Source organism: Gymnoscopelus microlampas, assembly GCF_963454915.1.
Source record: "Gymnoscopelus microlampas genome assembly, chromosome: 19".
NCBI lineage: Eukaryota > Metazoa > Chordata > Actinopteri > Myctophiformes > Myctophidae > Gymnoscopelus > Gymnoscopelus microlampas.
The window spans coordinates 34,138,004-34,199,585 of record NC_139956.1 but is presented as its reverse complement, the minus strand read 5'-3'; the positions used below and the strand labels follow the sequence as shown (position 1 = coordinate 34,199,585).

At 41.5% G+C, this 61,582-nt stretch overlaps 1 protein-coding gene and 1 long non-coding RNA gene across 2 annotated transcripts; both read left to right on the top strand.

The window, feature by feature from the left end:
- Positions 1–1,254: 1,254 nt before the first annotated feature.
- LOC311035103 (uncharacterized protein) lies at positions 1,255–26,197 on the top strand (the record flags this gene model as incomplete). The annotated part of the gene is made up of 11 exons (XM_084043184.1): positions 1,255–1,389; positions 3,670–3,854; positions 18,444–18,581; positions 19,707–19,818; positions 19,960–20,137; positions 21,025–21,166; positions 22,680–22,820; positions 23,065–23,117; positions 23,230–24,066; positions 24,807–24,889; positions 25,456–26,197. The coding sequence occupies 11 exons, from the start codon at positions 1,255–1,257 to the stop codon at positions 25,528–25,530; spliced, it is 2,079 nt and encodes a 692-aa protein (XP_083899310.1). The 3' UTR covers positions 25,531–26,197.
- Positions 26,198–36,785: 10,588 nt separating this feature from the next.
- LOC311035238 lies at positions 36,786–42,276 on the top strand. Its single transcript, XR_014599678.1, has 3 exons — positions 36,786–36,904; positions 39,163–39,252; positions 42,192–42,276. It is a non-coding gene; the product is annotated as an uncharacterized lncRNA (long non-coding RNA).
- Positions 42,277–61,582: the final 19,306 nt, after the last annotated feature.

The following is a 61,582-nucleotide window of genomic DNA, read 5'->3' as shown; positions in this document are numbered from 1 at the left end:
GAGAGATAGATAGCCTAAACATTAATGGATGATGGCTGGTGTGTGGTGGGCTGGTTATACCTCTGATCTCCCTGTGCGGTCCCGTGGCCAAAACCCACAATGAATTGACTTGCGCTGGGCACCGAGGCATTCGAGGGTCGGGTTATCCTTAAACTAGGTTGCACATCTCCAGAAAGACGTAGCCTACTGTAGGTTACCAAAGTTGAGAGACTTCTCTCTCCGTGTCATGAAAATATTCCAGCGCAGTGGCCAGCGGTCTCCAAAATCCTCTCGCATGTATGTGCTCATGTCTTCACACAGAGCCATGCAGTAAAGCACGGTTTAAATGGCTGAATGATTAATGATTAAACAAATATGTAAATATGTTACATTGTTTTCAATTGCTCAATTTTAATTGCTTGTACACTTGGAAATATCCTTCACATGTATTATTTATTAGTTTTATAGCTAAGCTATACTTTTTTGGAGTGAATACATATGTTAAGAATAAATATGAATCTTGATTTCATTGACCAGTGTGATTCCCATAGCTGCACGTTCCCGTTCCTCCACACACACACCTGTTTTTAACAGAGCGACTCAGTTTTGAATCTCATTCAAGATGACATCCAGAAAGTGTATTACTAATTTTAAACTTAATCCAGGGGAAGATAAAGACACCTTGATTCTTACAAATAGAGAGCAGGTGGATTTAAATTGTATTCCATGTTACCAAACAGGTTTGAATTGTTCACAGACATAATACAATTATGTTAATTGTACGCTGTAAAGAACAGCAGCATTTCTTTATTTGTATTAAATAAATCACCATAACTGAAAGGGACGGACGATCATATAAAATGCCATGAAGTATGTAATCTTTGATCTACACAGGCAGCCACAGTTTGACTGACGGACAGACAGACAGACAGACAGACAGACAGACAGACGGAATACAGACGTTAAAGTTTGATCTTGTGTACACACAAGTGTTCTGAGGCGTTACCTGCACTATCCTTTCCAGAGAAGCATTTCATTTCCTCATACCAGGTTATGATCTTGCTGCACTGTCAGATTAAAATATTCCAAATGTTTGTTTTGTGTGTGTGTGTGTGTGTGTGTGTGTGTGTGTGTGTGTGTGTGTGTGTGTGTGTGTGTGTGTGTGTGTGTGTGTGTGTGTGTGTGTGTGTGTGTGTGTGTGTGTGTGTCACGTGCGTCTGTGCGTGTGTCTATGTATAAAACCTTGTGGTAGGTTTTACATTCCCACAGTAAACCATGAGTCTCTCTTCAATACCAGTCGTGTTGCTGTTGCTCTGTGGAGCCCAGCATGGAGGAGCCCAACAGAACAACTTTTATGGAACTGTCATCACCTTTGAACCAAAGGACACGTATGCCAATGGATCTATGAAGGTAGGTACAGGGCAAGATTATTATAGTTAATTAAACTAATGAAATGACAAATCACAATCACTAGAATAAAAAACAAACAAAAAAACATATTTTAGGTAATTAACTAATAAATAAAAAACAAGGCTTTATTAAGAACAAACTAACGGAGTCGGGAGTATTGTGTTGAAAACATACTAAAGTCGAGATGCGTCGGGAGATTAGATATTTTCACTATCTTTCTGAACGTTTTGAATCTCGCCCCTGATTACCCCATATTACAATATACAAAATAAAATGAATACTAAAATAAATGAAAACAAAACTAAAGGTTGATGCATACTACACTTTTAGAGCCTAAATAAATTTGGTTCTGCTTGGTCCAGACTACAATATGTCATTCAGAGGTTCAGGTGTGCGGTATCCTAATTTCGTCTGTTCGGTGCCGCTGATATGTTGTCACATCCTGAACTCGAATTTAGCGTACTGCATTGTTTCCTCATTCCAGCTTCAAGTTCATTCTGTCAGCAGTGAAGCCAGGGAAAACTGCAGTAGTTCGTAAGAGACTTCCAGGAGGAACAAACACATTTTAAATCTCTGTCTAGTGACCATTCATAAACACAACGTATCACTAGAAAGGGAAAACTCCATATACCTCCATCACAGATTCCCCACAGTGTGTCATGGTCGCAATATCCAGGTCGCAATTTAACCATCTGTTCCACTTCCAGTAGTGCTGCTGGCTGTACTGTTGCCTACACACTGCTTAGCCTAAAGTTTATAAATAAGCTGCCAAATGACCTGGACGAGCCGCCTCTACTTCTCCAGCCCCAACCCCTGTGCTAGGACAAAACACACACACACACACACACACACACACACACACACACACACACACACACACACACACACACACACACACACACACACACAGGGGACAAATGAGAGTGGAGAGCCAATCCGACCACCGCAGAATCTGTGAATGTAATATTACACCAACATTGTTCAAGTGAAGCAGTTTGTTTATACTTATGTTTTGAAATGATAAAAATAGCTTTTGTCTTTTTGCTCTGTGGGTCTCCCAAGGGTGTCCCTTGAAAACAAAGAGGCTGTATAATATTAATTAATATTGAACAACTATAGCCTACGTGACATATATATCGGCTAAAATTAACAGTTTGTTTAGAAACAAGCTGTGACAGTCCAGCAAAGCGTTTCTCTCTCTATTTCTCCCCTTCGTCGGTCTGTCCCCAGCCAGCACGGACCGGCCAGCGAGAGCTGTATCAACTCTGAGGAGCATTTTCATGTCAAGGACCCCCAACATTTACAAGCGAGCCGTGAGCGCGAGCCACATTAGTGTAAAATTACTTTTATTGAGCCAAAATCGGGTCAGGGAACCCTCCCGAACCGGAAATACTAATACTACCAGTAAAAGTACCTCAAAATTGTACTTAAGTACAGTACTTAAGTAAATGTACTTACAGATGTGCCACTTCAAAACTTCACACGTTACTGTTCTTTCCCTGAAAGTGCCCTGAAAATGCATTTTTTCCTCCCCGTTCTGCCCTTAAAAATGCACTGTTTTGCCCCTGAAAAGAAGTTGTCAATACACACCCCCGTTTTTCCCTTCAACAGACATCCATATACATGAGAACAAAAGAATGTGTGTTGAAGAAGGTGTCAGACTCATTATGAGGCGAAAGGTGATTTGAAGAGGTCCTTGACCAGTTGCTCAAATTAATTAGCATCATAAAAGCAGTGATCATCAAAATAATTCAGCATTTTAAATGCCCTTCTTTGTTCCTCTTATTGCCCTGGGAATCCCCTGAAAATGTACTGTCTTGCCGATGGCAGGACATTTGAAGTTTTGAAATGGCACATCTGTAGTTACTTTCCACCACTGCTTTTCTAAAAATAACAACTATTCTAAATAGCAAACCCTCTTTAAAAACAAAAAGTGCAAAACTATAATAACCTTGGAACAGGGGTGTCTGTCTCAAATTATATTGATTAACGTCAATGTAATTTGCAATTCCCAAAACTAAATCCATATTCTGTAATGAATCTAATTGTTATGTAATCTCGATAATTAAAATTATTATTATTATTATTATTATTATTATTACTATTATTATCATCATCATCATCATCATCATCATTACACATTACACGGCTACACTTGACAGAAATTGTTAATTTTAAATTAATTTACAAACCTCTGTGTCCGTATCCACCTGTTGTAAACAGAGACAGGATCAAAGTCATGTAATGTATAACTTTTATATCATTATCTCATAATTACAGGTGGTTTTGCGCTATAAGACAGCCTTCACATCATGCACAGATTCATACACATGGGTGTGTTATTATCTGCACTGTGGCATTGAGACCCTACTGGAGGTGAACACGGTGCAGAACACCACAGAGTGGTGTCAACGAGAAGGAATCATGACTCGTCTGGTTCCCAACAACGATGTCTTCTATATGCAGTGAGTGAAGAGGGATTCACTATGACACAACAAAAACACTTTAAATACCATTGTAATGTGTAAAGGGAATCAGACCCTGGGCGAGTTAGACCCAGACTCCCTCACCAGAACCCCTTCGAGGTGTGCTAATTCCTCTCCGGTTACTGGAATTTTAACCTTACTCCTACTTATCGCTTATATCTAGAATGGATAAACTCTTGTCTCTTGAGTTCAACCTTAAGGATCTATTCTCGGTAGATTACAAGTGGCTTCCGACAACGACTAGACTCAGACTTGGACTAGACATTGCTCAAAACTCAGGCACAAATCTAAAATAAGATTTAATAACACTCAGTGATCGGAGACCAATACTGTTTCCTTGGCGTCTTTGACCAGCAGTTACGGGACACAACTACTGTTGATCTGTGTGTGCTCCAACATCAACTGTAACAGACCTAATTTCACTCCTGGCTCTGCGTTATTACACGGCAGCTAGTGTCTAGTGATCTCTCGTGAGTAGCGCTCTGTATCCTGCTTTTATAGGAAATAAATGAGAGCCACTCGTTGAGAAATGAACCTAGCACCAACCACCTTACTTAGTAATAAATAGCAGATAGCTGAGAATGAAACTTTAGACCGTTGACAGGGCCTGTCCCAACCTGTGTCAGTTAGAGAGAAACTCTCAAACACGGGTTAGCTCCTATACTAATGTAGTAATATGTGTTAGCAATCTTACCACAAAAATACAGGAAAAGGACAAAATACCCGGATATCTTTCTTGGCTAATGAGGCAGTGGGGAGGCAGCCGTCACACGAAAATGAAGTTCAATAAAAAGATTTATTAAGGAAGTGAGTTACAAATATAGAGAGTAAAGTATTGAGAAGAGGAAAAGGCCACCGAAGTGGCTAGCAGCAAAATCTGAGCAAAACAGAAGTCTCTAGATGCAAAGTCCAGGAAAAATCTGCCCATCCCTGGGCGACCGGAGGTTAAGTACATCAACCCCTGTGGCAGAACACTGTCATTACATGGCATCATCTCACCCCTCCCTTCCAGTCCAATTTCCAACTCTCGAAGCACGTGGTTACTTCCTGTCACGTCTCACCTCCGCCAAGCAGACAGTGCGTGACCTTGGCTGTCTGGCCTGTTATCAGCTTACACAGGCAGCTGGTGAGAAAGTGTGTGGGAAGCGATCTAAGCAAAAACATAGCAGAGCTATAATGCTATAAGCTAAATATCAGTTTTGCATGTTTCAATGATCTCTAATAGTATGGACCATGTTGGCTTCTTGGATCGGGTCGGTATTGGCTGGGGGGTGCCCCGTAGAATCCTGTTGTAGGATCGGGGCTGGGGCAGGGTCCTTGCTGGGGTCCCCTCGATGCATACGGGTGGGGGTATGGTGGTGTAACCCATGGTAAACACCCCCCCCCCTGCTGTAGGGACAGCGTTGTAGGGAGCATTCCAATTGCTCCATCGCTCGCTGCTTCCGGGCCAGCCAGCGGCAGCAGCAGGTGCCCTGGCAGCACGGTTGTGTTTCAGCTTCTCTCTTTTCTTCTTGCCGGCCGACACGGCAGGCGCTTGGGGCAAGGGCCTTACAGGAGCTCGGGGTCTAGGGGTCACATTGATGGCTTGGGCCTCGCTCTCAACACCCCCTCTGACCTCTGGACCTCCAGCTTCCCTCTCACTGCGGTATTTCCTTGTAGCTCGGATCCCAGTGAAGTGGCACATCTTGTCAGGTTCAGCACACGGGCCCAACACGGCACCCTCGCGGAACAGTTCCAGTCGTGACCTAGTTGTGTCACAGACCCAGTCATGACTCTGGATCTCGTCGATGCAGGCCCACAGCATGTTCTCCCATCCGGTCATGGTCTGGTCAGCTCGGACGATCTGGTAGATGGAGACTCTGGTCGGGAACGTAGAACCCCATCCATCCCCAAGAAGAAGATTGGTGACGCGTGATATGAGTTTGGACACCTCCTCAAAACGTGCTTTACCATGCCGTCCCATAGGGTGGTAGGGCTCTCTAATAGGCCTCCTCCCAGGTTGGATTCCCATGATATTGATCCAATTTTTAGGATCACGCAGTCTCAAGTCAGACATCTGTACTCCAGCAAGATCGATGAGGTGAAGCCGAGCCATGCGACTGGCCAAACCTCTGGTCTCGGTGACCGACTCCCAGGTGGAAGTTATCTGGCTCGAGCTTCTCCCGCCCTTCTGGGTAGAGGAGGATATGGGACCCCCAACGGGTCTGGGGGTCTCTTGGAGATACACCCCTAGAGTTGACCAGACCCTGGCAGCCTCAACAAAACTCATTGGGGGTGCCGAAGTCTGGTCTTCATACAGGAAAACAGTTTCCTCGGCGTCTGCCATATGAGCAGAAGGCCCTGCTGTTCGCCAGTCCTCAGCAGCCTCAACCGGACCACTCGGAGCATGGGTCTCAGTCGGGGGTGCCAGGACTTGGTCCTCAGACAGGAAAACAGTGATTTCGGCGTCTGTCATGTGACCAGAAGGCCCCACTGTTTCCCCTGCCATTTCGATCTTGTTTCCTTGGAAGAGAGTCATGTTGGCAGTGGCACTGTACCTCGGAGAGTAAACCTCGGAGTGTGCATAAGCCCAACCCATCCTTATATATTAAGGGATGATTTCTCTCCTCAGGGAATCGTGACATATCTTACAGCAGGAAGACATCTTCCCCCTCAAGGGGAGGCCTGATTCTTCTTACTACAGATTGGCCTACTGCCTTCATGGTCTCGCCCACTATTGGAAAGAGGCCAGCTTTGTGCAGGAGTGAGACTAAGATAACAACTCCCACGGCCAACATTACAGGCACCCCCCACTTGAGGATGGTTGTTATGGTAACCCAAGCTGTCTGAATTATAGAAGTAACCTGAGTGTAAATTTCAGAGGCTCCCTCTATGATAGAATTCCCCAAATCTTTGGCAGCGCTACCTGTAGCGGCTGCTAAGATTATCATGGTAGCTGTGAAATCACTGTAATTCCACCGATCCCTTGGAGACCTATCTTGTGAACAATTCCCCTCGCTAAGGTTCCAGCCGTGAGTTATGGGCCAGATCCCCTCAAGAGAGAATTTCTTAGTGGTCCATCCTTCACCAGGAGCCGTGACTGACCCGCCCTCCTGGAGATAGGAGGAGGGGCCTTGCCAGGGAGACTGGTAATCGAAGGTGGCTCTGGCACACTGTCCAGTGACTGCAGCATACTTATTGTAACTATTGCAATCATATAATTGTTTTTCTCGCCTAGTCCGATCTCTGTCATTGCAAAATCGGGAATTAGCATAGCTCCATCTATTCAGAAGGTACGCTGAAGGCGGGAAAAAGTAGGGGTACCCTTTAACGTAGACCTCCTCATTGATATTCACTGAGGTTCCACATTTCAGGGTCCTGCCCTGCCAAGTAACCGTTGCCTGGCGCACACCCAAAGAGCCGGCAGGTGAAGTGCGGTGACAATTAAGCATCGCCAATGGGGCTCCTATATTACGAGGGTAGTTGGGGTCTAAGTATTCTGTACCTATATCCCCATGTACGGCCCTCCACCTCTTTCCATCTAAAGGCGTTGCAGCTATAGGAGCGTCATACCAGTGCATGTTAGCCCAAGCCCCCGGCTGGGGGGGTGGGTTACGCGCAACGTAGTACCAGTCCAGAATTTTGTCCATGTCTTGGCCAAAAGTCTGTGTTATGCCTAATGGCTGTGTTCCCCAGGTCACCCAGGTCTGGTTATTGACGTGGGTTATCCTCCTAGTGGATGCCAAATCCACCATCGCGGATGTGGCTTCGTCCACATGGGTTTGGGGGAACGAATCTACCTGGTAGCACCACATCCAGTTCTCTTTAGTGCAATACTGCTTCCCCGGATACCCATAGGTGGTGTCCGGGTAGTCGCCCAACTCCGCACCCGTCGCCCCGAAGGAGGGCTCCAGGCCCCACCTTACTTTGTAACCGTCTTTCGTCTTCCTGGTTAAAAGCAAGGGTGGGGGGATATCCAGTTCCCCTGGGGAATCATGGATTGGGTTTAATGACTTGTGTAATTTTGGTGGGAGAACCTTTTTGCCTTCGCGCTTAGGGCCATGATTTTCCAGTATTTCCTCAAGAGTATTTCCCCTCACCGTAGTTGGGGGTATTATGTCTCTAGCCATCTTGCCTAGAGTCACCCGCAACATCCCAGGGAGGGAGGGCATCTCCTCGGAGATTACTCTTTCGGTGGATAACTGGAGACCTGTGACCATAGCTGCGAATTGCTGATGTAGGAACATGACTAGCTTATCGTCCTCTGACTTGCGGCTCTTATGCCAACAGTGCTCTATTAGCAGTGTCTCGTCATGGGTTAGCCCCAGACCCGCATAATAGCCCCAGTCATTGAGAGCGTTTCCGTCTCTGTTCAACGTCATTCTATATCTCCTTAATCGATCTCTAAAGTTGAATCGACAGGAGGCCGGTTCTCCCACTGTTCCATTTCCGCCAAGTTGGATTCCCATAGTCCGTGCCTCGCGGCACATAGGGACTAAGGTTCCTTCCTCGCGGATTGCTTTTTTGAGAAACGTGGTTTTATCCAGGTCTCTCCATGGCCTATCTGTTTCATTCAGGCCTCCTTCCACGCAGTGCAAGAGAGCGTCCATCACCCGGGTCCCAAAGGAGCCAGTGATTTTGCTTACTTGCTCTGGGTCGAGGACAGGAGCCTCAAATGTGTACAGAGTATGGCCCCCTGCCATGGTTTCTTTAAGAATCCATGGCAAACCAGGTGGGTAGGCTCGGTATCCTCCAGGTCCTGGCTTCTTTTTGGCAAGGACCCAAGGGAACCATTTTTTGACCGGGGATAAAGAGAACCCTGAGGCTAGTCTTTCCCGGGCCAATTGTTTTGAACCATGTTTTACCAGAGGTGCAGCCATTAAAGGAATTGCTATTGGCTTATCTTCCTGAGGGGTTTCTTTAAGACCTAGCTCGTCCATAATTAGGATAACCTCCATAAGATCTGCCATTTCCTTTAAGAAAGCATCTAGCTCTCTTGTCTCACTAATGGGCCATTTTGTCACAGTAGTAACAACTTGCACCTCAGCAGTTTCAGGGTTCAACACAGATACGAATTTGCGACTGTTTTCCAATTTTACTGCCTTAGTCTGATTGACTTTGGTCAGAAAACAATTGGAAACTTCTTCCCAAGGTTCCCATCGTGGGTCCCCCTCATAGCGGAAGCGTGTTGTCACAGTCATACAAGCATATGCGGTTCGGGGCCCTTTTACTGTTCTCAGCTTTTGGACCACCTCACCACGTAGCCTGTTTACCCCGATTGAGTCTACTTCGTAGTCTAACAATCCTTTTACTTCCTCCTCCCTCTGCTCCGTTAGCTCGGGCCATGTAAGGTGCGAGTTACAGTGCTCGGGATTCATGACGTGACAGTCGATGTCATTCTCCATATGGGAACACTGAGGTGGTGGCCCTAGCTTTGTTATGTCCAAAGGAGGGCCTCCATTCTCAGCGTTTTGGAATGATTTCCATAACTCCCAATGTGTCTGGGAGTCATTCTGTCTCATGCATGGTAGGGGACTTACTATTGTAAGGACACCCATCACCCCCCCTTCCCTGGTATTGAGGGTAGGGGGGTACTCATATTCCCATTGCACCCGTGTCTGGGGGTGTGAAAGGGCCCTTATGAGTCCTAAAGTCACTATCAGAGCTATGGCCGTGAAGGTGACTTTTACTAGCAGTTTCGCCGTCATACGGGTAATACTGATTTTTCGGGGAATCTCTGGAGGAGTAATACCTGTCCTGGCGCCCAGGAAGGTTTCTCTAAAGATATTATCATCTCCTCCGTCATCCCTCTCAACAGCGCGGTCGGTCATCCTGGCACTCCCCCTCCCCTTGTCACCGCCGGAGACCTGCGGGGAGAAGGGCCACAGTCAAGACCACCTTAAGAGGTTCCTGCATCCTTTCTATCTCTCATGAAAGTCCTTACGGCTTTGCGCCATAGGCCCCCTTTCTCGGTCCCTTCCACCCAACCACCAGGCTGCACCTGTCTCTCCCCTAAGGGCAGAGACACGTTGGGTACGCCACGCACGCCTTGTAGGGCGTCAGCATATGAAACCCGTTGCAGTTTAGGCGTAAGGGTCCTATCGGGTACGGGAATAACTCCAAACCCAAATGAGATCACATTACCTTCAGGGTCCACGTCCATTGACACGGTCGCCCTGACCCACTGGTATCCCTCCTTCTCAGGGTGTTCACCATGGGTTATACAGGAACCTAATGCCAGCCCGGCAACCTCAGACCCGATGGGTGCCACGTTGGGTGGCACGTGGGGCGCGCCATGTGGGGCGCTAGCCGGGCCATCGCTAGCGAGGATCTCCCACACCAGATTTTCTCTGGTTAAGTTCTTCCTCATATAGCTAGTGTGTTCAGTGTACCAGTCCCAGTGAGATAGACTATAACTATCATCTTGGTATGGTACACGCTCACACTCCACTATTAGTGCAGTACGAGCCCCCAGCATGCATTTTATCAATGCCTGTACGCTCAGTACCACTGCTTTGCCCACCATCCTCTCAGCAGACTTGCCCTTGGGGTCGACCCCTAGGACCATCCGCCGTGATGGAGTGTCGGCGATGCTTATGGTCTCTCGGCCCTTTTTCCAATGGGTGCGAGAGGAACGGGAAGGCACGGGGATGGAATAACACCAGTTGATAGACTTTTCCAGGTCAGACAGGGTTAGGAGGTGTAAGTCCTCCGTGCTCCCTTTGAACTGGATCCCAGCCTTATTGGCCAGAGCCTTTCGAACCGGGGTCATCCCACTCTGCAGGTAACCTTTTCCCGTTGTAATACAAACGCCAGAGTTAACCTTTGCACCCTTATGCAAGGGGCATGGGAACAACTCATCTCCCGTCCAAGTGCACTGGCACTTGTTGGCCCATGATTTACTCATGGGAGGATAACTTGCCAGTGCTATTCTGCCACACCACTTAACGTAACACATGCCACAGAGTAGGATGCGACAACCCCTAGGGCCTTCTCTAGGGCCTAGGTCTATAGTCGCACTCTCACTCATACTCAGCTGTGTTACGTACCCTGGTGGAACCGCAGCTGGCTTGCATTTACCCTGCCCCGCCCAGCGCTGTGCTGCAACTATGACGTCGCACACTGCACACAGGCAGGGGGAGTTTCTCCACAACCACTCTATGGGCTTCCTGTCAAAACCTATTATTGGCAAGAACCCATTCCTCGCCTCCTTAGCCATCCCCATGCCTCTCCCTAGCCAGATATCCTTTCCGTTAGTGCCTGGAGACATAACAAAGAGTGCCCGTTTGTTGGCACACTCCAAAGCGAAAGGTAGGGACTCCTGGGTTCCAACCTTCCTTTCTGCCTTAGAATGCTTCGACGCCATAGTACTGATCACTGAGTTTTGCGAATCTGTATAGTATGAACTACACTAAATTCCTGTAATACCAACCCGTGTGGACTCAACACTTCTAACACAGTGTCACGTCCTTCACTCTACAGCTTAGGATTTCGCCCCTCAGGTTTGCGGCACACCCACACTTCTTCACCTACGGAAAAGAGAGGAGGAGAGGGATTAGTGCCTGGCACATACCTCTTCAGCTCTCCTCCTAGGTTTAGAGTGTCATGTAACCTGAGGAGAGGGAGGGGTTCGTCCCACGTACTCTCCACCCCCTCACGCGTCATAAAATCCTTGACCTCCCGCACAGTGCGTTCGGCCACACCACTGGTACTAGCTAGATTATAGGTACTGACCAGAGAGCCTGGGTTCCCCTATCTTCCAATACCCTGGTTACTGGTTCGGCTTTGAAGTAGGTTGCATTGTCCATCCGGAGGGATTCCATTGCTGGTCACTCCTTCAGTACGCTGCATAATTGGATAGCTACTTGCAAGCCAGTAGGTGCAAACGTAGGAAACACCTTTATCAAACCTGAAAGATGGTTTCATCATCTGGTTTTGCTAAGGCCAAGAGGTCTTTTGGGGCCAATAAAAGGCGCCAAACCAGGCTTAGCCACTATCCCTTCAATCCCATGCTTTCTAGCAGCGGGCATTAAAGAGTGACATGCACATATACCCATATGCACATATGCACATACACACACATATATATATATATATACATACACACTATGTATACATATATATACACGCATATATTACACAGGCGCATAGCTGGCATGTTAGCACGCAATGTGACTTCAGCTCCTGTGTTTTACAAGGTATTCTTCCCCGTTCATATTACAGAGGAGCGTTCCGTCTTTCTCATTAGTATTCATTTCCAGTGCCGCTAATAGAGGCCTGTATTCTGAAACAGCCGAGATTATGGTATTCACTCTTGCTCTTGGACTGGAGCTTTCCGGGCAGCGCGCTTGGCGCGATGCGCTTCTTGCTCCTCCTTTGAGAGTTTATCCCATTCCTCCTTCTCGAGGTAGGGTACCAATGGTTTTCGGCCCGTGGTCCGGGGTTCCCCCTGGGACTTCGGGCTCTGGGCTTTCGGGGGGGGGTTCTGAGGCTTCCCTCCCTTTTTCCCGTTCTTTGGCTGAGAGGTGTTTTTCTCTCTGGCCTTTCTTTCCCCCCGGGGTGGCGGTTCGTTTGGGGAACCTGTAGCCCGGGGTTCTGTTACCTCTGAGGTTTTCGTTTGATTCGAGCGTTGATGCGGTGCTAGTGCATCGCGTCGATTCCAATCGATAACCTCATGACTGAGCCCCCGGGGTGGCGGTTCGTTTGGGGAACCTGTAGCCCGGGGTTCTGTTACCTCTGAGGTTTTCGCTTGATTCGAGCGTCGATGCGGTGCTAGTGCATCGCGTCGATTCCAATCGATAACCTCATGACTGAGCCCCCGGGGTGGCGGTTCGTTTGGGGAACCTGTAGCCCGGGGTTCTGTTACCTCTGAGGTTTTCGCTTGATTCGAGCGTCGATGCGGTGCTAGTGCATCGCGTCGATCCCAATCGATAACCTCATGACTGAGTTGTTCCTGCCCTTCACTAGGGGAGGCTTCATTGCAGCCCGGTGGGGGGGTTACAATGGTAATTTGTCTCATGCCCAGATACCTAAATGCAACAGTAATATGTAACCGGGCAGGAAAGGCTTGGGGAGGATCGCTACGATCGTCCCCTTCTTCCTCGTCTGATGAGGAGGAAAAATCCTCATTACTCACTCCCTCTGTGGGAGTGGAACTTGAGGTTGCCATATCCTTTTAGCTAGGTTGGATTTTTCTAAGCTATCGCACAAGTAATATTATCTCTAACTCTTATTTCGTGGCTTTTGAGCAATTATGTTGGTCCTTCACAGAGATGTTTTTACCACCTGTGGCCACTGGTTGCGCAGTCCAGCCTCTGTTTCACCCTGTTAGGAGGGATACGCTAGCGGATACAGCCTCCGGTACAAGTTAGCTCTAGGCTCACAAATTAGAGTAATAATAGCTATACTTCCTGAGTTCTGATATACGGCTTGTAACTCCTAGATAACGGTGGTCTCGTGTCCACCCAGGGACGCCATGTAAAGGGAATCAGACCCTGGGCGAGTTAGACCCAGACTCCCTCACCAGAACCCCTTCGAGGTGTGCTAATTCCTCTCCGGTTACTGGAATTTTAACCTTACTCCTACTTATCGCTTATATCTAGAATGGATAAACTCTTGTCTCTTGAGTTCAACCTTAAGGATCTATTCTCGGTAGATTACAAGTGGCTTCCGACAACGACTAGACTCAGACTTGGACTAGACATTGCTCAAAACTCAGGCACAAATCTAAAATAAGATTTAATAACACTCAGTGATCGGAGACCAATACTGTTTCCTTGGCGTCTTTGACCAGCAGTTACGGGACACAACTACTGTTGATCTGTGTGTGCTCCAACATCAACTGTAACAGACCTAATTTCACTCCTGGCTCTGCGTTATTACACGGCAGCTAGTGTCTAGTGATCTCTCGTGAGTAGCGCTCTGTATCCTGCTTTTATAGGAAATAAATGAGAGCCACTCGTTGAGAAATGAACCTAGCACCAACCACCTTACTTAGTAATAAATAGCAGATAGCTGAGAATGAAACTTTAGACCGTTGACAGGGCCTGTCCCAACCTGTGTCAGTTAGAGAGAAACTCTCAAACACGGGTTAGCTCCTATACTAATGTAGTAATATGTGTTAGCAATCTTACCACAAAAATACAGGAAAAGGACAAAATACCCGGATATCTTTCTTGGCTAATGAGGCAGTGGGGAGGCAGCCGTCACACGAAAATGAAGTTCAATAAAAAGATTTATTAAGGAAGTGAGTTACAAATATAGAGAGTAAAGTATTGAGAAGAGGAAAAGGCCACCGAAGTGGCTAGCAGCAAAATCTGAGCAAAACAGAAGTCTCTAGATGCAAAGTCCAGGAAAAATCTGCCCATCCCTGGGCGACCGGAGGTTAAGTACATCAACCCCTGTGGCAGAACACTGTCATTACATGGCATCATCTCACCCCTCCCTTCCAGTCCAATTTCCAACTCTCGAAGCACGTGGTTACTTCCTGTCACGTCTCACCTCCGCCAAGCAGACAGTGCGTGACCTTGGCTGTCTGGCCTGTTATCAGCTTACACAGGCAGCTGGTGAGAAAGTGTGTGGGAAGCGATCTAAGCAAAAACATAGCAGAGCTATAATGCTATAAGCTAAATATCAGTTTTGCATGTTTCAATGATCTCTAATAGTATGGACCATGTTGGCTTCTTGGATCGGGTCGGTATTGGCTGGGGGGTGCCCCGTAGAATCCTGTTGTAGGATCGGGGCTGGGGCAGGGTCCTTGCTGGGGTCCCCTCGATGCATACGGGTGGGGGTATGGTGGTGTAACCCATGGTAAACACCCCCCCCCTGCTGTAGGGACAGCGTTGTAGGGAGCATTCCAATTGCTCCATCGCTCGCTGCTTCCGGGCCAGCCAGCGGCAGCAGCAGGTGCCCTGGCAGCACGGTTGTGTTTCAGCTTCTCTCTTTTCTTCTTGCCGGCCGACACGGCAGGCGCTTGGGGCAAGGGCCTTACAGGAGCTCGGGGTCTAGGGGTCACATTGATGGCTTGGGCCTCGCTCTCAACATAATGTTTTACACAGCAGGTCATTTAATTTGTATTTAAATCTCCAGCCTGCCATGACTCAGCTAAATAAGAGGAGCTGGTCAAGCTTGAAAGATCAATCCCTGAAACAAACAGGTTGTCCATTGATGTGTCATGTGACAACTAGCAGGACATTTATTTGTTGACTGCTTACCTGTCATATATGTAGGGCTGAAACTGATGATTTTTTAAACATGTATTCTATTGATTTCTTTTTTTTTTATAATTGAAGAGTTGAGACGAAGAATCACAAGTGCATATTTTAAACATTTTGAAAATAGATACTTTTTTAGATTTATCGGGACAAACCACAAACTAGTAGTTTTTAATCTGTTATATGCTTAATGCACTCCCCTCTTATTTTTATTACTCTCCGCAGGAGAGTTTTGTTTTCACTTTCTAAATATGACACACCGATTGGTCAAGCCTCACGTGACACGTGACAATACGTGAAATACTGTATAAATACATGGCGTCACTTTGACAGTGTCTTTGCCACTGTCAAAGTGAGGTAAGACAGGAACCATCACGAAATGGCTGCATGGCTGATACATAATTGGCAGATAGGACAGATAGGACACTTATATAGACAGGAGGGATATGGACACTTACACAGAGGGATAGGACACTTACAGTACACAGACAGGACGGATAGGACACTTATACAGACAGGACGGATAGGACACTTATACAGACAGGACGGATAGGACACTTATACAGACAGGACGGATAGAACACTTACACAGACAGGACGGATAGGACACTTACATAGACAGGAGGGATATGACACTTACACAGACAGGACGGATAGGACACTTACAGTATACAGACAGGACGGATAGGACACCTACAGTATACAGACAGGACGGATTGGACACTTATACAGACAGGAGGGATAGGACACTTACACAGACAGGAGGGATAGGACACTTACATAGACAGGACGGATAGGACACTTATACAGACAAGACGGATAGGACACTTATACAGACGGATAGGACACTTATACAGACAGGACGGATCGGACACTTATACAGACAGGATGGATAGGACAGTTAGAACATAAGAATTAGAACATTCCCAACATTCCCAACACAAGTCTGGTAAGAGTGAGGTAAGACAGGAACAATCACGAAATGGTTGAGAAATGGCGGATACTGTAACAATTGGATAGGACACTTACACAGACAGGAGGGATATGACACTTACACAGACAGGACGGATAGGACACTTACATAGACAGGACGGATAGGACACTTATACAGACAGGAGGGATAGGACACTTATACAGACAGGACGGATAGGACACTTATACAGATAGAACATTCCCAACATTCCCAACAGCGGAGAGTTGTGCTCCGAGGAGCACTTTTTCTAGTATTAAATTTATTTTTGGCGTAATTCATATATGATATACATATTAGGAAATAATAAGAAATACTGTGTATGGAAAGTGTAAAAACAGTATATCTCCAACAGTTTGTGGAACAACAAGTCATGTACAAGCAATTCAGCAGACAAAGGGAGCAGATAACATTAATATGGAATTTATTGCAAAAAAGGCACATCAAAATACACCCTATGCACGCACACGCACACACACACACACACACACACACACACACACACACACACACACACACACACACACACACACACACACACACACACACACACACACACACACACACACACACACACCTAACTTCAACTTAACCATCTTAAAGGGCAAGACCACTTTGGTAGAAGTTTGGGTTACTGTATGTAGTTACCTTGCCATAATGTAACTTCAAAGGTGGATAATAAATCAAAAATAATTGATTAGAAATTGATAATTGAAATTATGATCCTCATTGACTTACATTGTGCGGTGAAACAGCTCTCAAAGTCACTCTTTTAGCACATAGATGAACACAAACAAAGCTGATTCAGACAATATGGAACCCAGTACTGTTCGTTTTTTAAATAAAAATGTTCCTGTTGATTTTACTATTTGAATATCCGGATCCGGATCCGCGCAGATCCAGTCCGGGCTTTCTTCCTAATAACAATTGTAAAACATGTAAACTTTTTTTTTTAAACAAACAGTACTGGGTTTGGTGATGTTCTATATTGTCTGAATCAGCTTTGTTGTGTTTGTTTATGTGCTAAAAAAGTAACCCCAATTTCACCGTACAGTCAATGAGGGCATTATTTTGAACTCAATGGAGCAATTATTTCTGATTTCTTGTCCACCTTTGGAGTTACATTATGGCAAGGCACAACCAAAACTCTACCGAAGTGTCTTGCCCTTTAAGTCGTTTAAGTTAAAGTTACAGTAGGTGTGTGTGTGTGTGTGTGTGTGTGTGTGTGTGTGTGTGTGTGTGTGTGTGTGTGTGTGTGTGTGTGTGTGTGTGTGTGTGTGTGTGTGTGTGTGTGTGTGTGTGTGTGTGTGTGTGTGCGCACGTGCATAGGGTGTATTTTGATGTGCCTTTTTTTCAATAAATTCTGTTTTAATGTTATCTGCTACCCTTTAAGTCTCCTTTATGTCTCCTACCGGAACCGCTGCCGGTCATCAAATTATTGGCTTAGGAATGCGACAAAAACAAAAACAACGGGCATATGACCGGTGGGCCGACAATTAATGGGCCGGTGGTCCATGGGGTGACTAGTCTATAGAAAAAAGGTCAATTTGGGGGTGAATTATCCCTTTAACTCTTTGCGTTTTCTGTCCTTCCAATCATATCTAGTTTAATGTTTTTCCCTAAATTACTTCTGTTTATATCTGCTGCAGACATACTGTACACGGTCTGTGAGTCCATTTTAGATTGTGGAGATAGTCCGTGGCACGTTGAAAAAAGTGAAGACGCTATTGAAAGTTACCATGACAGACGACGTTGCTTCTGCATTGAACGTAGCGGTCACAGAAGAGCGTGATGACGTCATTACTTTTTTCCCCTTTGCCATGGACTTAAACGTTTCTTCGTCGCACGTACTATAATAATTCAATTATTGAATAGTGATATCAAAATAATATTACATTTAATATAATTATTATATACTGTGTGTGTGTGTGTGTGTGTGTGTGTGTGTGTGTGTGTGTGTGTGTGTGTGTGTGTGTGTGTGTGTGTGTGTGTGTGTGTGTGTGTGTGCACATGTGTGCACATGTGTGCGTGTGTGCATATGCATACGCATATGCGTGTGTGTGTGTGTGTTGTGCAAAATAGTGAAACTTGTAGATATACAAGCTCATAACGTGTTGTGATGCGACACGTTGTGAGCTTTAGATTGGATATTTTCCCAAATATTTTTTGTCATGTAATCACATGCCCAAAATAGGGATAGTTTATTAATTGATTTATTTGATTAGTTTAATTAACTGTTGCACCCCTACATGTTTTACATGTACTTTTTATTCCTATTTTTGTTTCACAATTGCTTCATCTGATACAGTGTGAGAAAAATTATGACAGAAATAAACTGTGTTATTATACTGTTGTCTGTCACTTTTTAAATAATAATAATAATAATAATAATCTCATCTCCTACAGGTTACGAGGTGGTAACTGGATAAATAACATAAATAACATTGAGAACTGGGATGCTGCAACGGCGGTGTACTTCAAAACCAGATCTGACACTGGGAAAGCCAACAGGTCTCCTCAGACCACCGTCATACCTTCACTACGGTAACAAAATACACTTCTCTTCTGTTCTTATGCTCATTACTAACATTAACATAATACTAATATATAAATATCATTATTGATTCAGTTAATTTTATTATATTTTACATCTCAGTTTTAATCTCTCATTAAGCTGAACAGCAGAGTGACAGGAAGAGCAGTGGTTCCCAAACTGGGGGTCCCCAGATAATTAGCTTAAAGGACCACTTCAACCATTTTCAACCTATCTTCACGGTACTATTTTTGTCTTTTCACTCAGTGTCTCAGAGGAGGGCTGTGGACACTTCAGAAACCTGCCTACCAGTGACTTCATCAATGGGGAATCCAAGCTAGGCAGGCTTTCCATTCCTGGAAAGTTAGCATGCTATAATGACATGTTAATAAAAACCTAAATAAAAAACTATACATCTTGTTGAAAAAAAAAACATCTGCCAAACGATGATGTCACTGGTAGGCGCGTTTCTGAAGTGTCCACAGCCCTCCTATTAGAATATATATATTTTTTACCATTTTATCATGAACAATGGTGAGGACCAATTATATGAAGATAGGTTGAAAATGGGTGAAGTCGTCCTTCAATATGCAACATTGATTTCTCACTCAACAGTAAACAAACCAATATACAGTCTAAGTGTATATAGCAGGGTATCTGCACATTTCTTAAGTTACAATTTGTACGACTTTTTTAAAACCAAATTGGTCAAATTGTCAAATATAACACAAGAAAGAAGCACACATTGTGAAAATATCCGATCTACAAGCTCACTACACAACAACACATGATGGTTTTAATGGGACATGGGGACATTTAATAGTTCAGAGGTGTAAGTCCTACATTCAAATAAAACTAATGATGATATAATATCTCAAACAAAAATGATCTGAGTCCACAAAGTCAATCACTAACTCAATGTGCTGTATACTATTCAAGATAACTGGTAAATTCTGTTTTAGGGTAAATATTTCCTTTAACATGTATTCTTAAATGGAATTTTATATTCATAATAATACTTTTATAATACTACTAGTACTATGTAGTTCTACTAATAAAGAAGTGGAAAAGAAACTAATTATATGATCTCATTCTGTCTCTTTCTGTTTTTCCTTCTGTCTCTCTTTGTCTCTCAGAGTTCCTTCTAACTGTGTGAGAAACTTCAACCTGTTAGCATTTGACCCAGATGGAGACCGAGTCGAATGCCGTTCTTATCCTCCTCTTCCTTCTATTCTCATCATGTCAACCGTGAGTTGAAGGCTTTTATTTTGTAAATAAGAACATAAATCACATCATACTGATGCTAATACACATATTATGTTAATTTGATTAATGCTACCACACTATTTTGTACTACTATAATCATGATTACTGCTATGATTCTTTCAGAATTGCACTTTGTCATTTGCTGCCACCAACAGCAGTAATGAGGGTCCCTACGTTGTCCGTTTGGAAATTCAGGACTATCCCAACCAGTCTATCACCCTCACAGACACAGGAGGATCTCAGTCCAATTCCTCTACCAGCAGTTGGCTCAGCTCTATACCTCTACAGTTTGTTGTCAAAGGTACACAGCAAACCCTAGCTAGCCCCTTTCGGGACCCTGTTTACCTTTTTTTGTATTTGGGAAGGCGGTAACCAGGGTCCCTTGACGCTCAAAGCACCCTCTCTTAAAGTCGCGAGTACCACTGTCTCGTCTCGGGCTAATAGCTCGTCGCTTGGAAGTTGCAGAGATTTCTCAAAGGTACAAAAAAGAGCAATACTAAACCGCGGTTAATCTGCATTAATGCGCTCGGATCGGCGCTGCCGTTTAACATTTTTAATCATTTAGTAAAGCTAAATTTCCTCTCTCAAACAATGCTCCACTTCCCATGGCCCGCCTCCCCGCGGTGTGATTGTCATGCAAGCATGTAGGAGCTCGCCAATCAGAGGCAGTACCGTAGGACCATAGAGGTATGCGTAGGACGCGCAGGTTGTCAGTCACCGCGGGGAGGCGGGACATGGGAAGTGGAGCAGAGTGTGAGAGAGGAAATTTAGCTTTACTAAATGATTAAAAATGTTAAACGGCAGCGCCGATCCGAGCGCATTAATGCAGATTAACTGCGGTTTAGTATTGCTCTTTTTTGTACCTTTGAGAAATCTCTGCAACTTCCAAGCGACGAGCTATTAGCCCGAGACGAGACAGTGGTACTCGCGACTTTAAGAGAGGGTGCTTTGAGCGTCAAGGGACCCTGGTTACCGCCTTCCCAAATACAAAAAAAGGTAAACAGGGTCCCGAAAGGGGCTAAGCAAACCCCTAAGTTCATCTAAACATTGACCCTTGCAGGTGTATTTTCTCAGGGGATCCTGGCAACTCAACCAGTTAATGTGCTAATAAATTAAATAGATAATCGAATTAAATCAATAATAAAACGCAAAGCCATTAAAATGTTTATATTTCTCCTTTGTGTTCAGTGGATGGAGCAGTACCCAGCTGTACAGAGGGACAGTATCTTCCCAGGTTCCTAACTCCCACCCCGGCTAACAGAGCACAGCTCTACACCCCTGTTGGTCACACACTGGGAATCACCATCAACACAGAGGCAACACACTCCACGTGAGTAAAAGACAACAAGACTGAGGCCTTTAGTTTGAGGACAGTAAACTGGAGCACTCAGCCTATAACTACACAACAGTGAGCACAGTGTTTTTAATTCCACTCTAATCTGTCTCTGTGGGTGTGCATGGTGTTCCTATGATGTGGGCATGTCAGCAAAATTCCACTGACAACGTGCAAGTTGGACTAATGACAGACATATCTACCTCTTACTGATCTCTTTGTACTGTAGCCTAGTATGCAGTCAAACAGGATTCATTTAGTCATTAACTGTCACCTTAACCCTGGATCGGTTGTTGTAGCAATTTGCGTAACAACCAGTCTGCCGTAACCAGTGATTTATATACTCAAGTAAATACTCAAGTACTCAAATGTATAGATCACAAAGTATATGATATAAATGCATTGCTGTATTAAATTTTGAAAATTTCCAACAAAATGTTTAAAAAAAAAACACACCCAGTGTGAGTAAGCGGTGCCTAATCTATTTGATGTGGGGGCGCTGGCATTCAGACGGTACTACTCTATTTGATGTGTGGGTGCTGGTATTGAGGCGGTACTAGAAGAGTATTTATACTCTTTTTATAAACTTTTAAGTATCTTTTCTCATTTTAACTATTTTCAAGTATTTGTTCTCATTTTAACAACCTTTAAGTATCTGTAAGTGTCTGTAAGTTGTGTGTGTGTGTGTGTGTGTGTGTGTGTGTGTGTGTGTGTGTGTGTGTGTGTGTGTGTGTGTGTGTGTGTGTGTGTGTGTGTGTGTGTGTGTGTGTGTGTGTGTGTGTGTGTGTGTGTGTGCGAGCGAGCATGTGTGCAGTGTGTGTGTGTGTGTGTGTGTGTGTGTGTGTGTGTGTGTGTGTGTGTGTGTGTGTGTGTGTGTGTGTGTGTGTGTGTGTGTGTGTGTGTGTGTGTGTGTGTGTGTGTGTGCGCGCGCGCATGTGTTACTTCTTTGCCGTGCTCAAACATACGGACGGACGGACACACACACACGGTCAAATGTAGAGCGGCTGGCACCGCTAAAAATGAAGAAAAAAAGGTGGAAATAGACATTTTCAAAACGTAAAACATTTTGAAAATATCAGACACATTCTGAGCTTGTAGATCTCCTCTTTTGGAAGAATCCCTTCCTAGAAATGAACTAATGTACTTACATACTGTCCACCACTGGCCATAACTCAGAATTCCTTCCAATGGACTGAAGGAAGACATTTGAATAGTGTGTTTTTTCCCTGGGGTGTCTTTTAATGTTCATGAAGTACATTCATTCTGAATCATATGTCATATCTTTTCATTTGGTGTGATTTTCAGTTTTTTTCTCTATTTTCATTTTAGGTTTAAAAGTAGAACATGGATAATGGGCCCATTCAGGGTACTAACGTGTTGTCCTTAGGTGTACTATATGTCTAAAGGGTTTCTGCACATCTGACATACCAAATGAGGTCATTTAGTATGAAGGTCTGGAGATGTAAATTAAGACTTTTGAACTATGTTCTCTTCTTTGGTGGTCTTGTAGGGTCTCTGAGCTGTTATACAGTGGACCTCACAACATGATCCTGTCTGGATCAGCACAGGGACAGTTCATCCTGAGATGGACGCCATCACAGTCAGAGGATGGAGAACATCACCCTGTCTGCTTTGTCGCTCAGGCCAACAGGTCAGCATCCATTTAAATGATGTCTGTGTGTCTGTCTGTCTGTCTGTCTGTCTATCAGAGTACTATATTACTGTGCCAGAAAGTCAATAACTTCTTTATTGTATTATATTTTATCTATGATTGCGATACAAAAACATTGTATTTATATTGTTTTATCTCAACTGCTGCAACCCCAAACATAATCCAATAAGTAACATTAAGATAAAACAAAACTCCTGTTTATTAAACATATTTGTTTTCTCAGTGCGGCCACATATCAGTCAGAGCTTCGCTGTGTCATTGTCAGTGTCTCAAATGGTGGGTGAAACTACACCTGTTTCCTACTGCACCATATTTCACATTCCATCAGTGATGATGTGCATGAGGAGGCTCTAGTTAAATATGTCATCTTTATGTTCTCCACCTGCAGCACCTACAACAATACAACCAAGTACAACCACCCAACACACCACTATGACAACAGCAGCTACAACCACTACACCAATTGCAACTACTATTACAACCACACCAATTACTACAACTACAACCGCCACACAGACGATTATTACAACCACAACACCACCTACTTCTGAAACCACAACACCACCTACTTCTACTACAGCTACTACAACCACAACACCACCTACTACTACAACCACAACACCACCTACTTCTACTACAGCTACTACAACCACAACACCACCTACTACTACAACCACAACACCACCTACTTCTACTACAGCTACTACAACCACAACACCACCTGCTACTACAACCACAACACCACCTACTACTACAACCACAACACCACCTGCTACTACAACCACAACACCACCTACTACTACAACCACAACACCACCTACTACTACAACCACAACACCACCTACTACTACAACCACAACACCACCTGCTACTACAACCACAACACCACCTGCTACTACAACCACAACACCACCTACTACTACAACCACAACACCACCTGCTACTACAACCACAACACCACCTGCTACTACAACCACAACACCACCTACTACAACCACAACACCACCTACTACTACAACCACAACACCACCTACTACTACTACAACCACAACACCACCTACTTCTACTACAGCTACTACAACCACAACACCACCTACTACTACTACAACCACAACACCACCTACTTCTACTACAGCTACTACAACCACAACACCACCTACTAATGAAACACCACCACCTAGGACACCACATACTACTGAACCACCTAACAACATTCCTGGGTCTAGTAAGTGTGTTGAAATAATGTTTTTTTAATCAGTATCGTACAGTAAGTTACAGTCTCGTGTGTGTGTGTGTATGAATGAATGTATGAATGAATAAATGAATAAATGAATGTCTTGTCATAAGACCCATCCCTATAAGACACCAAAAACATCAATAAACAATATCGCATTAATATCTTGGAAACAAAAGTGAACGTGATATTGTGTAAGTTACCCAGCCACTACTATTATAAATGAAGATGGTCCAGTCGGTGAAACCAGGGAGATGTGACAAAGTAATGACAGCTTTAAACTGATGGTAGAACCTTGGCTTGTATACTGTAGGTAAGATTGTGATGTTATTTTCTCACAATTAACTTTACTTATACTACAGCAAACCTGTGTCCATAATTGGCTAAAAATATTAAATGTTTTGTCTTTCTTTTTCTTTTTACAATTTGGCCTTATTAAACGTACATATTCATCATTACATCTCATTACTCGATATTGGTGACCTATCGATTTATGTAGTACTGTAGATCATCTTTCAAATACAACAGATAATATAACAATAATAGAGCCATTTCACAAAAAAATAAGTATGTGTTAGTGAAAGTTTCTATTAGTCAGAGCGCAGAAGCAACTGTTAAAAATGAATCTATTAGGTCTTATATGATGACCAGGTACCTGTCAGTATTCTAATGATGAGACAACATCACATTGTACCTGTCAGTATTCTAATGCTGGGATATTTGTTCTGTAGGTCACATCATTGGCCTGAGATTGGGGCTCTCCTCAGAGACTCCTTTGACCCAAGAAGACTTCGATAACATAGTGCTGCCAAAGGTAATAATAATATTAATACTATATAAAGGTTGTTATTTCGAGAGCAAAATCCCCCCAAAATAAATACATTTGTATATGTTTTATTTTTATGGTAACTGTTGTATAATGGTGTTTAATAATAATAATAATAATAATAATAGTAACAACAGTAATAATAATAATAATGATAATGATAATAACAATAAAGTAAAGCTGCAACCAGCGATGACCGGGTCCTCACACCTTAGTCCACGTCATGATGACACGTGTCCGCCTGGCATTATTACGAGTAGTTAGTAAAGGTTTAGGGACTTTGACTTCATGTTGCCAGGTGGTGGAGCTATAACTATGAAATATTTAAATTTGGCCTGTCATCAGGCTGAGACTCTCATCAGAACTGCGCTGTGAAAATATCTGACCAATGAACATTCATTTAGAACCTCTACTTACTTTTCATAAACCCCATCAGCCTCATCATAAGTCAAACTATTTCTCCAGCTTGACTTCCTAATTCAAACGATGCTACCTCAACCACTAACCCGTTATCACTATACTGTATCAAGAACATTGTGCTCTTTCATTTCCAGATTAAAGAAGAACTGGTCAAACTTGGGCTGCCAGCAGACATCAAGATACGGCTGACAAACGTCGAACGGAAGTGACAACTACAGCTTCAGTGACCTTCTGGTTGACCTCTAATGTTGCCTCTGTAACTGTATACATCAGAGGAGCTTAGAGAGAATTTTCTTTTGTTTTCACAGCAGATATACAATGTTAAAAAATATAACATAAGACTAGTTCAATAAGCCTTTTTAACGGCAGCCATATTAACATGAATAGTAGGGATTACTAGTCTTGTGTAGCCAGTTAGTCAGTGATCTCCACCTAAGATAAAACCTTTGTTTATCCCATGAGGGAATTCATTGAATCTACATTCAATGAATGGTCTAAAACATGGTGGAAAGAATTCAGAAATTAAAATAACCAGAACCAATACAAAGACTTGGTGGTTCTTTACATTGGGATGGTATCAGTATTGGCTCTCAGAGCAGAGGGCATGGGTTTGTTAATGAATTAGTATCATTGTAAAGGATGAAACATTACAGTACTAGTTATGTCAATATGGTTGGTTTAAATGTTATGTTTAATGCAATGCATTGCATGTATGTTACACATTTTCCATTTCTGTATCAATGGGACTTGGTGGTCAAATGTTATTCTTAACGCAAACAAAATAGAGTTTGTTTCACTATTACTGCTGCTGCTACTACTACTACTACTACTACTACTACTACTACTACTACTACTGTTTTAGTATTACTATTTAGGGTTCCAGAACAGGTTCATGTTTAAAATTCCATACTTTCAAAGAAAACAAGCTGGACATCCACTGAAGGGGAGGTGCAGGACTGACGATAAATACAGGCAATTCAAAGATAAGGTATTTTTTTTGCACACTGTGGGTTAAAGGCCTCTTAAAGGGCTCCCAGCCAAAATTCTATTTGCTTAACGTTTCGACTAAAACGTTTCTGAAGAAGACAGATTCATTAGAAAAGTTGAAGACGCTGTAAAGGGAATTCAATAATTGTCTCCGCCAGGCCGAAAGCATGGCGAGAGAGTATGTTTTACCCCCCGTCCGTCCGTCCGTCCGTGTGTGTGTGTGTGTGTGTGTGTGTGTGTGTGTGTGTGTGTGTGTGTGTGTGTGTGTGTGTGTGTGTGTGTGTGTGTGTGTGTGTGTGTGTGTGTGTGTGTGTGTGTGTGTGTGTGTGTGTGTGTGTGTGTGCCCGTGTGTCCGTCTGTGAACAGCTAATCTCTGACACCGTTGGCCCGCTCGCTCCGAAACTGTGCACACACACTTCCTGGATGCCAATTCAGAACCTCAAATTTTACACATAGCTTGTTATAGCGCCACCAGGAGGCCGATTTGTGTGAAACCCATTTGCTCCTAGAGATTTTATCCAAACGTCATGCAAATCGGTATACATTATCTCTAGAGTCATGTGATCAACACGGATCTGTCCGATTTTCCATATTCCATCCTCATTGGCTAAGGTTGGCTTCCAAAGTTTGCAGGATTGGTCCGTTTTGAACAAAATGCCTCAAATCATGAACGCAGCTTGTGATTTCCGTGAAATTTCACACGCACATTCCCACTAGGCCGAGGAAGAAATGGCACCCTTTTCACATTGGCCTATTATAGCGCCACCAGGAGGCCACAATAACGTACCTGACCGGGCGGAGACCTGTCCTCCAAGAAGCACTTTTTCTAGTTATCAATGTTTCAAAGATAGCTTCATAGCATGACGCCACGCCTGGGTACAATACTTGAAGGGATAAGCTATTACTGGTGATACAACACACCCGCTCCTGTGGTGCTCAAACATTTTCATGTTAAGGACCACCAAATTGATATATACCCCCATCTGAAGATTTTGTGTGAGAGATTTTTGTTAAAACTTGAAAATGTTTCCAAAATGTCAACATTTCCACAAATAGCCAAAGGTTAAACTTTGATGCTATATTAACTAATTTGCGGGGACCCCCTGGAACTCCCTCAAGGACTGCTGGGTATCCACGGATCCCACTTCGAGAATCGCTGGGCTATACAACCAATAACAACTTATCAGGATGACTGTATACAGTACTGAGGTTACAAACTCAGAGACCATTTGTCCCACATGTACAGGATATTTGAACAAACATCTCAGTTGATAATTACTGTATAGATCTCTCTGCTTATCCATGACTGGAAGCCTATACATTTCCCTTTTGTAAGGGATGTGTATTCTGTAACATCTATTGCTGTATTGTCTAAATGTCTGTGTTTGCTGTGTCCTAATGGTAAACCGTAAGTGCATTTTTAAAGAAAATCTTACTGAAGGTGCTTCATGCAACCAGCCAGAATGCATCAACAAAGTAAAATAATCCATCTATTAATCATTCATCCATTCATATATTCATCTCTCACCCACCCAGCCCCCCTCCCTCCCTCCCTCCCTCCCTCCATCCATTGAAAAGAGATCACTAGTAGCTTATTTATAAGACATTTTAAGTTGTATTTCCAGTTGATGGAGACAGAGCAGCATCTCAATAGGAATAATACACAGGTACACGGTTACAATCTAGTTAACAAGAAATACATAGAAGTCAATTGTAAACCTGGAAATCACAAAGCAACACGTCATTGAAACCTTTTTATTAGTTGGTTTGCTTGAAACGGACTGGTTAAATTCTCCCATCACAGTGGCTACAGTTATTTCACCATAACACCAACCTCATGCTTCCATTCTTAGCAGCCAAAGTGCATTATGGGAATACAAAACCAGTGTTTCTAAAGCAGTGGTCTGAGGATCTGAAAGTGGGTCATTGGATCATTTGTCAGGGTCACAGAGAACAACTGTAACTGACAGGAGTGGTATTGTGTTTTTTTTTTTTTTTTTTATGTGGTGCTCAGCAGGGGCGTCAATTGGGTATGGCAGGGGCTTTTTTAATTCATTATTTTATTGAACTTTTCGGTGTTGGTCCTTAATGACGGATAGTTGTGTTCAACTTTACAGAAATCATGATGCTACTGGACAACTGTTCACTACTAGCTTCCGTCAGTACAGCCTACGCCTTGTGGTTGATATTCATGAGAAACTATGAGTTTAATCAGATAAGAATAGGTGTTAGACCACGTCAGAGCCTATAGGATAGGAGGTGTGTGTGTGTGTGTGTGTGTGTGTGTGTGTGTGTGTGTGTGGGTGTGTGGGTGTGGGTGTGGGTGTGTGTGCGTGTGCGTGCGATAAAGCACATTTGAATGGCCAAAAAGACCCAAAAAAAGCACTAGCGTAAAGCACTATATAAATACAGTCCAAATTAAAAAAAGAACGTGAAAGTATAATTTTTCTTCTTTATTCATTTTTTCTTCTAGTTTGCATAGTTTTAATGTTGTCAGTCACAAATATATATGTTTTTCAATACATATTGTTCCTAAATATTTGCAACTCATCTGCTGCACTATTAATACCAGCGCCATGAGTCCTTCTATGTTTCGCGCGCGCGCGCACACACACACACACACACACACACACACACACACACACACACACACACACACACACACACACACACACACACACACACACACACACACACACACACACACACCACACACACACACACACACAGCCCCGCCTCTCTCTATGGCTCTCAAACTCTTCTCTCGTCTTGTTTGCTCCACTTGAAGACTGCTGTCAGTTTAATAATAGTTTGCGGGTGTTAACATGTGTGCAGAACCTCTGTGAGAAGTTCTGTCAAATGTTACGCTTCCTCTTTCCATCTTCCATATCTCTGTAGCATGATTTGACTTGACAGAAATTCACAGAAAGCAGCATGAGTATTGTTTGGAAATACGTCACATTTGAAGTGAATTAACAAGTAAAGACAACGCCAGCAAGATATAGGCCTACCAGTGGTTCTCAAACTTGTCAAGGACATCAATTGAATGTTTTTGGCCGTTGACCCCCATCTGCAAATTGTTTGTGCAATGGACCCCCCCCCCCCCCATACAATATATGTGTTTTTGAAATGTTTAAAAAACATTTTTAAACATTTTTAAACTTTAGAAAATAACATATCTACTAGCTCACAACGCATCACATCGCACCAAGTTGTGAGCTTGTAGATCGGCTATTTTCAAATAGCATGTCGGGTTAAAGCTGTTCGACTGATTTTGATGCTATAGTAACTAAATCTTCTGGGGACCCCCTGTAGCCCTTCAAGGATCCCTGGCGGTCCCCGGACCCCACTTTGAGAACCACTGACATGTACAAGCAATGCTATAGAACCACAGCTGCTAACTAATTCATCACATGTGAATTTTCCCTTTGGAAGAAATATTGCCATCATCATAATGCCTTAAGGAAACTGTCACAGGGAAACCTGTGCCCTGTAGACAGAACCGAGAGGGAGCAGTGAAGCACATTGGACATGGTGGCTGGGGCCAAACAATACATATTGATCCTAAATGTCAAAATAAGTTTTCTGAAAAACCCATGTTGCTATAATATCAGTGGTGCTCAAACTTTTTCATGTTAAGGACCCCCAAAATGTTATGTATTTGGCCGTGGACCCCCATCTCCAAATATGTTGTTCCAGGGACCCCCAGAAGCAAAGATTTGAGTTACAAATGTTCACGTTAAATATATACATTAAAAGATTTGCACACATTTACACGATTTTTCAAATCTACAAGCTTATAGCGCGGCACGAAGCGATATGAGCTTTTATATCTGCTATTTTTGAATAGCCAAATAAATCTAAAATGACACAGATGCGTTCCCGGTTTTAATGAGTTAATTGAGTATCACCAAGCTGGCTTGGAGGTGTGTCTGTTCTACAGTCAGTGTAGGCTATGTTCAATCTGTATTGTCTAATTGTATTGTAACTGTTTTGTGAATTATTTGATACTTGGAAATGCATTTAGAGTTTGTTTGAGAAACATGTAATTGTATAGTTAGTCTAACTCATGGGCCATGCCTTGTTTGAGTTGATTATGCCAATTACTAATCATTGTGAGTGGGTCTCACCTGTAGTTTATATAATAGGGAGCCAAGGGGTGTTAAGTGGGTAGAATGCTGAGTTTGGCTTTGGCTGGTAGGCTATAGAAACAACACCAAGATAGAGCTGCCAGGACCTTCATGGAAGGCATAGCCTTTCAGTTTCTTGAGTTTTTTTTTCTTAGTTTAGCTGTTCTGTTTTAGTGTTTATTTCTTATTCTTTAAACTTTATTTTTGTCCAGCCCAATTTATATTGGTAGTTGTATTTCTACCTTGGGCCTACACTGAGGTCCACTCAGGACTGTTTATTTTTGGAGGTAAACAAATAAGAAAAACCTGCAATTTTGGACTTTTTGGTGCCTTGACCATCCGGCCAACTGTTACAGACACATTATATTTTTCTTTTTTTTTTTCAGACCAGTGGTTCTCAAACATTTCATGAAATAGAAACCAGTGGTGCAAGTAACTACAAGTTACATTTACTAGTATTGTACTTAAGTACACTTTTGAGGTATTTTTTACTTTACTGGAGTACTGGAGTATTTCCAATATTCAATACTTTTACTTCTACTCCACTACATCTCAGAGGCAAATATTGTACTTTTGCTCAACTATAAGTAATTATATTATATAAGTATAATTTGAAAACATTAGTTACTAGTTACTTTATAGATTTTGATTATTATTACAAAATATATATTTACCACTTCAGGACTGGCTATATACAGTATACTTCAGCTATTTGAAAATAGCCGATCTGCTATTTTCAAAAGATTTTGAAACATTTAGACAATTTGAAAATGGGACATTTCTGCATAATATGTACTTTTTACTTTTGGTACTTAGATCCATTTTCAAGCCAATACTTTTGTACTTTTACTCAAGTAAATTCAGAATACCAAACTTTCACTTGCAACTGAGTATGTTTACATTGTGGTATTGATACTTTTACTTAAGTAAAAATCTGACTACTTCTTCCACCATGTGACAAAAACGTTATGGCCTAATATTGAATAAATATTGGATAGAATGAGGTTCAGCTGATTGAAGTCACGTTCATGTATTGAATGTTCATTAATGTGCATTGTCCCATCTAAATAAACAAATAAAGTAAAGTAAAGTAAAACGATAGACTGTGTGCATGCGTGTGTGTGTGTGTGTGTGTGTGTGTGTGTGTGTGTGTGTGTGTGTGTGTGTGTGTGTGTGTGTGTGTGTGTGTGTGTGTGTGTGTGTGTGTGTGTGTGTGTGTGTGTGTGTGTGTGTGTGTGTGTGTGTGCACGAAAACAAATTAATTTGAATTAAGTCAAATGTGACGTATTTCCAAACAGTACTCGAGCTGGTTCTGGCCAGATCATGCTACAGAGAGATGGAAAGAGGAAGTGCAACCATTTGACACATTTCTTATTAAAACTATTAGAGAAGTGGTCAATTATATCATCAACTTCATGTTGACGTTTGTTGGCCATCACACTAAACATAAATGTTGCTAAATAGCACTTAAACTGGTTATCTGGCTCATAATCATAGGGGAAGAACCTCTTCTGCACCAAAAGGATACACATGTACCACTTCTGTAACTTAGTAATTTCTCTCTTATTTTATTTTATTTATTTATTTCAGCTTTTTGGAATCAGTTTCCTCCCATAACGTTGAAAAAGCAAGTAGTTTCAAAATATGACATCACGCTGCAGTACAATACTTGTTTGGAAAACAGACCCGTATAGGGGTCTAACCCAGATTATCTTGCTAGGGCCCTTACATTTTTAATTATTTGACTGTATTTATTTATATTTAGTTTCCACTTCCACTTCATTATTTTTAAAATACAAAATATGAGGGCCGTTGTAATTAAAATTCCCAGGATGATTTCTGTTTCCAGTTCACCTTTTTTATATTTTGTCATCAGTTTTCATTTATCTGTCATTCCTCATCATTTGTTTAAAAAAATATATTCTATTCAAGACTAGCAATGTACAGTACAGTATTTGCTTTATTTCAACTTTGAAATTGCATTACAAATCAACTCAAGGGGTCGGCAAAAGATTTCCCCCATAAAACAGAGTCCTGGTATAAAAGGTTTGCTTATATACTGTAACATAAATGTAGTTGTATACAACGTAGGTTCAGGAGTGGAGACCACCCTCTGCTTATCACAGCCACTCCCCGTCCTCCATCGCTTCCCTGTCTACCACACTACCTTCACTCATTAGCCACTCCCCTTTCATAATCACCCCTATCCACTACACCTGCCTCCATTCACCTCAGCCAATCCTCGTTGCAATCACCACAGTATAAATACACCTGTGATCTCTCAACTCCTGTTTGTTCTGCTCCACTACAGACCAAACATGGGTCGTGAGTACTGCGCTTGTAGATCGGCTCTTTCTGCCTTTCATCGCTTTCAAGTTCGTCCTCCTCCACCCCAACCTCCTCCTTCCCCCTTGATTCTCGCTCTTCTCCCTTCTGTCTCTACTTCTCTAGGAATCCAGGGGGGGACAGTGACGGAGCCTAGACGACCGACCGCTCCCCGAGTAAAGCAACGATGGCCGTCAGCTTCCGAGACACTCCCCAACTTGCACTCTGCGTCACCCCACCTTGGGTTCCTCATCCAGTCCCACATCCATCTCATTTCGTTTCAATAAATCGTTAAACTTAAGCAGAGGTGTGGTCTCTTACTAGTGAGAGGGCCATTCGGGTTTAAAGGGACATCTGCAAAAAGTGGGTCACAACATTGGAAGCAATGAAGAGAAAAGTAATAATAATCACATGAGTTTGTCTTTATGTTTTGTGTATAAATATAATTGATTTGCATTGCATAAGGTGACACCAGCTTCTTTGTGATATAAAAGGAAGGAAGAAATAGTATTGAGGATAATAGATTAAATAGCCCCAACAATAAAGCAGCTTATGGTGATAACTTTGTGATCAAGAACACACTTAAAATCTGGAAACAAATCAGGCTGTATAAAAATGGCTCCAAATATTTATATTGATTGTCCAATTTGTGAAAATCGTGCTTTGGTCCCCGTCCTAAACGATCCAGTTTTCACTAGCTGAAATTAGAAATAAGAGATTTATACCTTGACAGGCATTTTATGTCATTTTAGCAGCTCATGTTAAAAGCTCTGGGATGTTAAGTTCATAACATCCCAGCATTTTTTACAGGGCATCTCCAGCTCAGCGACGAGGTCTCGTGGTCGAGGAGGTACAACGAGAAGAGCAGGCTGCAAGATGTGCGCATGCAGGCTGCAAGACGAGCCTTACACAAGGCCGCTACACCCGGCAGCACAATCAGATGCTGAAGTGTTTGGCAGCTTCGCTGTAGAGTAGACGGAGGGTCGTCAACGCCCCGCGTCCGCTGGCCTCCCATCCTGCATCTTCAGGACAGTTAGTCCATGAAGGTGAGAAGTAACCGAAGACCCACACATCTAGTCAGGGGATATTAAAAAAGTCTTGGAATAAATTCCTAACCAAAAAAAATCTTCACCAATATCTTTGCAAAGGTGTCTAGTAACACATCACAACTTTATTGAAATTCAGTATCCCTAGGAGAATTTTTGACAGCTCCTTAAAGTTGGAGTATCCACCATAACCTTGGTTAAAAAAAAATCCCCCAAACAAATACAAATTTAATTCTGTTTTAAGTAGCATGTGAGGTGTCAAACTAGGGTGTTTTTATGATTCTGAATCCATTGCAATCATTTGTTTTGCACCAAAACCACTCCTTGGGCTAAAAACGGCCCAATCTCAATGGGCTTTTTACACAAAAAGTATACATGGCTATGGCCGTTTTTAGCCCAAGGAGTGGTTTTGGTGCAAAACAAATGATTGCAATGGATTCAGAATCATAAAAACACCCTAGTTTGACCCCTCACATGCTACTTAAAACAGAATTAAATTTGGATTTTTTTTTTAGATTTTTTTTTAACCAAGGTTATGGTGGGTACTCCAACTTTAAGGAGCTGTCAAAAATTCTCCTAGGGATACTGAATTTCAATAAAGTTGTGATGTGTTACTAGACACCTTTGCAAACACATTGGTGAAGATTTTTTTTTGGTAAGGAATTTATTCCAAGATTGGAAAATATTCTGCTAATATCCCCTGACTAATCAAAACCAGAGGCCGTACAGCTGGGTTCAGCTGGGTTCAGCTGTACGGATCGAGACTGGAGGCTTCTGGCTGACCTTGAGCAGACACATCATAGAGCTCATAGTGCCCTGGGAGGATACTGTGAGCAAGGTCTACCTGGGACGCCAGTTGTTGCTGTTGAACCCAAGAAGAAGGTCGCCCACCTGACGACCCCAATGAAAACCGTTGCTCCTTCAACCACACAACCCTGTGATGACATCATCATCCCCCCCACGTTTCTCAGGGTATAAACAAGGATTGTAACATCTGATTGATTGATTGATTAATTATTTCCAACACTGTTAAAAGACAAAAATATACATAATACACTTAAAATAAGAAATATAAGGGGGCACGGTGGCGCAGTCGGTAGCGCTGTCACCTTGCAGCTAGAAGGTCCTGGGTTCGATTTCCGCCAGGGACGCTGTGGGCGCTGGGGGCGTGTCTTCTCCTCCGCGTCATCAGCGCCCATACCCTAGGTGGGGTTGACGAAAGGGCCTACTCTGTGTGGAGTTTGCATGTTCTCCCTGTGTCTACCAGGGTAGGGGGGTAGTTAATACCCTCACAAAAACATGTAGTAATCCTGGTCACTATACCGCCTCCCCCATGATAGCTGGGGCGCCTGATGGAGGGGAAGGGAACTGGTTGGAATAACGTGTTCCTTCCACGCGCTACGTCCTACCGGGGAAACTCCCCCCTGTCAGGTGACAAGAAGGTCAGTTGGCTCTCATGCATTAAAGGAAGCATGAGCTCGGCCCTGGCCTCCCTAGGCTGTGGGGGACTGGTGTAGCGCTGGTGTAGGGCTGGTGTAGTGCCCAGGATCACTTAGGAAATTGGCACCGGGTGAAAAAAATGGGTTACAAAAATCACGTGATAAAAATTATTAAAATAAGAAATATAAAAATATGAAATCAAACACATATTTTATAAAAGCTTGGCTCAGGGAGGAGGACACCCCTGCCATGCAGAGGCCATGGCAATTTGGATAACATCATAGTCCGTGTTTGTAAAACTAAGCACAAATGAAAGACAACCCTGATGTTTGGGAAAAATATCTTCCTAATTTCTGATAAGGTAAAGTGAATATTACTGATGAGAGGTGACTTCAATTGTACATTATCAGTGATAGATGACAAGGGCCCTCCTTCCAAGACATCAATATTTATAATGAGCCGCACATTGAAAAACATTATTATAAAACTTGGTCTAGATGTGTGGAGACATTAATCCAAGGTAGAGATTATGCTTTTACTCCCACCCACATACATGCTTATGAATGCATAAACTACTTTTTCTCCAAAAACAAAAGGCCACAGTTCATCTTGAGCATTTCTCTCTCTCTGATCATGGACCCTTGTAAGCAAAAATAGTAACGGTAGAAGTACTCTACCATTAGAAGGTTTACTCTATATTAGAATGTTTATTCAAACAGAGGGGGGAATCTCAAGTCCAACAATGTCAAACTTTAGGTCAACATGCTAAGTATTGCAGGCTAAATAAATTACATGCATGCCTGAGAACCTTTGCAAGGGGCCTCATCCAGCCTGGCATGGCCAGACTAATATGAAGTTGTTGTTGTTGTTGTTGTTGTTTTTGCACTGGCAGATTCGTCTGGTTTCCAGGCTAGGCCTCATCAGGGTTTGATTTGCTGCCTCAACTTTAGATATCATTAATTTCTCAAAGCAACCCTGGTGACCACAACGTTTTTTTATTCATTATTTTATTGAGCTTTTCGGTGTTGGTCCTTAATGACGGATAGTTGTGTTTAAATTTACAGAGATCACAAAGCTACAGGAAAACTGTAGCGTGACTTCTAACTTCCGTCAGTACAGCCTATACGCATTGTGGTTGATATTCATGAGAAACTATGAATTTCATCTGATAAGAATAGGTGTTAAACCACGTCAGAGCCTAGCAGAGGAGAGGGCGTGTGTGTGTGTGTGTGTGTGTGTGTGTGTGTGTGTGTGTGTGTGTGTGTGTGTGTGTGTGTGTGTGTGTGTGTGTGTGTGTGTGTGTGTGTGTGTGTGTGTGTGTGTGTGTGTGTGTGTGTGTGTGCGCGCGCGCGCGCTCACTTGCGTGTGTGTGTGTGTGTGTGGGGGGGGTGTGGGGGGGGGGGGGGGGGGGGGTTATTGGTGCACAGAGTTCTCTCATATGTGATATAAATGTAACAGTGCTGTCTACGTTTAGAACAGTGTCTTCTGTGTGTTGTGAAGAGGTTGACCCTATCAAATACTGTACCTGCAAGTCCTACTAATGGCTGTGGATGGAACTTATGACCAGCTTGAACTCCAACAGATAGACGATGCGACTTATGAAGATGTTGCCAAGACCAAGAAGGAGAAAGATCTACAGAAGATACTGCAGTCTGGTAAGAAATGAATTAAATGAATTAAATATATATATATATATATATATATATATATATATATATATATATATATATATATATATATATATATATATATATATATATATATTATTTTTTTTAATATATATATATATATATATATATATATATATATATATATATATATATATATATATATATATATATATATATATATATATTATTTTTTTAAATATATATATATATATATATATATATATATATATATATATATATATAATATATATATATATATATATATATATTCCAAAGATTTTAACCGATCTCACATTTTTGTTTAATGAAATAAAAACTAAAAACAACACTTTAAAAATGAAAAATACCCAACTGAAACTGTATTTTCTGTTTTACAAAACTAACTAAAGTCCTAGAGAAAATATCCTTAGTTTTATCCTTGTCGTAATCCATATCCAATATTTTTCTTAGAAATAGCGAAAACAGACGATATACAGATCTGGTATTTTTATATTTATTTTCGTAAGCTTTTTGAATCTTGCCCCTGACCACCCCATATTACAATGAAAAATAAATCAACACTTAGGGCTCGTTCACACCAGGACTGTTTGGTTAGTTTAAAAGGGACCGTGGTCCGCTTACTCTTTTGGTCCGGTTCGTTTGGAGTGGTGTGAACGCACATTCGAATCCTGGAGTGGATCAAACAAGCAAACCATGGTCCGCATGAAAAGTGTGCACACTATCCGCTTCCAATTAACCACGGTCCGGTTTGTTATGGGTGTGAACGCAATCGGACTTTATAGAGGACCAATATAGAATTTAACCACAATACAGTGCATTCTGCATTGTGTGTTCATTGAAGAAAATAAATAAACCACTACTCGTGTAGATATATCTATAATTAATATTGTAACTCATACAAGACACGACTACACTCATAAATCTTTCTGTTTTTTCTTCAAACTGGCCGTTCGGCAGTTGTGAGGCTGGATTAATAATTAGTTCTAAAAGCATATCTTTCTTACGGGAATCACTATTGATATGCAGGCTGCAGCTGATGTAACAGCTGATCTTTCTTCATGAGCTGCAATATTAAAAGTTAACTTTAACGTTAGATTCATCCAACCTGTAGCCTAAATCAAATATCCATGAAAACAAGGGGGGAATTATGCTTTTTATTTTGCTTAAAGTAACGCTGCGTAACACATTACAATGAGCGTACGTTCATTGTAATGTGTACCATCGCACAGTGTTGATAGCTTGTAAATTTGTTCCGTTTGCGCATGTGACAACCTTGCACACTGCCGTTTAAATGCGTTGCTCCACGGATCTGCAGACACACAGCAGCGCTGCTCATAGAGCGATACAGAGAGAAGCGAGAGCACTTTTATCTTGGTCAGAAACAAGTTGTTTTTGTTGGTTGTCACATGCGCAAACAGAACACATTTACAAGCTATCAACACTGTGCGATGTTACAGGATGTTAGCATGTAGATCTGTTCTTTTTAAGCATGCACCACCGCACAAAGTTACAGTATGACGTACATAACATGGAGGTCATGGGCAGACGCAGGTCCTTTTTCCTCCGTGTGTGGCTCAAAAAGACTTTCAACACTTGGAAGTATTTATACTTTTTGGTACGACAGGGTCGCACACTGAAAATAGACGATCTACAAGCTCACAACACAAGCTTGTAGATCTGCTGTTTTCAAAAAAAAAATTATACATTTTGAACTTCTGAAATGGGACAAAATGAGTACTTTTACTTTTGGTAGTTTATGTACATTTTGTTACTAATACTTGTTGTACTTTTACTCAAGTACGTTTTGAATTCCGGACTTCCGGAGCATTTCTACTTTGCAATATTTATACTTTTACTTAAATAAAACATGTGAGTACTTTTACCACCACTGACCACGTGTCATTTGATTGTATATCTGGTTCGCTTAACAAAGTCCTGTGTGAACGCTAACCAGACCAACTGCAAAATGCAACAATGTAAAGATTTGGTCCCTGATCCGGACCTTTTAAGTGAACGTTGGGTGCGAATGGGGCAATAAAAACTAAACTAAACTAGCAGAAAAGCTTTATTAAAAAAATCTAAAACAAATGAGAAGATTCAAACTGTAATAACCTCTGTGTGTGTGTGTGTGTGTGTGTGTGTGTGTGTGTGTGTGTGTGTGTGTGTGTGTGTGTGTGTGTGTGTGTGTGTGTGTGTGTGTGTGTGTGTGTGTGTGTGTGTGTGTGTGTGTGTGTGTCCTCCAGACACAAGACGGTTCAAGCGGGTTGCAGTAGGTGCTGGATTGCTTTGTGCTGTTCTAGCTCTCCTCAACATTGCGGTACCATTCTATCTCTGTAAGTCAAGTTTCATAACAACATATTTTATTACAATGTTTTATACATCTATGATGATCCAACATGTTTTTCCAATAAACTATATGATACAATGATAAACTACTTTGTACAAATAATAATACAACAAATAATAGTAATAACATTATTATTAGCAGTATTATTATTAGTAGTAGTAGTAGTAGTAGTAGTAGTAGTAGTAGTAGTAGTAGTAGTAGCAGCAGTAGTAGTAGCAGTAGTAGTATTAGTATTAGTATTAGTATTAGTAGTTGATCCCCGCTCAGGAACTGCATTCTTTTTTCACAGTTGACATATGAAATTTGCGTAAGAACTGTAAGGGTTGTTTCCAACTCCGATATGTGCTCATGAACGAAAAGGATCGATTACAAATTTTTCCCCCCATTTTAAACAGGCAAATATTTAGGGCTACTAAAGACAGCTCCTTGACAACCTGGAAGTAAACATCCCGCAAAGCTGAAACTGCTGGTCCAAAATATATGAATATATAATATAATGAGCTTGAATATATAGATTTCCCTCACAAACTTGCAACAGGTATACCATAGGCTACTAATAATAAATACATAACTGTGTTGGACTACTTTTGTATAGCCGATTATTTTCGATATTGCCTTCCCTCTCGTTCACTGCCACTGTGGCGATTTGACCGTCTAGGGTTAAAGACGGGGTGCCGGGATTTTCAGTGATCCCCCCCCCCCCCCCCCCCCCTAAAACATAATCATCAGGTATTATGGTTATACTAGGAGGAAGATTTTTTTCAAAAAAGTGTACAGAAAGTGTTCAAATTATGTTTTTATGTGGACATGCCTCCAGTTCATTAAGTATACCTGGTTCTCACCTTAGCACCTCCTCCACCACCTTAGCACCACCCACCTGTCCTAGTCCCTCCTCCTCCTCATGCCCACACCTGTTTTGTTATGATAATGAGGGGGAGGGTATATTTTTACTGTGTCATTAAAGTGCTGTTTTTCTATTGGCACGTTTGACCCATAGAGGTATAATATAACTAGAGGGCGGATTGCCCCGCCCCCAGCTATCATTTCAATGAATGTGCTCACTGGCGTTTTGAAGCACCCGGAAGCCTGCCAGAAGTAGAATTATTGGTTCGATTTTGACCACACAGAGTTATGAGCATGCGCACTAGTGTCATTTTTGCGTTCTACGGCAGCCCGTGTGTCAAGGATTGAACACAAGATATTTATTAAATACACTCGAGATGCCTATTTATATGTAAATGCATATGTATGTATGTATAATATGTTTACATATTTATATATATAAATATCTCAGTATGTTTTGCTCGCGCATGTATTTCTCCCCGCCTGCAGTTCCAGCTTTGGCCACTGGGGTGGCGGCTTCAATGTTTCTCAGCAACTCTGGGGGCTTGGTTTGACCCTCAAGGTTTCAGCCTCCAGGAAGAAACTCAAAATAGTCAGAGAAGACATAAAACACCATAAAAACACCACCAGGGGGCTTAATGAAGTTCTATCAACCTCAAGACACATGAAAAACAGAAAATGTGCAAAACCATGGCACCACCTCTTTAACATTAAATATTGTTTTTTCTAATAGAACAGTAATGTATTTACCCAGGTAAATTAATCGTATGCTTTATCTGTTACAGACGATTGTTCAAGTAAACCGCACATTGCCTGCGTGTGCCAGTAGCCTAATGTTGCACATACTTAATTTAATTAATATATCCCAAAACATAATTTACTATTTTATTCCTTTTTTTTTGCATCTTTTCAATGGTGGCTTCTGACCTGCTTCTTCAACAACAACAAAAAAGACAATACCTTGCAGGGGATCGATCAACTCAGAAACTAAAGCAGATAGATAGACTTGGCCCACTGCCTTTGGTAGTAGTAGCAGTAGTAGTAGTTAAAGTATTAGCAACAGTCTCTGTAGTATAACATATAGGCCTATAAATGTTATTGTGAGGTTACGCAGTGGGACCATGAAAACTGTGAGAATAGAGAAGTGGTATTAAACTCATGTTGTGACCTCACTGACCTCAGCTAGAGAGCTGGCCTCAACTGTCCAACAGTAGTAGTAGACAAGTGTTAGCAACAGTCTCTGTAGTATAACATAGGCCTATAAATGTTATTGTGAGGTTACGCAGTGGGACCATGAAAACTGTGAGAATAGAGAAGTGGTATTAAACTCATGTTGCGACCTCACTGACCTCAGCTAGAGAGCTGGCCTCAACTGTCCAATTGTCTCCAGACATAGGCCTATAAATGTTATTGTGAGGTTACGCAGTGGGACCATGAAAACTGTGAGAATAGAGAAGTGGTATTAAACTCATGTTGTGACCTCACTGACCTCAGCTAGAGAGCTGGCCTCAACTGTCCAACTGTCTCCAGAGGAACCATTGTAAACAATGACGCTTCATTTGAAAAAAGAGGGATATGATGGTTCATGCATATATTATACAGTATGCACCTGTACCTTTGTAACCTTAAATTGAATTCCTGAATAAAAATATAGATTTTTAAAAAGAGTGTATTCAACGCTCATAGTCACATGTTGTTGGTGAGAGGAGGGTTGACTGAGTTTGGGTGTGGCCAGAGACAAAGTGCTGAACACCAACTGCATTTTCAATGATATTGATATCAATTGATTAATATGTAGGACACACAAATTATGATCTAATAATATAAGTTAAATGTATGTTCTCCCAGTGAACACTGGGAGAACATACAAATTCTACACAGATAGACCCCAATCAGATTTTAATCCAGCACCTTCTTACTGTGACACAAAGTGGGTTTTCAACATTTATTTATTATGACTGTTACATTCGTTAGCATGAACTATATGTAATGCTAGTAATTGACTACATTTGATATAGGCTATGCACTGCAGTAGGTGTACATTACTACATTTTGAAAATATTGTTGTATGTTTCCATACAGATCAGTCCAACATGGTCGGGAGAGACCAATGGAACGACACCCTGACAGAAGAGCGAGACAAACGTCAGACCAGTTTTGAACAGTTAATGACTAGATTTAACCAACTGACTGAACAGAAAGAGCAGATACAGACCAGATATAACCAACTGACTGAACAGAAAGAGCAGATACAGACCAGATATGGTCAACTGACTAAACAGACAGGCCAGCTACAGACCAGTTTTGACCAGTTGCAGAACAGACATAACAGCCTAACTGAACAGAAAGAGCAGCTACAGGCCAATTTTATCCAGCTACAGAACAGACAAAACCAGTTGACTGAACAGAAAGCGCAGCTACAGACCAAGTTTAATGAGCTACAGAAAATACCAAACCAGTTGACTGAACAGAAAGATCAGCTACAGGCCAGTTTTGACCAGTTGCAGAACAGACACAACCAACTGACTAAACAGAAAGATCAGCTACAGACTAGTTTTGACCAGCTACAGACCAGACACAACCAATTGACTGAACAGAAAGATGAACTACAGACTAGTTTTGACCAGTTGAAGACCTGCCATGAGCGAGATCACTGTGGTCAGTGAGACATCTCTGTTTTTATTCATTGTTATATCATGTTGTTCAAATTGTGTCATTCATTTGAGCAAAACAAACAGTACAGTTGCTTATGTATTCTGTTGTTAGAACCTGGATGGCAGAAATTTGGCAGAGGTTGTTATTTCATCTCTACTTGGGAAAAAAACTGGGAGGACAGCAGACAGTGGTGTAGAGACAGACAATCAGACCTGATTGTCATAAAGAGCAAAGAAAAACAGGTATTGTGTGTGTGTGTGTGTGTGTGTGTGTGTGTGTGTGTGTGTGTGTGTGTGTGTGTGTGTGTGTGTGTGTGTGTGTGTGTGTGTGTGTGTGTGTGTGTGTGTGTGTGTGTGTGTGTGTGTGTGTGTGTGTGTGTGTGTAAGTTTAATAATGTCAAAAGGGTAAAAATGGCATTTATGACTTTGCCTTGTCTTTGAGTGTGTGCATGTGTGCGTGCGTGTGTGTTGTACAGTGTGTACATCAGTAACCATCAGATGTTCTGTCTAGGACTTTGTTGAACGTGCAAACAAGAGAGTGTGGCTGGGTCTAACAGACAGATACAGAGAAGGATCTTTCCAGTGGGTAGATGGAACACGACTGACCACACCAACGTAAGACTGATCATCTTCATTTTACCTCTGTTCTTCTCTTGTTCATTTCAACTAACATTTTAAGTGCATTTCAATGTTTTTGTATAACATTCAAACCTACAACACTAAGACATTATGTCTAGTTCACTATTTGTATAACTCTAATAATTCTAATATAGAATATAATTTTAGGTCATGATAAAAAGAAAAGAATCGGGGTGAAGAATCATCAATGTAAAGGTATTGTAATGTTCCTACTTCTCCAGGTACTGGTATCCTGGTCAGCCTCATGGTGAAGTCCCGTACCCTAATGCAGTAGCAGACTGTGTTGAGTATTATGATGGGTCTCGTTGTTCCGCTCCTGGCGGAGGATGGAACGATGTACCATGTTCTTCCTATTTGTACTGGATCTGTGAAAGAGTTGTGAGCTGAAACCATAATTTTTCACACTGTATCAGTTAGCTGGTGTGTTGGTACAGCTACATGATGCTGTGATTGCAAGTGGTAGTCTGTGTGTTTGCTTTGGTTTGTCTGCCTTGCAATAGAGGATATGCATGTGACATCATCATCAAACCCGGAAGTTATGCAGGAATGCCTACTGAGTGTCAAAAAAATACTTTCTGGCCTTGACAGCCCATGCATCCAAACAGAAAAGTCATATCTGATTGCATTAAACAACATTAAACAATGTTAAACTCATTTTGCATGTTTCTTTGCCACTCGATGTGCCATTCACTTTAAGCATGCGCATATCCTCTACCCAATATGCACTGTAGACATTACGTTACAATTCATATTCATGTTCATCATTTAGTTAAAGGGGAGCCTACAGTATATCTAACAGCCATGTATTCTATTTGTACCATACTATGTGTCATGTAGATTAATAACGTGCATTGTATTATTAAGAGTGCAGGAGACATTATGCATCTATTTCCATATGACCATTTATAGGAATTATTTGTTTCCTCAAATTTTTACTTTGAAAAATCTTAAGTAAAGCACATAATAAAATATCTTATAAACATCAATAACATGTAAGTATGTAGCAGTAAGTAAAGTGGCAGCATTGTATTTTAGCAACTGTATTGTATGAGACACAATTATAGGACATAATTTTCTGGCTGCATGTGTAAAATATAATAAAGGAAAGTATTACTATAACATATACCATCAGGACTACTCTTTCAACCTGAATGTTAGTCGGATTATGGTGACGCTTGTCTTTAGTTGCCAGCTCAGTGGCCTTGTGGTTAAAGTGTCCGCCCTGACTGGGAGGTCAGGTTTCAACCCTCTAGGCTATGTAATATTTGTATCTCTTTATTCCTTTGTTAAGCTCCTAATTTGAAAGTGAATAATGATCGTAAAAGAGGTTCAGACTAAGGACTGAAACTTGTATACCAACATCAGAATAATGAATGTAATGATACTAAGGGAAATAGTTGAGCATTTTAATCACAGTCTACAATGTAGGCTACATCATATAGAAATAATTTACATATCTGTCTGTTTAAACTACAATGAGGATGTTTCTTATTTCCTCCTCATCCCTCTATTCCTTTCTTTGTGGAAGGTCAAACATTTGTGATGTTTTACATTTAATTGGAAATTATGATTGCAGCCAAGTTTATTTAATAAAAATTGATTGAGGTCAGTAGTAGTAGTTATACTTAAGGGCAGATTGTTTAGGAAACTACTACTAATACTACTAATATCTGTCTTTATCATATTAACCCATTCAATCCGGGAACACATCTGTGTCATTTTAGATTTTAGTTATAACCATTATTTTATACTTTGGCTATTCAGAAATAGCAGATCTACAAGCTCATAGCGCGGCACCAAGTGCCACGCTATGAGCTTGTAGATCAGCTATTTTAAAAAAAATCTTGAACATCTATGCAATCATGTAATTGTGCTGTTTACTTGTTTTTTGCCTAATAAAGTATTCAATCAATCAATCAATCAATCAATCAATCAATCTTGTGAAGAATGGGTCCAATATTTAATTCAGTGAACATGGGATTAAAGAATGGGTCAGAAGCTGTGTTCACTTCTCCCATTGGAATTAATACTCACAACATACTTCTGGTCTCCTAAAGAGGCGGCAACCTTTGTCACACACATACAGAAAGTAAACCAGAGATGTCAGGTCTTGCTTTGTTTATCTTGGCTGAAACCAACACTGAAACACAGAACCAGCGTAGTACATGGATCAGCCACTAGGGAGAACCATTTACTCATAGACAGCTGATGAAGTTTTCATAAGGGTGTCATGTCATGTAAACAGTGGTGGAAAGTAACTGAAAACATGTACTCAAGTACTGTGCTTAAGTACTTAGGTACTTTTACTTTACTGGAGTATTTCCAGTTTTCTATACTATTACTTCAACTCCAATACATCTCAGAGACAACTTTTACCACAATTATTTACTTTGTAGATTTTTTATATTATTAGAAAACATAGCCTACATTACCCAATTCAACCCTATTTAAACTTTAGCTATTTGAAAATAGCAGATCTACAAGCTCACAACACGTTGCGATGTGACACATTGTGAGCTTGTATAGATCTGCTATTTTCAAAAAATGTTAATGCATTTTATGCATAATATGATACCTTGTGAAACGGGTCATTCTGCATAATTACTTTTACTTTTGGAACTTTAAGTATATGTTGATGCAAATACTTTTGCACTTTTACTCAAGTAAATGGTATTACCAGACTTTTAACTACATAAGCAGTATTGATACTTTTACTTAAGTAAACAATCAGAGTACTTTTTTCCACCACTGCATTTAAATATTTTCCTTTCTTTCTCATTGTCTCCCTATTTCGCATCTGCCATACCCATTATCCCTAAACTTCTTTGCCATTTTTTACTATTTGTAAAAACATTTTCAAATAGGTCAACTAGATTGGCTATTTGAACTATTTGAAAATGTTTTTAAAAATAGTAAAAAATGCCAAAGAAGTTTAGGGATAATGGCTAAGGCACTGGCAAAAATAGGGCCCAGTGGATGAACAAGAGTGAAAACCCATTTAAGCAAAACAGAGCAGTGACAACCAAATAAAGGCTGTTAAAAATCAAATACAAAGGGAATATATTGCTCTTCTTCTTTGAGGCTATTTAGTCACTTTGCATTTATACATCATTCAATGCCATTCTTCTGCCTACACATACGTCCTAGTATGAGCGTGAAGGGGATCAACGTCACGTGATGCCTTTGTCTAGCCCGGCAAAAACCAGGATGTGTCTCAAAGAATATGATGATTCTATTTATAGTGGCTCATAGGAATTAGATTACGTGACAACCAGGAATAGTTTGGAAGACCCAGCCTGTGTCTTCTGTGAGGAAGAAGCCCAACAAATCCACGGTGAGGCCTTTAGGAGGGCCATTCAAGCAATTGGAGCCTGCAGTACCACCACGCCCCAATAAGAAACCATCACGCCAGAAGGAAATGTTTGGATCGGTGGGAGTCTGGTGCAACGCTCTGGTCCTGGACCTGGTGAGACGAAGGAGGAGCCCGGCCAGGAGGCCATCCACAGAGTCTAGTCCCTCCACGTCTGGGCTGGGTCACCTGGGCGATGTTGTTGCGAGACCCGAAACACCCGTCGACCCCAAGCTACAACATTGATGATACGTCCCAGGTGCATCCATCCATGTGATGTTTTCTTTATAGGATTATTGGCAGAATTGCTATGACGAAATAAACCCATAAAATGTAACGTGTACGTTCCGTAGTGCAATTCCAATGGTGAAAGCTGTGTTGTTTCACCCGAAAAAGTAAACTCCAGTAAAGTAAAAAATACCTCAAAATTGTATTTAAGTACCGTATTGAGTAAATATACTTAGTTACTTTACAACACTGCCTTGCATAGCAGACTCGCCTCCGTGGAGCGTGTGGGTGGCACAAGTAACTGCAGGGGTTATAAGTGACAGGGACTATCTCCCTCCCTCACTCACTCACTCACTCACTCACTCACTCACTCCTCACTCCTCACTCACTCACTCACTCACTCACTCACTCACTCACTCAACACAAGCCTATATTAAGCTTACAATAGCAATTTTAGTTGATGACCACTATGAAAATGAATGTACTTTTGATCAAACAGTTCTTGATAATGTCAGTCAAATTGGAGTTTTCTAATACAACAATGATATTGACCTTTGATTAAGACAAAGATGATTTTAGACGGTCCACTGCTAATGTCTTCTTCTAGAGAAAACAGTGATACATTACTGAATAAACATCTCTCTCTCTCTCTCTCTCTCTCTCTCTCTCTCTCTCTCTCTCTCTCTCTCTCTCTCTCTCTCTCTCTCTCTCTCTCTCTCTCTCTCTCTCTCTCTCTCTCTCTCTCTCTCTCTCTCTCTCTCTCTCTCTCTCTCTCTCTCTCTCTCTCTCTCTCTCTCTTTGCAAACTGCACAAACCCACACTGCATGCTACAGAGTGTCTGATAGAAATAATGCCACGCACGCACGCACGCACGCGCGCGCGCGCGCGCGCACACACACACACACACACACACACACACACACACACACATTTTAATTAAAACATGTGGACTTATTTAATCTGTCCCTTTTTTATACTTTTTTTGGTGTTGTTTCTTAACATTGAGCAGTTGAGTGTGTTGTGTACCGTTACATAGATCATGAAGCTACAGGAAACCTGTGGTCACTTCTGTCTGCACGGTATTTATCAGAAACTAGATGAATTCCATCAGATAAGAAAAGGTGTAAAACTACAGTGTAGCAGAGGAGAGGTGATGTTGCTGTGTGTGTGTGTGTGTGTGTGTGTGTGTGTGTGTGTGTGTGTGTGTGTGTGTGTGTGTGTGTGTGTGTGTGTGTGTGTGTGTGTGTGTGTGTGTGTGTGTGTGTGTGTGTGTGTGTGTGTGTCTGTGTCTGTCTGTGGGGGGGGGGGGGTGGTGTGTTTTTATTGGTGCACAGTGTGTGAGGTGTCATATGTGATATAAATGTAACAGTGCTGTCTACGTTTAGGACAGTGAAGATACGCACATCTTTAGTCAAATACCTGCAAGAAGAATTTGTGTCATAAAGGTAAAAATGGCTGTGTCTGAGCATTATGAAAACATTGAGCTCCAAGAGGAAGATCACATAAATTACGAGAATGAGACCACGACATATGAACACCTTGATCTCCAAAACATAGATGACGCAATCTATGAAGATCTTCAGACCAAGACCAAGAAGGAGAAAGAGCTACAGAAGTTACTGCAGTCTGGTAAGAGATGTTAGTTACTAAAACAAAAAATCTCCCCAAAAAATAATGATTTTAAAGTTTTTAAACAAGAGGTTGAAAGATTTTAACTGATCTCAATCCCTCCTTTTCTCACTCTCTGTGTGTGTGTGTGTGTGTGTGTGTGTGTGTGTGTGTGTGTGTGTGTGTGTGTGTGTGTGTGCGTGCGTGCGTGCGTGCGTGCGTGTGTCCTCCAGACTTAAGACGGTACAAGCGGGTTGCAGTCGGTGCTGTATTGCTTTGTGCTGTTCTAGCTCTCCTCAGCGTTGCTCTCCCACTCCATCTCTGTAAGTCTTGCATGTATTTTATTACAATGTTTTATACCGTATGTATATATACAGTATAATGATCCAACATACATTGGGCCTCATGCAGCAATAAGTTCCTAATGTTTCCTCTTACATTTCTTTATAAGTGAATTCGTAAGAGAAGTCGAGTCAGATTCATGAAACGTTCTTAAAAGGCAAAATTGTTCGTAACTATGTTCTTGATGATGATGAATCCCAATCCTCGTAACTTGAAGGGGTGTGCCAGTTAATCGCAATTACCATAGGGAGCCGCCCCACCAGGCATGACTGCATAGCTCTGCCTGCAGCCACACGTGTGTGTGATTGCTGCTCACAGAAATCACAGGATATCACACACAGAAATGAAGTTGAGAGAATGAAGTAAAGAATACCTAAACTAAAGTCTAAAGATGGTGGAACACCAGACTCCAAACATAAGAATAAAATAAATAAATCAATAGTTCTGTGGAGGTATTTCTGAAGTGAACAGCACATTATTTAATTTAATTAATGAATGTATTTTATTATTTCTCTCACATTAATCAACATATCACCACTGGACAGCAATGTAAATTTGCTGAAATTAGCTGTTAAAAATTGTATAAATATTTCATGTTCAGGAGTAGCGTTGTAGTGGATATAAAACATTTTAGTACTGAAAGCTGGGTGGATATGGAGGGTATTTAAGGTAGCAGCTGCTTGGTATGTAATGGGGTGGAAATGGGTGCAGTACTTTAGTCCGACAGCGCATTCCTCCGACAGCACCCGCACCCTAACCCTAACCGCACGCGGATGCCACATAGTCGGAGAAAAGGTCTGTCGGATTAACGCATGCCTCCCGGTGGAAATAGGGGTGTGGTGGGTGATGGTGGTGCAAGGAGGGGTGTAGGGGGCTGTGTGGGGTATGGGGATGGGTATGACGGGTGGGTATAGGGGAGCTTTCAGATAGGAAGGGGACGGGAAAATGGGGGTGTGGCGATTGTCGGGGATATGGGGGTGGGGGTATGGGGGGGGCGATGAAGGTGGGGGGGGGGATGAGGGTGGGTTGGGTGGGGGGTTATGGGGTGGGTACGGGGCTTGGGCTTCAACTCAACCGGGTTCCTCGTTTGCTGTGGACCCCTTGGAACTCCCTCAAGGACCCCTGGGGGTCCCCAGACCACACTTTTGAGAACCTTTTTTGCTCTAAAGATATCGTCGGGGTCCAGGACCAACCAGCTAACTCCATTTTCATCTTTTTTTTTATTTTTTATAAATCAACGCTATTGAACACCCTTCACATCTGTGTAAAAAATCTAAACATTTGAACCAATGAAAAGTATTAAAAAGCGCCTCAGACGAATACTCCCAACTCCATTGGATCCTCAAACTGTCCGTCAAAAACAAACAACTCCCCCCTCTCCTCTCCAGTGGTGCTATTTCACAGCATTAGCAGTGCGCGTTGCGCAGTGAACGAGGAGGAACACGTAAACAGACTCCCCGTAGTCTGTTAAATATGCAGTGTACCTGTTTATCAAACTTAGCACTGACGCTAATGTTATGAAAACAAGTAATTATATTTCTAAAATCTATGAAGTGTTTAATGAGGAGAGCATTGTGATAAGAAGAAAGACGTTCATAGCATTTCTGTCGCGCTAGTGTTCTACTACCTCTTTGCAGAAGTTATTGTAATATTTAAAGTCCTGTTTATTGTTGTAGGCCTATATAATAAGTGTCATGAAGCATCAGGGCATTAATTCACACGTTGTTGTGATGCATTGTGAGCTTGGCGATCCATTGTTAGCTTTTGGGAATCTGTACCCTTTTGAAACCTCTCTCTCAGCAGCGAGTGGAGCTACTGTTGTTTGGACACCTAACTCCATTTCAGCTTGATTTCTGCTCGTCTGAAACTTCTAACTCCACTCGCGCTGGGTAAAGTGTTGATTGACCCGCGATTTGGGTAAAGTGTTGATAATATAATGACACATGCAAGTATCTCACAATATATACAGTCACTATACCAACTTTGATGAGGCAGTATTGCTTTGTTTTAAAAATATAAGGTTTTCTTCATTTTCTGAAAAACGTATATTTTGTTTTTTCGTTTCCTGAACAATGAGCATTTTGGAGTTAGCAGTTTCGCGCTGGACAGCAGAAATATGATACAAATATTAATGTAATTTAAATCCCATATTATACAACTGTAGAATTGAAGAAACTTTGAGAATTAATTATTTTTGTCACACTTAAGAACTCAAAGGCCAGCCTAAGAGTGCTCATCAGTGTGCGTAGATTCTGTTCTTACCTGAGAACAAATCACAGCTAAGAAAACATTGGAGTATACCAAAATCTTCTTAAAAACCTCTCAAATGGGTCTAAGAAAAATGTCCTCTTAAGTACCTTAAGTACGGTACTTAAGAGGAAATTTCTTCTTTAAAACGTAGAAGTTTTAAATTGCAATTTGCGATTTGGGTCTGGCACCGCTCCATAGAGAATCCATTTCCTGTTCCAGAAGACATGTGTAACCAATCAGGGCCCAGTATTCGCATATGGGGGACTGTAATTGGTAGTTGGTTGTAGGTCTAACCAATTGCGTCGAGGGCCATTGTTTTGATCCCGCCCCTTGGGAAACAAAACGTCCTCATGGAAGCACCAGACTCATATCCACACAGTGATATAGTCTAGCTACGCCAGGCTAACCTTAAAGACCCTCCATATCCACCCACCAGCTTTCAGTAATAAAATGTTTTATATCCACTACTAACGCTACTACTGAACATGAAATATGGATAACATGGTAATTTCAGCAAATTTACATTGATGTCTAGTGGTGATATGTTGATTAATGTGAGAGAAATATTAAAATACATTCATTAATTAAATAAAATAATTTGCTGTTCACTTCAGAAGTACCTCCACAGAACTATTGATTCATTTATTTTTATGTTTGGAGTCTGGTGTTCAACCATCTTTAGACTTTAGTTTAGGTATTCTTTACTTCATTCTCTCAACTTTATTTCTGTGTGTGTTTTCCTGTGATTTCTGTGTGCAGCAATCACACACAGGTGTGACTGCAGGCAGAGCCATGCAGTCATGCCTTATATGGGGATTGGTGGGGCGGCTACCTATGGTAATTTGGATTAACTGGCACACCCCTTCAAGTTACGAGGACTGGGATTCATCATCATAAGAACATAAGTTACGAACAATTCTGCCATTTAAGAACGCTTCATGAATCTGACTCGACTTCTTTTAGGAATTCACTTAGGAAGAAATGTAGAGGAAACATTAGGAACTTATTGCTGCATGAGGCCCATTGACGCTTCATACATTCATTACTCAAAGCAACCCTGGTGTCCACAAAGTTGAATATGGTGTCCTTAATGTAAAATCATTCCTTAGTTGAAATAGCTTCACTTCACCACTTGAACAGGATCTGTTACCACTGGTGAACTGCATTAGACAGAGTGTATTCAACTCTCATGGTCACATGGTGTTGGTGAGAGGAGGGTTGCCAGTTTGGGTGTGGCCAGAGACAAAGTGCTGAACACCAAGTGTATTTTAAATGATATTGATATCCTTTGATTAATATGACAACATCTAAATTAAGTTAAGTTACATTTCATTGTATCCCCTTGAATAAATTCAAGGCATTTGACCCATCTTAACTATTGGTAGCAGTGGTCAGCCACTAGACAGAACCCAGCCCCATGGCTGGGGCTATAGTGCCTTGCTCAAGGGCAGTGACAGGAGTTCATCCCTAACATACACGTGTTTTGGTGTGGGAGGCATTCATTAGCATGAACTATATGTATTGCTACATTACTACATTTTGAAATATTGTTGTATGTTTCCATACAGATCAGTCCAACATGTTCGGGAGAGACCAATGGAACGACACCCTGACAGAAGAGCGACACAAAAGTCAGATCAGTTTTGAACAGTTAATGACTAGATATAACCACCTGACTGAACAGAAAGAGCAGCTTCAGACCAGGTTTAACCAGCTACAGAACAGAGAAAAACAGTTGACCGAACAGAAAGAGCAGCTACAGACTAGTTTTGACCAGTTACAGAGCAGACACAACCAATTGACTGAACAGAAAGAGCAGCTACAGACTAGTTTTGACCAGTTACAGAGCAGACACAACCAATTGACTGAACAGAAAGAGCAGCTACAGACTAGTTTTGACCAGTTACAGAGCAGACACAACCAATTGACTGAACAGAAAGAGCAGCTACAGACTAGTTTTGACCAGTTACAGAGCAGACACAACCAATTGACTGAACAGAAAGAGCAGCTACAGACTAGTTTTGACCAGTTACAGAACAGACACAACCAACTGACTAAAAAGAAAGATCAGCTACAGACTAGTTTTGACCAGTTACAGAACAGACACAACCAACTGACTAAACAGAAAGATCAGCTACAGACTAGTTTTGACCAGTTACAGAACAGACACAACCAACTGACTAAACAGAAAGAGCAGCTACAGACTAGTTTTGACCAGTTACAGAACAGACACAACCAACTGACTAAACAGAAAGAGCAGCTACAGACTAGTTTTGACCAGCTACAGAACAGACACAACCAATTGACTGAACAGAAAGATGAACTACAGACCTGTTCTGACCAGTTGAAGACCTGCCAAGAACGCTGTGGTCAGTGAGACATCACTGTTTTTATTCATGGTTATATCATGTTCAAAATCTTTCATTCATTTGAGCAAAACAAACAGTACAGTTGCTTATTTATTCTGTTTTTAGAACCTGGATGGCAGAAATTTGGCAGAGGTTGTTATTTCATCTCTACTTGGACGAAAACCTGGGAGGAGAGCAGACAGTGGTGTATAGACAGACAATCAGACCTGATTGTCATAAAGAGCAAAGAAAAACAGGTAGTGTGTGTGTGTGTGTGTGTGTGTGTGTGTGTGTGTGTGTGTGTGTGTGTGTGTGTGTGTGTGTGTGTGTGTGTGTGTGTGTGTGTGTGTGTGTGTGTGTGTGTGTGTGTGTGTGTGTGTGCGTGCGTGCGTGCGTGTGTGCGTGGTACTCTACTGTCCAAATGTTCCCATAAGTATAGTAGAATGTGATAAATAGACATTTTCCTGATCCTCACAAGAGGAATGATTGTTTTATGGTTTCAAAAAAGATGTTTAAGGTTAGGTTTAAGATTCAGATTGGGGTTAGGATAAGGATTAGACATTAAGAGGTTACGTTAGGTTTAGGGGTTAGGATTAGAGTTATGCCTGATCTGCACTTAGTTGCATCTGGTTGTCGCACACCGAAAATATACGATCTACCAGCTCACAACACGTCGCATCGTGACCCGTTGTTTTTTATTTGCTTCAAGGTTAAGTTTAATAATGGCAAAAGGGTAAAAATGGCATTTATGACTTTGCCTTGTCTTTGAGTGTGTGCATGTGTGCATGCGTGTGTGTTGTACAGTGTGTACATCAGTAACCATCATATTTTCTGTCCAGGACTTTGTTGAACGTGCAAACAAGAGAGTGTGGCTGGGTCTAACAGACAGATACAGACAAGGATCTTTCCAGTGGGTAGATGGAACACGACTGACCACACCAACGTAAGACTGATCATCTTCATTCTACCTTTGTTCTTCTCTTGTTCATTTCAGCGAACATTTTAAGTACATTTCAATGTTTTTGTATAACATTCAAACCTACAACACTGTCACTAAGACATTATGTCTAGTTCACTATTTGTATAACTCTAATAATTCTAATATAGAATATAATTTTAGTTCATGATAAAGAAAAGAATCGGGGTGAAGAATCATCAATGTAAAGGTATTGTAATGTTCCTACTTCTCCAGGTACTGGTATCCTGGTCAGCCTCGTGGTGAAGCCCGGTACCCTAATGCAGTAGAAGACTGTGTTGAGTATTATGATGGGTCTCAGGCTCTCTCTCCTGACAGAGGATGGAACGTCATCACGTGTTCTGGGCATGCCACCTACTGGATCTGTGAAAGAGTTGTGGGCTGAAATCATCATGTTCACCATGTATCAGTTAGCTGGTGTGTTGGTACAGCTATGATGGCTGTGTTTACATGTGGTACTTTGTGTGTTTGCTTTAGTTTATCTTGCCTTGCAGTTCTACCCAATATACACTGTAGACATTACATTACAATTTATATTCATGTTCATTATTCAGTTAAAGGGGAGCCTATAGAATGTGAATAACAATCTAACAGCCATGTATTCTATTTTTTAGCGGCTCTATACCTGACTTTGTCCGTGTGCGTACGTCAACGTTCTGATTGGTCAGGTGCGTCAACAAAGTGATTGGTCAAGCTTCACGTGACACGTGGCTATAAACACATTATAAACACATATCGATGACGAAATGTATCAAAGGCGCCGCTACCTTCACACAGGGTGTGATTTTTACCATACCATGTGTCATGTAGATTAAAGGTAGGGTACTGTAAGTGATATTTTTGGGTTAAAACAAAAAGTATTTTGTTAAAAGGTTAAAGCACTATATTCTGATAGTAATCATTGCTATAGAGTGTTTGTTCAGTAACAGGAGTCTCCATGTCTCTCCAGCTCTTTAATAAACAGAAAATACATTTTCCGGCAGGTGTCAAAATCTCAGCCAATCAGGAGAAAGTACCCATTTTTAAGCTTCATTTGTATAGTGTTCCAGTTCCATTTTTCCCGCTCATTTCTTAGTGTCATCACTTCCAATTTCACTTGTTTAATCTACATCCTGATTGAGTTCTCTATCCTGATTGGATAAAATTGGAAATGAAACTGAAACTGAAACGAAAATGCATTTTCTGTTTTATACAGAGCTGGAGAGACAAGGAGACTCCTTTTACTGAACAAACACTCTATAGCAATGACTACTATCAGAATATAGAGCTATTTAACACTTATTTTAACCAAATAAAATCACTTACCCAACCTTTAATAACGTGCATTGTATTAAGAGTGCAGGAGAAGTTATGCATCTATTTCTCACCATATCACCATTTATAGGAACTTTATTTATTTTTAATTTTTACTTTGGAAACCGCTAGAATTAAGTAAAACACATAATAAATGTCTTATAAACATCAATAACGTGTAGGTATGTAGCAGTAAGTAAAGTGGCAGAATTGTATTTTAGCAACTCTATTGTATGAAACACAATTATAGGACATTATTTTCTGGCTGCATGTGTAAAATATAATAAAGGAAAGTATTACTATAGCATATACCATCAAGCCTACTCTTTAAACCTGAATTTAAAGCCCATAGTGCGGCACCAAGTGCCACGCTATGGGCTTGTAGATCTGCTATTTAAAAAACAATCTTGAACATTTGTGCAAATCTTTGAATGTATATACATAATTTTTTCAAGCGAACAAAATAATTTGAGATGGGGATCGGCGGCCAAATATATATCATTTTGGGGGTCTTTGACATGAAAAAGTTTGAGAACAAGTTAACTGATATAGCAACGTATGTTTTTCAGAAAACTGTGTAGACGACATTTGTAGATGCGTTCCCGGATTGAATGGGTTAAAAGGCTGTATAAAATGCTAAAGACTTAAAAGGATTACTGTACTGAAGAGGCACTGCAGCTCACAAAGCTTGATATATGAAATATAAAAAGGCTAAACATGTAGAACTGCTACCAGAAGGCAGTTCCAGGTCCAGACGACACAGTGATTCTCAAACCTTTTAATCTCAAAGACCCCCAGTTTGGTGTGCATTAGTCCAAGGATCCTATAACTCTCAGACTTAAAGGGATAGTTCACCCAAAACATTTATTTTTTTCTATGGATTAGTCACCCCATGTAGACTTCATGGATTTTTTTATTTTATTTTTTTGCATTGCCAAAAAATTGATGACCAGTGGACCGGTAGACAGTGGTTCCGGTAGGAGACACAAAAGAGACTCTTTGTGTCTCCTAACGGAACCGCTGGTCATCAAATTATTGGCTTAGGAATGCGACAAAAACAAACAAATATCCATGAATTCAAGTCTCCATGAGGTGACTAATTGATAGGAAAAAAATGCATTTTGGGGGTGAACTATCCCTTTAAAGACCAGTAAAGGTCAAATTGGGTCACTCGGGTGGCGCAGTGGTAAAGTCCCTGCCCACCACCACGGAGGTTGTGGGTTCAGATATACAGTGGTGCATCCGGCTTTAATGGGCGTCTATGCGGGAAGCCGAGCGGGAAGGAGGGTGATATTGGTCATTGAACGTTACACCTACAGGCTGGGGGCGGAGCCTGTCAGCAGGGAGGGTTGGGCGGGAGGAGTAGGACGAAGGCAGAGCCCCTACGTCCTCCCGGTAGGGCCTCCTCTCTGACAGGCAGTGGTGTAAAAAGTACTCAAATGTTTTACTTAAGTAAAAGTATCAATACCGCAATATAGAAAAAGTCCTGTATTCAAAATTTACTTGGGTAAGAGTACAAAAGTATTAGAATCAAAATGTACTTAAAGCACCAAGAGTAGAAAGTACTCATTATGCAGTATGTCCCATTTCACAAGTTTTCAAATGTATACAAATCTTGGTGTCGCATCGCGACGCATTGTGAGCTTGTTGATCGGCTATTTTCAAATGGCCGAAATGTATATAGGGCTGAAGTGGGTAATGTACAGTATGTTTTGTAATAATAATCAAAAGTAACTAGTAACTAAAGTTTTCAAATAATTGTAGTGGAGTAAAAGTGCAATATTTGCCTCTGAAATGTAGTGGAGTAGAAGTAAAAGTATTGGATTGGAAATACTCAAGTAAAGTACAAACACCTCAAAATTGTACTCAAGTAGAGTAAACAAGTAAATGTTACTTTCCACCACTGCTGGCAGGTGAGTCTGTATAGGATACAACAGCAGTGACAACACAGAAATGTGCATAACGACTAAATTGGGCAGAAAAGGGGTCTAAAAAACAATTGGCTCTAAATTAAAAAGGGTCAATTTGGTTCCTTATACTATCATCATCCTCCCGTTCAAGGATCCTACATTGAGAACCACTCAAATCATGTAACACAGAGGTTCTCAAACCATACTGGTCAGGGTCGATTCTGCCAAAAAAAAAGCATGCATTATACCTCAACCGTATAATGAACCGTATGTTTCCAATTACAAATGTGCAGAAACACCTTTCCATTGCTTTCAAACTATGTTGATGAGACACAATCAGCAGGTATAACAGCACTGTCAATGTTTTATATTTTTGTATATACATTCCTATCCAAGGCTACTAATGTACAGTATATATATATATATATATTCCTATCCAAGGCTACTATTATACAGTATATGATTTCATCTTTTTTTTTTAATTCAAACTTTGAAATTGTACTAAATCAAGTCTGGGTTCGGCAAAAGATTTCCCCCATAAAACGGGGTTGTGGTATAAAAAGGTTTTAAAAGGTTTGCGAACCCATAACAAAAATGTGGGTCACAACATTGGAAGCAATGAAGAGAAAAGTTTGTAGGCACGAGTTGTTATGATGAACAGATCAAATCCCTTTATGATGAGGTACAAGTATAGGGAGGGGAGATTTGTATTACTAAATCAAGAACCAAGAAGAATCAAGAATATATGTCTCTATAGCAGGTGTTAATGTCTTTCTACTTAATGGGTATGCACGAATGAAGACAACCCTGAGTTTATGAAAAATAACTTTCTATTCTGTTAACATGAAGGAAATATTACTGATGAGAGGTGAGAGGTGATCAGTTGTACATTTTCAGTGAAAGATGACAAGGGCCCTCCGTACAAGACATCAATATCTAGAATGAGCTGCACATTGAAAAACATTATTATAAAACTTGATATAGATGTGCACTGTAGAGACATTTAAACCACTGTAGAGATTATACTTCTATTTCTACCTGCATGAATGTTAATCTCACATGTATTTCCCTTTTTCTCCAAAAACAAAAGTCAACAGAATATATGTTGAGCTTTACTCTCTGATCATGGACCCTTGTTAGCAATATGGGAATTGTAGCAGTACGCTACCCCCACCTTGTGGCGGTTAAATCCTTCACTACTGGATGAAATAGAGAGAGTTTAGGACACACATGGCCCAGGGGGCAGACCCCATGATACTGACCATGATACTGGCATGATACTGACCATGATACATGATACTGATGATACTGACCATGATACTGACCATAATACTGACATGATACTGACATGATACTAACATGATACTTACCATGATACTTACCATGATACTGTCATGATACTGACCATGATACTGACATGATACTGACATGATACTTACCATGATACTGACCATGATACTGATCATGATACTGACCATGATACTGACCATGATACTAGCCTGATACTGACCATGATACTGACATGATACTGACCATGATACTGACATGATACTGAACATGATACTGACCATGATACTGATCATGATACTGACCATGATACTGACCATGATACTAGCCTGATACTGACCATGATACTGACATGATACTGACCATGATACTGACATGATACTGAACATGATACTGACATGATCGACTGTCAGAAAGTCATCAAGTAGGTCAATCAGAAATGGAGCGGGAGTTATTGAACAATATCCAACATAGCAGCTCTGATAGATTGCTTAGGGCTGCTTTTGCAGCCAAAAGTCAGGCGGGCTGACCGGTTCTAGCCTGGTAAACCCTCCCTCCGGAAATCTCATTTCCATTTGATTTATGGAAATGAGATTTCCGGAGGGAGGGTTTACCAGGCTAGACCGGTTCAGGACAGACCCTGAACCGGTGCCAGGAGTCTGGGTGAAGGGGGAGCACCTTGACTGCAAATGTGATGTCGGCTTTGGCAAGCCAGGCACCGCGACTAGCTAGGCAGATGAGGGCGGTTGCGTGGTCTACGGTTGAGTATTGGAGGGAAAAATCTGAATTGTGGATGAGCCTCATCAACAGCCTGTTGATACTTGGGATCGGCTAAATATGATGAGCTATTTAGCTTTGAAAGAATCGTATCAAGTTGCATTGGAAATCTTTCTCAAAAAAACAAACAGGGAAAACAAAAAAACAAAAACAAAAGAGTTTAATATGTAACACAGTTGTAAAACTTGTAGTGCGGGGTCCCTGCTTCATCAAGTGACACGCTAATCGGTCCAGCTGTGTCCAAAGTACTATATGCTGTACAAAGACAGATAGACAGACGGACAGTGGTAAAAACTTAATCTCCACCTCCATGCCTTTTGGCCTGGTGGACATAATTATTGGCTATTCAAGCCTTTTCTGTAATGGCCAAGGATGATAAAAAGGCATACCAAAATACGGGGTGTTTTTTCTTTTCTTTTCTTTTCTTTTTTACCATTGTTAGTTTCAATTAATAATTCTTATAATTTGTATTTTATTAATGCAGTTTTGTTTGTTTTTATTTTATACTAGGTTTCATTATATATTGTTAATGTTATTTTACTTTTATTTCTTTATTTTTAGGCTTTCGGGCTTTTTCTGAGCCTTTATTGATACCGACAGTGGAGATGGACAAAAAACGGAGAATGGGGAGAGGAATGACATGCGGCAAATGGTCCGCCCAGCCCGGGAGTCTAAACGGGTACTAGCTGTCAGGCATTAGAGACTATCTGGTACGTGTCCTAAACACTCATCTATTGCAGTGGTTCTTTACCAGTGGTCCGGGGACCACCAGTGGTCCTTGGGGGGGTACCAGGGGCCCAGGGGGTCACCAGCTATATTAGTTAACATAGCTTCACAATAATTTTAACCACTTAGCTTTGGCTATTCAAAAATAGCAGATCTACAAGCTCATTGCGCAGCACCGAGTGCTGCACTATGAGCTTGTAGATCTGCTATTTTTGAAAAATCGTGAAAATGTGTACATATCTTTGAATATATATATATATATATTTAAAGCGATCATTTTCTGAGAAATCGTGAAAATGTGTACATATCTTTGAATATATATTTATATATTTAAAGCGATCATTTTTTGCTCAAATCTTTACTTCTGGGGGTCCCTGGCACAAAACATTTTCAGATAGGTATATCAATTTAAGGGTCCTTGGCATGAAAAAGGTTGAAAACCACTCATCTATTGGGCACCCCATTCTTCATAAATTTTTCAAATTAAACTTCAGGTTTATTGTCAGATTGTATACAGGTGTAATATTGGTAAAATTATTAGAACAAACGGCCACGACTTCCAGTTCAAAAAATAATAATAAGCAAAAGGAAAATGTTTAAAATAACCGCTAACTATCAAAAATACATAAGATGTGTAAATAAGTCGATTTTCCTATGATAGTCCTATGTTGCGCTGATAAGAGCAATGGTCACCGAAGTATGGCCATTTGAAGTGTTAAACACTGCTATAACACTGCTGCCAAGCAGTGATGCACTTGCGGCACCCAGGTCCACAGTCATACCTGTGCGACCTTGTGTTTGGGAGGTAGGGGCCTACGACCACTTCCTGGTAAAGCCGGAAGTGAACAGATCCACTTCCGGGTTGCACCATTGAACTCCACACCCCTCAGGGAGTGTGTCGGTAAAGTTTCAAGGCAATCCGAAAAAACGTAAGTGGTCATTTTTGTCTGTGCGACCACCCACAAAATGTGGAGCCTGTAGCATACTGGGAACTGGAGTTATGGCTGTTTAACCCCCAGCTAATAGAAAAGCAGAGGGGCAGGGCTTCAGCAATTACAGCCCGACCCATGGTGTGCCCTTGGTGTG